This window comes from Myotis nattereri, assembly GCF_964212035.1.
Source record: "Myotis nattereri genome assembly, chromosome: 7".
Classification (NCBI taxonomy): domain Eukaryota; kingdom Metazoa; phylum Chordata; class Mammalia; order Chiroptera; family Vespertilionidae; genus Myotis; species Myotis nattereri.
The window spans coordinates 95079906-95151994 of record NC_138082.1 but is presented as its reverse complement, the minus strand read 5'-3'; positions in this window follow the sequence as shown (position 1 = coordinate 95151994).

Genomic DNA, 72089 nt, shown 5'->3' with positions numbered 1-72089 from the left:
AAATGTAGGAAGAATCAATTTACTTTAATTTCAAGGGGTTCTTCCAAGTTTTTATTCATTTCTGGAAACTCTAATTGTGTATTTTAAGAGTTTTACCACAACTAGAGAGTTTTCTTACAAATATGTACTGGAACCGTCAGGATTTTAACAGAGTCATACAAAAGTCGCCAGAGTAATAAGGCCTCAATTGTAAACATAAGCAGTACAGTCCTCACTTACAGGCTTTCTACACAAATTTTGAGCTGTATAAACAAGAATTCCTAATATTTGAAATCAAATTCAAGTGAAAACGCTCCCTAAAGTGCCCCGAGTTGTAAATATTATCAGTTTGCTGGTCATTTCACGGCTTTCCACTGGTAATGTCTGTGATTACAAACGGCAGGAAATGTAGGAAGAATCAATTTACTTTAATTTCAAGGGGTTCTTCCAAGTTTTTATTCATTTCTGGAAACTCTAATTGCGTATTTTAAGAGTTTTACCACAACTAGAGAGTTTTCTTACAAATATGTACTGGAACCGTCAGGATTTTAACAGAGTCATACAAAAGTCGCCAGAGTAATAAGGCCTCAATTGTAAACATAAGCAGTACAGTCCTCACTTACAGGCTTTCTACACAAATTTTGAGCTGTATAAACAAGAATTCCTAATATTTGAAAGCAAATTAAAGTGAAAACGCGCGCTAAAGTGCCCGGAGTTGTAAATGTTATCAGTTTGCTGGTCATTTCACGGCTTTCCACTGGTAATGTCTGTGATTACAAACGGCAGGAAATGTAGGAAGAATCTATTTACTTTAATTTCAAGGGGTTCTTCCAACTTTTTAATCATTTCTGGAAACTCTAATTGCGTATTTTAAGAGTTTTACCACAACTAGAGAGTTTTCTTACAAAAATGTACTGGAACCGTCAGGGTTTTAACAGAGTCATACAAAAGTCGCCAGAGAAATGCGGCCTCAATTGTAAACATAAGCAGTACAGTCCTCACTTACAGGCTTTCTACACAAATTTTGAGCTGTATAAACAAGAATTCCTAATATTTGAAAGCAAATTCAAGTGAAAACGCTCGCTAAAGTGCCCGGAGTTGTAAATGTTATCAGTTTGCTGGTCATTTCACGGCTTTCCACTGGTAATGTCTGTGATTACAAACGGCAGGAAATGTAGGAAGAATCTATTTACTTTTATTTCAATGGGTTCTTCCAACTTTTTAATCATTTCTGGAAACTCTAATTACGTATTTTAAGAGTTTTACCACAACTAGAGAGTTTTCTTACAAAAATGTACTGGAACCGTCAGGATTTTAACAGAGTCATACAGAAGTCGAAAGAGTAATGCGTCCTCAATTGTAAACATAAGCAGTACAGTCCTCACTTACAGGCTTTCTACACAAATTTTGAGCTGTATAAACAAGAATTCCTAATATTTGAAAGCAAATTCAAGTGAAAACGCTCGCTAAAGTGCCCGGAGTTGTAAATGTTATCAGTTTGCTGGTCATTTCACGGCTTTCCACTGGTAATGTCTGTGATTACAAACGGCAGGAAATGTAGGAAGAATCTATTTACTTTTATTTCAAGGGGTTCTTCCAACTTTTTAATCATTTCTGGAAACTCTAATTACGTATTTTAAGAGTTTTACCACAACTAGAGAATTTTCTTACAAAAATGTACTGGAACCGTCAGGATTTTAACAGAGTCATACAAAAGTCGCCAGAGTAATACGGCCTCAATTGTAAACATAAGCAGTACTTCTCACTTACAGGCTTTCTACACAAATTTTGAGCTGTATAAACAAGAATTCCTAATATTTGAAAGCAAATTCAAGTGAAAACGCTCCCTAAAGTGTCCCGAGTTGTAAATATTATCAGTTTGCTGGTCATTTCACGGCTTTCCACTGGTAATGTCTGTGATTACAAACGGCAGGAAATGTAGGAAGAATCAATTTACTTTAATTTCAAGGGGTTCTTCCAAGTTTTTAATCATTTCTGGAAACTCTAATTGCGTATTTTAAGAGTTTTACCACAACTAGAGAGTTTTCTTACAAATATGTACTGGAACCGTCAGGATTTTAACAGAGTCATACAAAAGTCGCCAGAGTAATGCGGCCTCAATTGTAAACATAAGCAGTACTTCTCACTTACAGGCTTTCTACACAAATTTTGAGCTGTATAAACAAGAATTCCTAATATTTGAAAGCAAATTCAAGTGAAAACGCTCCCTAAAGTGCCCCGAGTTGTAAATATTATCAGTTTGCTGGTCATTTCACGGCTTTCCACTGGTAATGTCTGTGATTACAAACGGCAGGAAATGTAGGAAGAATCAATTTACTTTAATTTCAAGGGGTTCTTCCAAGTTTTTAATCATTTCTGGAAACTCTAATTGCGTATTTTAAGAGTTTTTCCACAACTAGAGAGTTTTCTTACAAATATGTACTGGAACCGTCAGGATTTTAACAGAGTCATACAAAAGTCGCCAGAGTAATAAGGCCTCAATTGTAAACATAAGCAGTACAGTCCTCACTTACAGGCTTTCTACACAAATTTTGAGCTGTATAAACAAGAATTCCTAATATTTGAAAGCAAATTCAAGTGAAAACGCTCGCTAAAGTGCCCGGAGTTGTAAATGTTATCAGTTTGCTGGTCATTTCACGGCTTTCCACTGGTAATGTCTGTGATTACAAACGGCAGGAAATGTAGGAAGAATCAATTTACTTTAATTTCAAGGGGTTCTTCCAAGTTTTTAATCATTTCTGGAAACTCTAATTGCGTATTTTAAGAGTTTTACCACAACTAGAGAGTTTTCTTACAAAAATGTACTAGAACCGTCAGGATTTTAACAGAGTTATACAAAAGTCGCCAGAGTAATACGGCCTTAATTGTAAACATAAGCAGTACAGTCCTCACTTACAGGCTTTCTACACAAATTTTGAGCTGTATAAACAAGAATTCCTAATATGTGAAAGCAAATTCAAGTGAAAACGCTCGCTAAAGTGCCCGGAGTTGTAAATGTTATCAGTTTGCTGGTCATTTCACGGCTTTCCACTGGTAATGTCTGTGATTACAAACGGCAGGAAATGTAGGAAGAATCAATTTACTTTAATTTCAAGGGGTTCTTCCAAGTTTTTAATCATTTCTGGAAACTCTAATTGCGTATTTTAAGAGTTTTACCACAACTAGAGAGTTTTCTTACAAATATGTACTGGAACCGTCAGATTTTAACAGAGTCATACAAAAGTCGCCAGAGTAATACGGCCTCAATTGTGAACATAAGCAGTACAGTCCTCACTTACAGGCTTTCTACACAAATTTTGAGCTGTATAAACAAGAATTCCTAATATTTGAAAGCAAATTCACGTGAAAACGCTCGCTAAAGTGCCCAGAGTTGTAAATGTTATCAGTTTGCTGGTCATTTCACGGCTTTCCACTGGTAATGTCTGTGATTACAAACGGCAGGAAATGTAGGAAGAATCAATTTACTTTAATTTCAAGGGGTTCTTCCAACTTTTTAATCATTTCTGGAAACTCTAATTACGTATTTTAAGAGTTTTACCACAACTAGAGAGTTTTCTTACAAATATGTACTGGAACCGTCAGGATTTTAACAGAGTCATACAAAAGTCGCCAGAGTAATAAGGCCTCAATTGTAAACATAAGCAGTACAGTCCTCACTTACAGGCTTTCTACACAAATTTTGAGCTGTATAAACAAGAATTCCTAATATTTGAAAGCAAATTCAAGTGAAAACGCTCGCTAAAGTGCCCGGAGTTGTAAATGTTATCAGTTTGCTGGTCATTTCACGGCTTTCCACTGGTAATGTCTGTGATTACAAATGGCAGGAAATGTAGGAAGAATCTATTTACTTTAATTTCAAGGGGTTCTTCCAACTTTTTAATCATTTCTGGAAACTCTAATTACGTATTTTAAGAGTTTTACCACAACTAGAGAGTTTTCTTACAAAAATGTACTGGAACCGTCAGGATTTTAACAGAGTCATACAAAAGTCGCCAGAGTAATACGGCCTCAATTGTAAACATAAGCAGTACAGTCCTCACTTACAGGCTTTCTACACAAATTTTGAGCTGTATAAACAAGAATTCCTAATATTTGAAATCAAATTCAAGTGAAAACGCTCCCTAAAGTGCCCCGAGTTGTAAATATTATCAGTTTGCTGGTCATTTCACGGCTTTCCACTGGTAATGTCTGTGATTACAAACGGCAGGAAATGTAGGAAGAATCAATTTACTTTAATTTCAAGGGGTTCTTCCAAGTTTTTATTCATTTCTGGAAACTCTAATTGCGTATTTTAAGAGTTTTACCACAACTAGAGAGTTTTCTTACAAATATGTACTGGAACCGTCAGGATTTTAACAGAGTCATACAAAAGTCGCCAGAGTAATAAGGCCTCAATTGTAAACATAAGCAGTACAGTCCTCACTTACAGGCTTTCTACACAAATTTTGAGCTGTATAAACAAGAATTCCTAATATTTGAAAGCAAATTCAAGTGAAAACGCGCGCTAAAGTGCCCGGAGTTGTAAATGTTATCAGTTTGCTGGTCATTTCACGGCTTTCCACTGGTAATGTCTGTGATTACAAACGGCAGGAAATGTAGGAAGAATCTATTTACTTTAATTTCAAGGGGTTCTTCCAACTTTTTAATCATTTCTGGAAACTCTAATTGCGTATTTTAAGAGTTTTACCACAACTAGAGAGTTTTCTTACAAAAATGTACTGGAACCGTCAGGATTTTAACAGAGTCATACAAAAGTCGCCAGAGTAATACGGCCTCAATTGTAAACATAAGCAGTACAGTCCTCACTTACAGGCTTTCTACACAAATTTTGAGCTGTATAAACAAGAATTCCTAATATTTGAAAGCAAATTCAAGTGAAAACGCTCCCTAAAGTGCCCGGAGTTGTAAATATTATCAGTTTGCTGGTCATTTCACGGCTTTCCACTGGTAATGTCTGTGATTACAAACGGCAGGAAATGTAGGAAGAATCAATTTACTTTAATTTCAAGGGGTTCTTCCAACTTTTTAATCATTTCTGGAAACTCTAATTACGTATTTTAAGAGTTTTACCACAACTAGAGAGTTTTCTTACAAAAATGTACTGGAACCGTCAGGATTTTAACAGAGTCATACAAAAGTCGCCAGAGTAATACGGCCTCAATTGTAAACATAAGCAGTACAGTCCTCACTTACAGGCTTTCTACACAAATTTTGAGCTGTATAAACAAGAATTCCTAATATTTGAAAGCAAATTCAAGTGAAAACGCTCCCTAAAGTGCCCCGAGTTGTAAATATTATCAGTTTGCTGGTCATTTCACGGCTTTCCACTGGTAATGTCTGTGATTACAAACGGCAGGAAATGTAGGAAGAATCAATTTACTTTAATTTCAAGGGGTTCTTCCAAGTTTTTATTCATTTCTGGAAACTCTAATTGTGTATTTTAAGAGTTTTACCACAACTAGAGAGTTTTCTTACAAATATGTACTGGAACCGTCAGGATTTTAACAGAGTCATACAAAAGTCGCCAGAGTAATAAGGCCTCAATTGTAAACATAAGCAGTACAGTCCTCACTTACAGGCTTTCTACACAAATTTTGAGCTGTATAAACAAGAATTCCTAATATTTGAAAGCAAATTCAAGTGAAAACGCTCCCTAAAGTGCCCCGAGTTGTAAATATTATCAGTTTGCTGGTCATTTCACGGCTTTCCACTGGTAATGTCTGTGATTACAAACGGCAGGAAATGTAGGAAGAATCAATTTACTTTAATTTCAAGGGGTTCTTCCAAGTTTTTATTCATTTCTGGAAACTCTAATTGCGTATTTTAAGAGTTTTACCACAACTAGAGAGTTTTCTTACAAATATGTACTGGAACCGTCAGGATTTTAACAGAGTCATACAAAAGTCGCCAGAGTAATAAGGCCTCAATTGTAAACATAAGCAGTACAGTCCTCACTTACAGGCTTTCTACACAAATTTTGAGCTGTATAAACAAGAATTCCTAATATTTGAAAGCAAATTAAAGTGAAAACGCGCGCTAAAGTGCCCGGAGTTGTAAATGTTATCAGTTTGCTGGTCATTTCACGGCTTTCCACTGGTAATGTCTGTGATTACAAACGGCAGGAAATGTAGGAAGAATCTATTTACTTTAATTTCAAGGGGTTCTTCCAACTTTTTAATCATTTCTGGAAACTCTAATTGCGTATTTTAAGAGTTTTACCACAACTAGAGAGTTTTCTTACAAAAATGTACTGGAACCGTCAGGATTTTAACAGAGTCATACAAAAGTCGCCAGAGTAATACGGCCTCAATTGTAAACATAAGCAGTACAGTCCTCACTTACAGGCTTTCTACACAAATTTTGAGCTGTATAAACAAGAATTCCTAATATTTGAAAGCAAATTCAAGTGAAAACGCTCCCTAAAGTGCCCGGAGTTGTAAATATTATCAGTTTGCTGGTCATTTCACGGATTTCCACTGGTAATGTCTGTGATTAAAAACGGCAGGAAATGTAGGAAGAATCTATTTACTTTAATTTCAAGGGGTTCTTCCAAGTTTTTAATCATTTCTGGGAACTCTAATTGCGTATTTTAAGAGTTTTACCACAACTAGATAGTTTTCTTACAAATATGTACTGGAACCGTCAGGGTTTTAACAGAGTCATACAAAAGTCGCCAGAGAAATGCGGCCTCAATTGTAAACATAAGCAGTACAGTCCTCACTTACAGGCTTTCTACACAAATTTTGAGCTGTATAAACAAGAATTCCTAATATTTGAAAGCAAATTCAAGTGAAAACGCTCGCTAAAGTGCCCGGAGTTGTAAATGTTATCAGTTTGCTGGTCATTTCACGGCTTTCCACTGGTAATGTCTGTGATTACAAACGGCAGGAAATGTAGGAAGAATCTATTTACTTTTATTTCAATGGGTTCTTCCAACTTTTTAATCATTTCTGGAAACTCTAATTACGTATTTTAAGAGTTTTACCACAACTAGAGAGTTTTCTTACAAAAATGTACTGGAACCGTCAGGATTTTAACAGAGTCATACAGAAGTCGAAAGAGTAATGCGTCCTCAATTGTAAACATAAGCAGTACAGTCCTCACTTACAGGCTTTCTACACAAATTTTGAGCTGTATAAACAAGAATTCCTAATATTTGAAAGCAAATTCAAGTGAAAACGCTCGCTAAAGTGCCCGGAGTTGTAAATGTTATCAGTTTGCTGGTCATTTCACGGCTTTCCACTGGTAATGTCTGTGATTACAAACGGCAGGAAATGTAGGAAGAATCTATTTACTTTTATTTCAAGGGGTTCTTCCAACTTTTTAATCATTTCTGGAAACTCTAATTACGTATTTTAAGAGTTTTACCACAACTAGAGAATTTTCTTACAAAAATGTACTGGAACCGTCAGGATTTTAACAGAGTCATACAAAAGTCGCCAGAGTAATACGGCCTCAATTGTAAACATAAGCAGTACTTCTCACTTACAGGCTTTCTACACAAATTTTGAGCTGTATAAACAAGAATTCCTAATATTTGAAAGCAAATTCAAGTGAAAACGCTCCCTAAAGTGTCCCGAGTTGTAAATATTATCAGTTTGCTGGTCATTTCACGGCTTTCCACTGGTAATGTCTGTGATTACAAACGGCAGGAAATGTAGGAAGAATCAATTTACTTTAATTTCAAGGGGTTCTTCCAAGTTTTTAATCATTTCTGGAAACTCTAATTGCGTATTTTAAGAGTTTTACCACAACTAGAGAGTTTTCTTACAAATATGTACTGGAACCGTCAGGATTTTAACAGAGTCATACAAAAGTCGCCAGAGTAATGCGGCCTCAATTGTAAACATAAGCAGTACTTCTCACTTACAGGCTTTCTACACAAATTTTGAGCTGTATAAACAAGAATTCCTAATATTTGAAAGCAAATTCAAGTGAAAACGCTCCCTAAAGTGCCCCGAGTTGTAAATATTATCAGTTTGCTGGTCATTTCACGGCTTTCCACTGGTAATGTCTGTGATTACAAACGGCAGGAAATGTAGGAAGAATCAATTTACTTTAATTTCAAGGGGTTCTTCCAAGTTTTTAATCATTTCTGGAAACTCTAATTGCGTATTTTAAGAGTTTTTCCACAACTAGAGAGTTTTCTTACAAATATGTACTGGAACCGTCAGGATTTTAACAGAGTCATACAAAAGTCGCCAGAGTAATAAGGCCTCAATTGTAAACATAAGCAGTACAGTCCTCACTTACAGGCTTTCTACACAAATTTTGAGCTGTATAAACAAGAATTCCTAATATTTGAAAGCAAATTCAAGTGAAAACGCTCGCTAAAGTGCCCGGAGTTGTAAATGTTATCAGTTTGCTGGTCATTTCACGGCTTTCCACTGGTAATGTCTGTGATTACAAACGGCAGGAAATGTAGGAAGAATCAATTTACTTTAATTTCAAGGGGTTCTTCCAAGTTTTTAATCATTTCTGGAAACTCTAATTGCGTATTTTAAGAGTTTTACCACAACTAGAGAGTTTTCTTACAAAAATGTACTAGAACCGTCAGGATTTTAACAGAGTTATACAAAAGTCGCCAGAGTAATACGGCCTTAATTGTAAACATAAGCAGTACAGTCCTCACTTACAGGCTTTCTACACAAATTTTGAGCTGTATAAACAAGAATTCCTAATATGTGAAAGCAAATTCAAGTGAAAACGCTCGCTAAAGTGCCCGGAGTTGTAAATGTTATCAGTTTGCTGGTCATTTCACGGCTTTCCACTGGTAATGTCTGTGATTACAAACGGCAGGAAATGTAGGAAGAATCAATTTACTTTAATTTCAAGGGGTTCTTCCAAGTTTTTAATCATTTCTGGAAACTCTAATTGCGTATTTTAAGAGTTTTACCACAACTAGAGAGTTTTCTTACAAATATGTACTGGAACCGTCAGATTTTAACAGAGTCATACAAAAGTCGCCAGAGTAATAAGGCCTCAATTGTAAACATAAGCAGTACAGTCCTCACTTACAGGCTTTCTACACAAATTTTGAGCTGTATAAACAAGAATTCCTAATATTTGAAAGCAAATTCAAGTGAAAACGCGCGCTAAAGTGCCCGGAGTTGTAAATGTTATCAGTTTGCTGGTCATTTCACGGCTTTCCACTGGTAATGTCTGTGATTACAAACGGCAGGAAATGTAGGAAGAATCTATTTACTTTAATTTCAAGGGGTTCTTCCAACTTTTTAATCATTTCTGGAAACTCTAATTGCGTATTTTAAGAGTTTTACCACAACTAGAGAGTTTTCTTACAAAAATGTACTGGAACCGTCAGGATTTTAACAGAGTCATACAAAAGTCGCCAGAGTAATACGGCCTCAATTGTAAACATAAGCAGTACAGTCCTCACTTACAGGCTTTCTACACAAATTTTGAGCTGTATAAACAAGAATTCCTAATATTTGAAAGCAAATTCAAGTGAAAACGCTCCCTAAAGTGCCCGGAGTTGTAAATATTATCAGTTTGCTGGTCATTTCACGGCTTTCCACTGGTAATGTCTGTGATTACAAACGGCAGGAAATGTAGGAAGAATCAATTTACTTTAATTTCAAGGGGTTCTTCCAACTTTTTAATCATTTCTGGAAACTCTAATTACGTATTTTAAGAGTTTTACCACAACTAGAGAGTTTTCTTACAAAAATGTACTGGAACCGTCAGGATTTTAACAGAGTCATACAAAAGTCGCCAGAGTAATACGGCCTCAATTGTAAACATAAGCAGTACAGTCCTCACTTACAGGCTTTCTACACAAATTTTGAGCTGTATAAACAAGAATTCCTAATATTTGAAAGCAAATTCAAGTGAAAACGCTCCCTAAAGTGCCCCGAGTTGTAAATATTATCAGTTTGCTGGTCATTTCACGGCTTTCCACTGGTAATGTCTGTGATTACAAACGGCAGGAAATGTAGGAAGAATCAATTTACTTTAATTTCAAGGGGTTCTTCCAAGTTTTTATTCATTTCTGGAAACTCTAATTGTGTATTTTAAGAGTTTTACCACAACTAGAGAGTTTTCTTACAAATATGTACTGGAACCGTCAGGATTTTAACAGAGTCATACAAAAGTCGCCAGAGTAATAAGGCCTCAATTGTAAACATAAGCAGTACAGTCCTCACTTACAGGCTTTCTACACAAATTTTGAGCTGTATAAACAAGAATTCCTAATATTTGAAAGCAAATTCAAGTGAAAACGCTCCCTAAAGTGCCCGGAGTTGTAAATGTTATCAGTTTGCTGGTCATTTCACGGCTTTCCACTGGTAATGTCTGTGATTACAAACGGCAGGAAATGTAGGAAGAATCAATTTACTTTAATTTCAAGGGGTTCTTCCAACTTTTTAATCATTTCTGGAAACTCTAATTGCGTATTTTAAGAGTTTTACCACAACTAGAGAGTTTTCTTACAAAAATGTACTGGAACCGTCAGGATTTTAACAGAGTCATACAAAAGTCGCCAGAGTAATACGGCCTCAATTGTAAACATAAGCAGTACAGTCCTCACTTACAGGCTTTCTACACAAATTTTGAGATGTATAAACAAGAATTCCTAATATTTGAAAGCAAATTCAAGTGAAAACGCTCCCTAAAGTGCCCCGAGTTGTAAATATTATCAGTTTGCTGGTCATTTCACGGCTTTCCACTGGTAAGGTCTGTGATTACAAACGGCAGGAAATGTAGGAAGAATCAATTTACTTTAATTTCAAGGGGTTCTTCCAAGTTTTTAATCATTTCTGGAAACTCTAATTGCGTATTTTAAGAGTTTTACCACAACTAGAGAGTTTTCTTACAAAAATGTACTGGAACCGTCAGGATTTTAACAGAGTCATACAAAAGTCGCCAGAGTAATGCGGCCTCAATTGTAAACATAAGCAGTACAGTCCTCACTTACAGGCTTTCTACACAAATTTTGAGCTGTATAAACAAGAATTCCTAATATTTGAAAGCAAATTCAAGTGAAAACGCTCCCTAAAGTGCCCGGAGTTGTAAATGTTATCAGTTTGCTGGTCATTTCACGGCTTTCCACTGGTAATGTCTGTGATTACAAACGGCAGGAAATGTAGGAAGAATCTATTTACTTTAATTTCAAGGTGTTCTTCCAAGTTTTTAATCATTTCTGGGAACTCTAATTGCATATTTTAAGAGTTTTACCACAACTAGAGAGTTTTCTTACAAATATGTACTGGAACCGTCAGGGTTATAACAGAGTCATACAAAAGTCGCCAGAGTAATGCGGCCTCAATTGTAAACATAAGCAGTACAGTCCTCACTTACAGGCTTTCTACACAAATTTTGAGCTGTATAAACAAGAATTCCTAATATTTGAAAGCAAATTCAAGTGAAAACGCTCGCTAAAGTGCCCGGAGTTGTAAATGTTATCAGTTTGCTGGTCATTTCACGGCTTTCCACTGGTAATGTCTGTGATTACAAACGGCAGGAAATGTAGGAAGAATCTATTTACTTTTATTTCAAGGGGTTCTTCCAACTTTTTAATCATTTCTGGAAACTCTAATTACGTATTTTAAGAGTTTTACCACAACTAGAGAATTTTCTTACAAAAATGTACTGGAACCGTCAGGATTTTAACAGAGTCATACAAAAGTCGCCAGAGTAATACGGCCTCAATTGTAAACATAAGCAGTACTTCTCACTTACAGGCTTTCTACACAAATTTTGAGCTGTATAAACAAGAATTCCTAATATTTGAAAGCAAATTCAAGTGAAAACGCTCCCTAAAGTGTCCCGAGTTGTAAATATTATCAGTTTGCTGGTCATTTCACGGCTTTCCACTGGTAATGTCTGTGATTACAAACGGCAGGAAATGTAGGAAGAATCAATTTACTTTAATTTCAAGGGGTTCTTCCAAGTTTTTAATCATTTCTGGAAACTCTAATTGCGTATTTTAAGAGTTTTACCACAACTAGAGAGTTTTCTTACAAATATGTACTGGAACCGTCAGGATTTTAACAGAGTCATACAAAAGTCGCCAGAGTAATGCGGCCTCAATTGTAAACATAAGCAGTACTTCTCACTTACAGGCTTTCTACACAAATTTTGAGCTGTATAAACAAGAATTCCTAATATTTGAAAGCAAATTCAAGTGAAAACGCTCCCTAAAGTGCCCCGAGTTGTAAATATTATCAGTTTGCTGGTCATTTCACGGCTTTCCACTGGTAATGTCTGTGATTACAAACGGCAGGAAATGTAGGAAGAATCAATTTACTTTAATTTCAAGGGGTTCTTCCAAGTTTTTAATCATTTCTGGAAACTCTAATTGCGTATTTTAAGAGTTTTTCCACAACTAGAGAGTTTTCTTACAAATATGTACTGGAACCGTCAGGATTTTAACAGAGTCATACAAAAGTCGCCAGAGTAATAAGGCCTCAATTGTAAACATAAGCAGTACAGTCCTCACTTACAGGCTTTCTACACAAATTTTGAGCTGTATAAACAAGAATTCCTAATATTTGAAAGCAAATTCAAGTGAAAACGCTCGCTAAAGTGCCCGGAGTTGTAAATGTTATCAGTTTGCTGGTCATTTCACGGCTTTCCACTGGTAATGTCTGTGATTACAAACGGCAGGAAATGTAGGAAGAATCAATTTACTTTAATTTCAAGGGGTTCTTCCAAGTTTTTAATCATTTCTGGAAACTCTAATTGCGTATTTTAAGAGTTTTACCACAACTAGAGAGTTTTCTTACAAAAATGTACTAGAACCGTCAGGATTTTAACAGAGTTATACAAAAGTCGCCAGAGTAATACGGCCTTAATTGTAAACATAAGCAGTACAGTCCTCACTTACAGGCTTTCTACACAAATTTTGAGCTGTATAAACAAGAATTCCTAATATGTGAAAGCAAATTCAAGTGAAAACGCTCGCTAAAGTGCCCGGAGTTGTAAATGTTATCAGTTTGCTGGTCATTTCACGGCTTTCCACTGGTAATGTCTGTGATTACAAACGGCAGGAAATGTAGGAAGAATCAATTTACTTTAATTTCAAGGGGTTCTTCCAACTTTTTAATCATTTCTGGAAACTCTAATTGCGTATTTTAAGAGTTTTACCACAACTAGAGAGTTTTCTTACAAATATGTACTGGAACCGTCAGATTTTAACAGAGTCATACAAAAGTCGCCAGAGTAATACGGCCTCAATTGTAAACATAAGCAGTACAGTCCTCACTTACAGGCTTTCTACACAAATTTTGAGCTGTATAAACAAGAATTCCTAATATTTGAAAGCAAATTCAAGTGAAAACGCTCGCTAAAGTGCCCGGAGTTGTAAATGTTATCAGTTTGCTGGTCATTTCACGGCTTTCCACTGGTAATGTCTGTGATTACAAATGGCAGGAAATGTAGGAAGAATCTATTTACTTTAATTTCAAGGGGTTCTTCCAACTTTTTAATCATTTCTGGAAACTCTAATTACGTATTTTAAGAGTTTTACCACAACTAGAGAGTTTTCTTACAAAAATGTACTGGAACCGTCAGGATTTTAACAGAGTCATACAAAAGTCGCCAGAGTAATACGGCCTCAATTGTAAACATAAGCAGTACAGTCCTCACTTACAGGCTTTCTACACAAATTTTGAGCTGTATAAACAAGAATTCCTAATATTTGAAATCAAATTCAAGTGAAAACGCTCCCTAAAGTGCCCCGAGTTGTAAATATTATCAGTTTGCTGGTCATTTCACGGCTTTCCACTGGTAATGTCTGTGATTACAAACGGCAGGAAATGTAGGAAGAATCAATTTACTTTAATTTCAAGGGGTTCTTCCAAGTTTTTATTCATTTCTGGAAACTCTAATTGCGTATTTTAAGAGTTTTACCACAACTAGAGAGTTTTCTTACAAATATGTACTGGAACCGTCAGGATTTTAACAGAGTCATACAAAAGTCGCCAGAGTAATAAGGCCTCAATTGTAAACATAAGCAGTACAGTCCTCACTTACAGGCTTTCTACACAAATTTTGAGCTGTATAAACAAGAATTCCTAATATTTGAAAGCAAATTAAAGTGAAAACGCGCGCTAAAGTGCCCGGAGTTGTAAATGTTATCAGTTTGCTGGTCATTTCACGGCTTTCCACTGGTAATGTCTGTGATTACAAACGGCAGGAAATGTAGGAAGAATCTATTTACTTTAATTTCAAGGGGTTCTTCCAACTTTTTAATCATTTCTGGAAACTCTAATTGCGTATTTTAAGAGTTTTACCACAACTAGAGAGTTTTCTTACAAAAATGTACTGGAACCGTCAGGATTTTAACAGAGTCATACAAAAGTCGCCAGAGTAATACGGCCTCAATTGTAAACATAAGCAGTACAGTCCTCACTTACAGGCTTTCTACACAAATTTTGAGCTGTATAAACAAGAATTCCTAATATTTGAAAGCAAATTCAAGTGAAAACGCTCCCTAAAGTGCCCGGAGTTGTAAATATTATCAGTTTGCTGGTCATTTCACGGATTTCCACTGGTAATGTCTGTGATTAAAAACGGCAGGAAATGTAGGAAGAATCTATTTACTTTAATTTCAAGGGGTTCTTCCAAGTTTTTAATCATTTCTGGGAACTCTAATTGCGTATTTTAAGAGTTTTACCACAACTAGATAGTTTTCTTACAAATATGTACTGGAACCGTCAGGGTTTTAACAGAGTCATACAAAAGTCGCCAGAGAAATGCGGCCTCAATTGTAAACATAAGCAGTACAGTCCTCACTTACAGGCTTTCTACACAAATTTTGAGCTGTATAAACAAGAATTCCTAATATTTGAAAGCAAATTCAAGTGAAAACGCTCGCTAAAGTGCCCGGAGTTGTAAATGTTATCAGTTTGCTGGTCATTTCACGGCTTTCCACTGGTAATGTCTGTGATTACAAACGGCAGGAAATGTAGGAAGAATCTATTTACTTTTATTTCAATGGGTTCTTCCAACTTTTTAATCATTTCTGGAAACTCTAATTACGTATTTTAAGAGTTTTACCACAACTAGAGAGTTTTCTTACAAAAATGTACTGGAACCGTCCGGATTTTAACAGAGTCATACAAAAGTCGCCAGAGTAATACGGCCTCAATTGTAAACATAAGCAGTACAGTCCTCACTTACAGGCTTTCTACACAAATTTTGAGCTGTATAAACAAGAATTCCTAATATTTGAAAGCAAATTCAAGTGAAAACGCTCCCTAAAGTGCCCCGAGTTGTAAATATTATCAGTTTGCTGGTCATTTCACGGCTTTCCACTGGTAATGTCTGTGATTACAAACGGCAGGAAATGTAGGAAGAATCAATTTACTTTAATTTCAAGGGGTTCTTCCAAGTTTTTATTCATTTCTGGAAACTCTAATTGCGTATTTTAAGAGTTTTACCACAACTAGAGAGTTTTCTTACAAATATGTACTGGAACCGTCAGGATTTTAACAGAGTCATACAAAAGTCGCCAGAGTAATAAGGCCTCAATTGTAAACATAAGCAGTACAGTCCTCACTTACAGGCTTTCTACACAAATTTTGAGCTGTATAAACAAGAATTCCTAATATTTGAAAGCAAATTCAAGTGAAAACGCTCCCTAAAGTGCCCGGAGTTGTAAATGTTATCAGTTTGCTGGTCATTTCACGGCTTTCCACTGGTAATGTCTGTGATTACAAACGGCAGGAAATGTAGGAAGAATCAATTTACTTTAATTTCAAGGGGTTCTTCCAACTTTTTAATCATTTCTGGAAACTCTAATTACGTATTTTAAGAGTTTTACCACAACTAGAGAGTTTTCTTACAAAAATGTACTGGAACCGTCAGGATTTTAACAGAGTCATACAAAAGTCGCCAGAGTAATACGGCCTCAATTGTAAACATAAGCAGTACAGTCCTCACTTACAGGCTTTCTACACAAATTTTGAGATGTATAAACAAGAATTCCTAATATTTGAAAGCAAATTCAAGTGAAAACGCTCCCTAAAGTGCCCCGAGTTGTAAATATTATCAGTTTGCTGGTCATTTCACGGCTTTCCACTGGTAAGGTCTGTGATTACAAACGGCAGGAAATGTAGGAAGAATCAATTTACTTTAATTTCAAGGGGTTCTTCCAAGTTTTTAATCATTTCTGGAAACTCTAATTGCGTATTTTAAGAGTTTTACCACAACTAGAGAGTTTTCTTACAAAAATGTACTGGAACCGTCAGGATTTTAACAGAGTCATACAAAAGTCGCCAGAGTAATGCGGCCTCAATTGTAAACATAAGCAGTACAGTCCTCACTTACAGGCTTTCTACACAAATTTTGAGCTGTATAAACAAGAATTCCTAATATTTGAAAGCAAATTCAAGTGAAAACGCTCCCTAAAGTGCCCGGAGTTGTAAATGTTATCAGTTTGCTGGTCATTTCACGGCTTTCCACTGGTAATGTCTGTGATTACAAACGGCAGGAAATGTAGGAAGAATCTATTTACTTTAATTTCAAGGTGTTCTTCCAAGTTTTTAATCATTTCTGGGAACTCTAATTGCATATTTTAAGAGTTTTACCACAACTAGAGAGTTTTCTTACAAATATGTACTGGAACCGTCAGGGTTATAACAGAGTCATACAAAAGTCGCCAGAGTAATGCGGCCTCAATTGTAAACATAAGCAGTACAGTCCTCACTTACAGGCTTTCTACACAAATTTTGAGCTGTATAAACAAGAATTCCTAATATTTGAAAGCAAATTCAAGTGAAAACGCTCGCTAAAGTGCCCGGAGTTGTAAATGTTATCAGTTTGCTGGTCATTTCACGGCTTTCCACTGGTAATGTCTGTGATTACAAACGGCAGGAAATGTAGGAAGAATCTATTTACTTTTATTTCAAGGGGTTCTTCCAACTTTTTAATCATTTCTGGAAACTCTAATTACGTATTTTAAGAGTTTTACCACAACTAGAGAATTTTCTTACAAAAATGTACTGGAACCGTCAGGATTTTAACAGAGTCATACAAAAGTCGCCAGAGTAATACGGCCTCAATTGTAAACATAAGCAGTACTTCTCACTTACAGGCTTTCTACACAAATTTTGAGCTGTATAAACAAGAATTCCTAATATTTGAAAGCAAATTCAAGTGAAAACGCTCCCTAAAGTGTCCCGAGTTGTAAATATTATCAGTTTGCTGGTCATTTCACGGCTTTCCACTGGTAATGTCTGTGATTACAAACGGCAGGAAATGTAGGAAGAATCAATTTACTTTAATTTCAAGGGGTTCTTCCAAGTTTTTAATCATTTCTGGAAACTCTAAGTGCGTATTTTAAGAGTTTTACCACAACTAGAGAGTTTTCTTACAAATATGTACTGGAACCGTCAGGATTTTAACAGAGTCATACAAAAGTCGCCAGAGTAATGCGGCCTCAATTGTAAACATAAGCAGTACTTCTCACTTACAGGCTTTCTACACAAATTTTGAGCTGTATAAACAAGAATTCCTAATATTTGAAAGCAAATTCAAGTGAAAACGCTCCCTAAAGTGCCCCGAGTTGTAAATATTATCAGTTTGCTGGTCATTTCACGGCTTTCCACTGGTAATGTCTGTGATTACAAACGGCAGGAAATGTAGGAAGAATCAATTTACTTTAATTTCAAGGGGTTCTTCCAAGTTTTTAATCATTTCTGGAAACTCTAATTGCGTATTTTAAGAGTTTTTCCACAACTAGAGAGTTTTCTTACAAATATGTACTGGAACCGTCAGGATTTTAACAGAGTCATACAAAAGTCGCCAGAGTAATAAGGCCTCAATTGTAAACATAAGCAGTACAGTCCTCACTTACAGGCTTTCTACACAAATTTTGAGCTGTATAAACAAGAATTCCTAATATTTGAAAGCAAATTCAAGTGAAAACGCTCGCTAAAGTGCCCGGAGTTGTAAATGTTATCAGTTTGCTGGTCATTTCACGGCTTTCCACTGGTAATGTCTGTGATTACAAACGGCAGGAAATGTAGGAAGAATCAATTCACTTTAATTTCAAGGGGTTCTTCCAAGTTCTTAATCATTTCTGGAAACTCTAATTGCGTATTTTAAGAGTTTTACCACAACTAGAGAGTTTTCTTACAAAAATGTACTAGAACCGTCAGGATTTTAACAGAGTTATACAAAAGTCGCCAGAGTAATACGGCCTTAATTGTAAACATAAGCAGTACAGTCCTCACTTACAGGCTTTCTACACAAATTTTGAGCTGTATAAACAAGAATTCCTAATATGTGAAAGCAAATTCAAGTGAAAACGCTCGCTAAAGTGCCCGGAGTTGTAAATGTTATCAGTTTGCTGGTCATTTCACGGCTTTCCACTGGTAATGTCTGTGATTACAAACGGCAGGAAATGTAGGAAGAATCAATTTACTTTAATTTCAAGGGGTTCTTCCAAGTTTTTAATCATTTCTGGAAACTCTAATTGCGTATTTTAAGAGTTTTACCACAACTAGAGAGTTTTCTTACAAATATGTACTGGAACCGTCAGATTTTAACAGAGTCATACAAAAGTCGCCAGAGTAATACGGCCTCAATTGTAAACATAAGCAGTACAGTCCTCACTTACAGGCTTTCTACACAAATTTTGAGCTGTATAAACAAGAATTCCTAATATTTGAAAGCAAATTCACGTGAAAACGCTCGCTAAAGTGCCCAGAGTTGTAAATGTTATCAGTTTGCTGGTCATTTCACGGCTTTCCACTGGTAATGTCTGTGATTACAAACGGCAGGAAATGTAGGAAGAATCAATTTACTTTAATTTCAAGGGGTTCTTCCAACTTTTTAATCATTTCTGGAAACTCTAATTACGTATTTTAAGAGTTTTACCACAACTAGAGAGTTTTCTTACAAATATGTACTGGAACCGTCAGGATTTTAACAGAGTCATACAAAAGTCGCCAGAGTAATACGGCCTCAATTGTAAACATAAGCAGTACAGTCCTCACTTACAGGCTTTCTACACAAATTTTGAGCTGTATAAACAAGAATTCCTAATATTTGAAAGCAAATTCAAGTGAAAACGCTCGCTAAAGTGCCCGGAGTTGTAAATGTTATCAGTTTGCTGGTCATTTCACGGCTTTCCACTGGTAATGTCTGTGATTACAAATGGCAGGAAATGTAGGAAGAATCTATTTACTTTAATTTCAAGGGGTTCTTCCAACTTTTTAATCATTTCTGGAAACTCTAATTACGTATTTTAAGAGTTTTACCACAACTAGAGAGTTTTCTTACAAAAATGTACTGGAACCGTCAGGATTTTAACAGAGTCATACAAAAGTCGCCAGAGTAATACGGCCTCAATTGTAAACATAAGCAGTACAGTCCTCACTTACAGGCTTTCTACACAAATTTTGAGCTGTATAAACAAGAATTCCTAATATTTGAAATCAAATTCAAGTGAAAACGCTCCCTAAAGTGCCCCGAGTTGTAAATATTATCAGTTTGCTGGTCATTTCACGGCTTTCCACTGGTAATGTCTGTGATTACAAACGGCAGGAAATGTAGGAAGAATCAATTTACTTTAATTTCAAGGGGTTCTTCCAAGTTTTTATTCATTTCTGGAAACTCTAATTGCGTATTTTAAGAGTTTTACCACAACTAGAGAGTTTTCTTACAAATATGTACTGGAACCGTCAGGATTTTAACAGAGTCATACAAAAGTCGCCAGAGTAATAAGGCCTCAATTGTAAACATAAGCAGTACAGTCCTCACTTACAGGCTTTCTACACAAATTTTGAGCTGTATAAACAAGAATTCCTAATATTTGAAAGCAAATTAAAGTGAAAACGCGCGCTAAAGTGCCCGGAGTTGTAAATGTTATCAGTTTGCTGGTCATTTCACGGCTTTCCACTGGTAATGTCTGTGATTACAAACGGCAGGAAATGTAGGAAGAATCTATTTACTTTAATTTCAAGGGGTTCTTCCAACTTTTTAATCATTTCTGGAAACTCTAATTGCGTATTTTAAGAGTTTTACCACAACTAGAGAGTTTTCTTACAAAAATGTACTGGAACCGTCAGGATTTTAACAGAGTCATACAAAAGTCGCCAGAGTAATACGGCCTCAATTGTAAACATAAGCAGTACAGTCCTCACTTACAGGCTTTCTACACAAATTTTGAGCTGTATAAACAAGAATTCCTAATATTTGAAAGCAAATTCAAGTGAAAACGCTCCCTAAAGTGCCCGGAGTTGTAAATATTATCAGTTTGCTGGTCATTTCACGGATTTCCACTGGTAATGTCTGTGATTAAAAACGGCAGGAAATGTAGGAAGAATCTATTTACTTTAATTTCAAGGGGTTCTTCCAAGTTTTTAATCATTTCTGGGAACTCTAATTGCGTATTTTAAGAGTTTTACCACAACTAGATAGTTTTCTTACAAATATGTACTGGAACCGTCAGGGTTTTAACAGAGTCATACAAAAGTCGCCAGAGAAATGCGGCCTCAATTGTAAACATAAGCAGTACAGTCCTCACTTACAGGCTTTCTACACAAATTTTGAGCTGTATAAACAAGAATTCCTAATATTTGAAAGCAAATTCAAGTGAAAACGCTCGCTAAAGTGCCCGGAGTTGTAAATGTTATCAGTTTGCTGGTCATTTCACGGCTTTCCACTGGTAATGTCTGTGATTACAAACGGCAGGAAATGTAGGAAGAATCTATTTACTTTTATTTCAATGGGTTCTTCCAACTTTTTAATCATTTCTGGAAACTCTAATTACGTATTTTAAGAGTTTTACCACAACTAGAGAGTTTTCTTACAAAAATGTACTGGAACCGTCAGGATTTTAACAGAGTCATACAGAAGTCGAAAGAGTAATGCGTCCTCAATTGTAAACATAAGCAGTACAGTCCTCACTTACAGGCTTTCTACACAAATTTTGAGCTGTATAAACAAGAATTCCTAATATTTGAAAGCAAATTCAAGTGAAAACGCTCCCTAAAGTGTCCCGAGTTGTAAATATTATCAGTTTGCTGGTCATTTCACGGCTTTCCACTGGTAATGTCTGTGATTACAAACGGCAGGAAATGTAGGAAGAATCAATTTACTTTAATTTCAAGGGGTTCTTCCAAGTTTTTAATCATTTCTGGAAACTCTAATTGCGTATTTTAAGAGTTTTACCACAACTAGAGAGTTTTCTTACAAATATGTACTGGAACCGTCAGGATTTTAACAGAGTCATACAAAAGTCGCCAGAGTAATGCGGCCTCAATTGTAAACATAAGCAGTACTTCTCACTTACAGGCTTTCTACACAAATTTTGAGCTGTATAAACAAGAATTCCTAATATTTGAAAGCAAATTCAAGTGAAAACGCTCCCTAAAGTGCCCCGAGTTGTAAATATTATCAGTTTGCTGGTCATTTCACGGCTTTCCACTGGTAATGTCTGTGATTACAAACGGCAGGAAATGTAGGAAGAATCAATTTACTTTAATTTCAAGGGGTTCTTCCAAGTTTTTAATCATTTCTGGAAACTCTAATTGCGTATTTTAAGAGTTTTTCCACAACTAGAGAGTTTTCTTACAAATATGTACTGGAACCGTCAGGATTTTAACAGAGTCATACAAAAGTCGCCAGAGTAATAAGGCCTCAATTGTAAACATAAGCAGTACAGTCCTCACTTACAGGCTTTCTACACAAATTTTGAGCTGTATAAACAAGAATTCCTAATATTTGAAAGCAAATTCAAGTGAAAACGCTCGCTAAAGTGCCCGGAGTTGTAAATGTTATCAGTTTGCTGGTCATTTCACGGCTTTCCACTGGTAATGTCTGTGATTACAAACGGCAGGAAATGTAGGAAGAATCAATTCACTTTAATTTCAAGGGGTTCTTCCAAGTTCTTAATCATTTCTGGAAACTCTAATTGCGTATTTTAAGAGTTTTACCACAACTAGAGAGTTTTCTTACAAAAATGTACTAGAACCGTCAGGATTTTAACAGAGTTATACAAAAGTCGCCAGAGTAATACGGCCTTAATTGTAAACATAAGCAGTACAGTCCTCACTTACAGGCTTTCTACACAAATTTTGAGCTGTATAAACAAGAATTCCTAATATGTGAAAGCAAATTCAAGTGAAAACGCTCGCTAAAGTGCCCGGAGTTGTAAATGTTATCAGTTTGCTGGTCATTTCACGGCTTTCCACTGGTAATGTCTGTGATTACAAACGGCAGGAAATGTAGGAAGAATCAATTTACTTTAATTTCAAGGGGTTCTTCCAAGTTTTTAATCATTTCTGGAAACTCTAATTGCGTATTTTAAGAGTTTTACCACAACTAGAGAGTTTTCTTACAAATATGTACTGGAACCGTCAGATTTTAACAGAGTCATACAAAAGTCGCCAGAGTAATACGGCCTCAATTGTAAACATAAGCAGTACAGTCCTCACTTACAGGCTTTCTACACAAATTTTGAGCTGTATAAACAAGAATTCCTAATATTTGAAAGCAAATTCACGTGAAAACGCTCGCTAAAGTGCCCAGAGTTGTAAATGTTATCAGTTTGCTGGTCATTTCACGGCTTTCCACTGGTAATGTCTGTGATTACAAACGGCAGGAAATGTAGGAAGAATCAATTTACTTTAATTTCAAGGGGTTCTTCCAACTTTTTAATCATTTCTGGAAACTCTAATTACGTATTTTAAGAGTTTTACCACAACTAGAGAGTTTTCTTACAAATATGTACTGGAACCGTCAGGATTTTAACAGAGTCATACAAAAGTCGCCAGAGTAATACGGCCTCAATTGTAAACATAAGCAGTACAGTCCTCACTTACAGGCTTTCTACACAAATTTTGAGCTGTATAAACAAGAATTCCTAATATTTGAAAGCAAATTCAAGTGAAAACGCTCGCTAAAGTGCCCGGAGTTGTAAATGTTATCAGTTTGCTGGTCATTTCACGGCTTTCCACTGGTAATGTCTGTGATTACAAATGGCAGGAAATGTAGGAAGAATCTATTTACTTTAATTTCAAGGGGTTCTTCCAACTTTTTAATCATTTCTGGAAACTCTAATTACGTATTTTAAGAGTTTTACCACAACTAGAGAGTTTTCTTACAAAAATGTACTGGAACCGTCAGGATTTTAACAGAGTCATACAAAAGTCGCCAGAGTAATACGGCCTCAATTGTAAACATAAGCAGTACAGTCCTCACTTACAGGCTTTCTACACAAATTTTGAGCTGTATAAACAAGAATTCCTAATATTTGAAATCAAATTCAAGTGAAAACGCTCCCTAAAGTGCCCCGAGTTGTAAATATTATCAGTTTGCTGGTCATTTCACGGCTTTCCACTGGTAATGTCTGTGATTACAAACGGCAGGAAATGTAGGAAGAATCAATTTACTTTAATTTCAAGGGGTTCTTCCAAGTTTTTATTCATTTCTGGAAACTCTAATTGCGTATTTTAAGAGTTTTACCACAACTAGAGAGTTTTCTTACAAATATGTACTGGAACCGTCAGGATTTTAACAGAGTCATACAAAAGTCGCCAGAGTAATAAGGCCTCAATTGTAAACATAAGCAGTACAGTCCTCACTTACAGGCTTTCTACACAAATTTTGAGCTGTATAAACAAGAATTCCTAATATTTGAAAGCAAATTAAAGTGAAAACGCGCGCTAAAGTGCCCGGAGTTGTAAATGTTATCAGTTTGCTGGTCATTTCACGGCTTTCCACTGGTAATGTCTGTGATTACAAACGGCAGGAAATGTAGGAAGAATCTATTTACTTTAATTTCAAGGGGTTCTTCCAACTTTTTAATCATTTCTGGAAACTCTAATTGCGTATTTTAAGAGTTTTACCACAACTAGAGAGTTTTCTTACAAAAATGTACTGGAACCGTCAGGATTTTAACAGAGTCATACAAAAGTCGCCAGAGTAATACGGCCTCAATTGTAAACATAAGCAGTACAGTCCTCACTTACAGGCTTTCTACACAAATTTTGAGCTGTATAAACAAGAATTCCTAATATTTGAAAGCAAATTCAAGTGAAAACGCTCCCTAAAGTGCCCGGAGTTGTAAATATTATCAGTTTGCTGGTCATTTCACGGATTTCCACTGGTAATGTCTGTGATTAAAAACGGCAGGAAATGTAGGAAGAATCTATTTACTTTAATTTCAAGGGGTTCTTCCAAGTTTTTAATCATTTCTGGGAACTCTAATTGCGTATTTTAAGAGTTTTACCACAACTAGATAGTTTTCTTACAAATATGTACTGGAACCGTCAGGGTTTTAACAGAGTCATACAAAAGTCGCCAGAGAAATGCGGCCTCAATTGTAAACATAAGCAGTACAGTCCTCACTTACAGGCTTTCTACACAAATTTTGAGCTGTATAAACAAGAATTCCTAATATTTGAAAGCAAATTCAAGTGAAAACGCTCGCTAAAGTGCCCGGAGTTGTAAATGTTATCAGTTTGCTGGTCATTTCACGGCTTTCCACTGGTAATGTCTGTGATTACAAACGGCAGGAAATGTAGGAAGAATCTATTTACTTTTATTTCAATGGGTTCTTCCAACTTTTTAATCATTTCTGGAAACTCTAATTACGTATTTTAAGAGTTTTACCACAACTAGAGAGTTTTCTTACAAAAATGTACTGGAACCGTCAGGATTTTAACAGAGTCATACAGAAGTCGAAAGAGTAATGCGTCCTCAATTGTAAACATAAGCAGTACAGTCCTCACTTACAGGCTTTCTACACAAATTTTGAGCTGTATAAACAAGAATTCCTAATATTTGAAAGCAAATTCAAGTGAAAACGCTCCCTAAAGTGCCCGGAGTTGTAAATATTATCAGTTTGCTGGTCATTTCACGGCTTTCCACTGGTAATGTCTGTGATTACAAACGGCAGGAAATGTAGGAAGAATCAATTTACTTTAATTTCAAGGGGTTCTTCCAACTTTTTAATCATTTCTGGAAACTCTAATTACGTATTTTAAGAGTTTTACCACAACTAGAGAGTTTTCTTACAAAAATGTACTGGAACCGTCAGGATTTTAACAGAGTCATACAAAAGTCGCCAGAGTAATACGGCCTCAATTGTAAACATAAGCAGTACAGTCCTCACTTACAGGCTTTCTACACAAATTTTGAGCTGTATAAACAAGAATTCCTAATATTTGAAAGCAAATTCAAGTGAAAACGCTCCCTAAAGTGCCCCGAGTTGTAAATATTATCAGTTTGCTGGTCATTTCACGGCTTTCCACTGGTAATGTCTGTGATTACAAACGGCAGGAAATGTAGGAAGAATCAATTTACTTTAATTTCAAGGGGTTCTTCCAAGTTTTTATTCATTTCTGGAAACTCTAATTGCGTATTTTAAGAGTTTTACCACAACTAGAGAGTTTTCTTACAAATATGTACTGGAACCGTCAGGATTTTAACAGAGTCATACAAAAGTCGCCAGAGTAATAAGGCCTCAATTGTAAACATAAGCAGTACAGTCCTCACTTACAGGCTTTCTACACAAATTTTGAGCTGTATAAACAAGAATTCCTAATATTTGAAAGCAAATTCAAGTGAAAACGCTCCCTAAAGTGCCCGGAGTTGTAAATGTTATCAGTTTGCTGGTCATTTCACGGCTTTCCACTGGTAATGTCTGTGATTACAAACGGCAGGAAATGTAGGAAGAATCAATTTACTTTAATTTCAAGGGGTTCTTCCAACTTTTTAATCATTTCTGGAAACTCTAATTACGTATTTTAAGAGTTTTACCACAACTAGAGAGTTTTCTTACAAAAATGTACTGGAACCGTCAGGATTTTAACAGAGTCATACAAAAGTCGCCAGAGTAATACGGCCTCAATTGTAAACATAAGCAGTACAGTCCTCACTTACAGGCTTTCTACACAAATTTTGAGATGTATAAACAAGAATTCCTAATATTTGAAAGCAAATTCAAGTGAAAACGCTCCCTAAAGTGTCCCGAGTTGTAAATATTATCAGTTTGCTGGTCATTTCACGGCTTTCCACTGGTAATGTCTGTGATTACAAACGGCAGGAAATGTAGGAAGAATCAATTTACTTTAATTTCAAGGGGTTCTTCCAAGTTTTTAATCATTTCTGGAAACTCTAATTGCGTATTTTAAGAGTTTTACCACAACTAGAGAGTTTTCTTACAAATATGTACTGGAACCGTCAGGATTTTAACAGAGTCATACAAAAGTCGCCAGAGTAATGCGGCCTCAATTGTAAACATAAGCAGTACTTCTCACTTACAGGCTTTCTACACAAATTTTGAGCTGTATAAACAAGAATTCCTAATATTTGAAAGCAAATTCAAGTGAAAACGCTCCCTAAAGTGCCCCGAGTTGTAAATATTATCAGTTTGCTGGTCATTTCACGGCTTTCCACTGGTAATGTCTGTGATTACAAACGGCAGGAAATGTAGGAAGAATCAATTTACTTTAATTTCAAGGGGTTCTTCCAAGTTTTTAATCATTTCTGGAAACTCTAATTGCGTATTTTAAGAGTTTTACCACAACTAGAGAGTTTTCTTACAAATATGTACTGGAACCGTCAGGATTTTAACAGAGTCATACAAAAGTCGCCAGAGTAATAAGGCCTCAATTGTAAACATAAGCAGTACAGTCCTCACTTACAGGCTTTCTACACAAATTTTGAGCTGTATAAACAAGAATTCCTAATATTTGAAAGCAAATTCAAGTGAAAACGCTCGCTAAAGTGCCCGGAGTTGTAAATGTTATCAGTTTGCTGGTCATTTCACGGCTTTCCACTGGTAATGTCTGTGATTACAAACGGCAGGAAATGTAGGAAGAATCAATTTACTTTAATTTCAAGGGGTTCTTCCAAGTTTTTAATCATTTCTGGAAACTCTAATTGCGTATTTTAAGAGTTTTACCACAACTAGAGAGTTTTCTTACAAATATGTACTGGAACCGTCAGGATTTTAACAGAGTCATACAAAAGTCGCCAGAGTAATGCGGCCTCAATTGTAAACATAAGCAGTACTTCTCACTTACAGGCTTTCTACACAAATTTTGAGCTGTATAAACAAGAATTCCTAATATTTGAAAGCAAATTCAAGTGAAAACGCTCCCTAAAGTGCCCCGAGTTGTAAATATTATCAGTTTGCTGGTCATTTCACGGCTTTCCACTGGTAATGTCTGTGATTACAAACGGCAGGAAATGTAGGAAGAATCAATTTACTTTAATTTCAAGGGGTTCTTCCAAGTTTTTAATCATTTCTGGAAACTCTAATTGCGTATTTTAAGAGTTTTACCACAACTAGAGAGTTTTCTTACAAATATGTACTGGAACCGTCAGGATTTTAACAGAGTCATACAAAAGTCGCCAGAGTAATAAGGCCTCAATTGTAAACATAAGCAGTACAGTCCTCACTTACAGGCTTTCTACACAAATTTTGAGCTGTATAAACAAGAATTCCTAATATTTGAAAGCAAATTCAAGTGAAAACGCTCGCTAAAGTGCCCGGAGTTGTAAATGTTATCAGTTTGCTGGTCATTTCACGGCTTTCCACTGGTAATGTCTGTGATTACAAACGGCAGGAAATGTAGGAAGAATCAATTTACTTTAATTTCAAGGGGTTCTTCCAAGTTTTTAATCATTTCTGGAAACTCTAATTGCGTATTTTAAGAGTTTTACCACAACTAGAGAGTTTTCTTACAAAAATGTACTAGAACCGTCAGGATTTTAACAGAGTTATACAAAAGTCGCCAGAGTAATACGGCCTTAATTGTAAACATAAGCAGTACAGTCCTCACTTACAGGCTTTCTACACAAATTTTGAGCTGTATAAACAAGAATTCCTAATATGTGAAAGCAAATTCAAGTGAAAACGCTCGCTAAAGTGCCCGGAGTTGTAAATGTTATCAGTTTGCTGGTCATTTCACGGCTTTCCACTGGTAATGTCTGTGATTACAAACGGCAGGAAATGTAGGAAGAATCAATTTACTTTAATTTCAAGGGGTTCTTCCAAGTTTTTAATCATTTCTGGAAACTCTAATTGCGTATTTTAAGAGTTTTACCACAACTAGAGAGTTTTCTTACAAATATGTACTGGAACCGTCAGATTTTAACAGAGTCATACAAAAGTCGCCAGAGTAATACGGCCTCAATTGTAAACATAAGCAGTACAGTCCTCACTTACAGGCTTTCTACACAAATTTTGAGCTGTATAAACAAGAATTCCTAATATTTGAAAGCAAATTCACGTGAAAACGCTCGCTAAAGTGCCCAGAGTTGTAAATGTTATCAGTTTGCTGGTCATTTCACGGCTTTCCACTGGTAATGTCTGTGATTACAAACGGCAGGAAATGTAGGAAGAATCAATTTACTTTAATTTCAAGGGGTTCTTCCAACTTTTTAATCATTTCTGGAAACTCTAATTACGTATTTTAAGAGTTTTACCACAACTAGAGAGTTTTCTTACAAATATGTACTGGAACCGTCAGGATTTTAACAGAGTCATACAAAAGTCGCCAGAGTAATACGGCCTCAATTGTAAACATAAGCAGTACAGTCCTCACTTACAGGCTTTCTACACAAATTTTGAGCTGTATAAACAAGAATTCCTAATATTTGAAAGCAAATTCAAGTGAAAACGCTCGCTAAAGTGCCCGGAGTTGTAAATGTTATCAGTTTGCTGGTCATTTCACGGCTTTCCACTGGTAATGTCTGTGATTACAAATGGCAGGAAATGTAGGAAGAATCTATTTACTTTAATTTCAAGGGGTTCTTCCAACTTTTTAATCATTTCTGGAAACTCTAATTACGTATTTTAAGAGTTTTACCACAACTAGAGAGTTTTCTTACAAAAATGTACTGGAACCGTCAGGATTTTAACAGAGTCATACAAAAGTCGCCAGAGTAATACGGCCTCAATTGTAAACATAAGCAGTACAGTCCTCACTTACAGGCTTTCTACACAAATTTTGAGCTGTATAAACAAGAATTCCTAATATTTGAAAGCAAATTCAAGTGAAAACGCTCCCTAAAGTGCCCGGAGTTGTAAATGTTATCAGTTTGCTGGTCATTTCACGGCTTTCCACTGGTAATGTCTGTGATTACAAACGGCAGGAAATGTAGGAAGAATCAATTTACTTTAATTTCAAGGGGTTCTTCCAAGTTTTTAATCATTTCTGGAAACTCTAATTGCGTATTTTAAGAGTTTTACCACAACTACAGAGTTTTCTTACAAATATGTACTGGAACCGTCAGGATTTTAACAGAGTCATACAAAAGTCGCCAGAGTAATACGGCCTCAATTGTAAACATAAGCAGTACAGTCCTCACTTACAGGCTTTCTACACAAATTTTGAGCTGTATAAACAAGAATTCCTAATATTTGAAAGCAAATTCAAGTGAAAACGCTCGCTAAAGTGCCCGGAGTTGTAAATGTTATCAGTTTGCTGGTCATTTCACGGCTTTCCACTGGTAATGTCTGTGATTACAAACGGCAGGAAATGTAGGAAGAATCAATTTACTTTAATTTCAAGGGGTTCTTCCAACTTTTTAATCATTTCTGGAAACTCTAATTACGTATTTTAAGAGTTTTACCACAACTAGAGAGTTTTCTTACAAATATGTACTGGAACCGTCAGGATTTTAACAGAGTCATACAAAAGTCGCCAGAGTAATACGGCCTCAATTGTAAACATAAGCAGTACAGTCCTCACTTACAGGCTTTCTACACAAATTTTGAGCTGTATAAACAAGAATTCCTAATATTTGAAAGCAAATTCAAGTGAAAACGCTCGCTAAAGTGCCCGGAGTTGTAAATGTTATCAGTTTGCTGGTCATTTCACGGCTTTCCACTGGTAATGTCTGTGATTACAAACGGCAGGAAATGTAGGAAGAATCTATTTACTTTTATTTCAAGGGGTTCTTCCAACTTTTTAATCATTTCTGGAAACTCTAATTACGTATTTTAAGAGTTTTACCACAACTAGAGAATTTTCTTACAAAAATGTACTGGAACCGTCAGGATTTTAACAGAGTCATACAAAAGTCGCCAGAGTAATACGGCCTCAATTGTAAACATGAGCAGTACTTCTCACTTACAGGCTTTCTACACAAATTTTGAGCTGTATAAACAAGAATTCCTAATATTTGAAAGCAAATTCAAGTGAAAACGCTCCCTAAAGTGTCCCGAGTTGTAAATATTATCAGTTTGCTGGTCATTTCACGGCTTTCCACTGGTAATGTCTGTGATTACAAACGGCAGGAAATGTAGGAAGAATCTATTTACTTTAATTTCAAGGGGTTCTTCCAAGTTTTTAATCATTTCTGGGAACTCTAATTGCGTATTTTAAGAGTTTTACCACAACTAGAGAGTTTTCTTACAAATATGTACTGGAACCGTCAGGGTTTTAACAGAGTCATACAAAAGTCGCCAGAGTAATACGGCCTCAATTGTAAACATAAGCAGTACAGTCCTCACTTACAGGCTTTCTACACAAATTTTGAGCTGTATAAACAAGAATTCCTAATATTTGAAAGCAAATTCAAGTGAAAACGCTCCCTAAAGTGCCCGGAGTTGTAAATGTTATCAGTTTGCTGGTCATTTCACGGCTTTCCACTGGTAATGTCTGTGATTACAAACGGCAGGAAATGTAGGAAGAATCAATTTACTTTAATTTCAAGGGGTTCTTCCAAGTTTTTAATCATTTCTGGAAACTCTAATTGCGTATTTTAAGAGTTTTACCACAACTACAGAGTTTTCTTACAAATATGTACTGGAACCGTCAGGATTTTAACAGAGTCATACAAAAGTCGCCAGAGTAATACGGCCTCAATTGTAAACATAAGCAGTACAGTCCTCACTTACAGGCTTTCTACACAAATTTTGAGCTGTATAAACAAGAATTCCTAATATTTGAAAGCAAATTCAAGTGAAAACGCTCGCTAAAGTGCCCGGAGTTGTAAATGTTATCAGTTTGCTGGTCATTTCACGGCTTTCCACTGGTAATGTCTGTGATTACAAACGGCAGGAAATGTAGGAAGAATCAATTTACTTTAATTTCAAGGGGTTCTTCCAACTTTTTAATCATTTCTGGAAACTCTAATTACGTATTTTAAGAGTTTTACCACAACTAGAGAGTTTTCTTACAAATATGTACTGGAACCGTCAGGATTTTAACAGAGTCATACAAAAGTCGCCAGAGTAATACGGCCTCAATTGTAAACATAAGCAGTACAGTCCTCACTTACAGGCTTTCTACACAAATTTTGAGCTGTATAAACAAGAATTCCTAATATTTGAAAGCAAATTCAAGTGAAAACGCTCGCTAAAGTGCCCGGAGTTGTAAATGTTATCAGTTTGCTGGTCATTTCACGGCTTTCCACTGGTAATGTCTGTGATTACAAACGGCAGGAAATGTAGGAAGAATCTATTTACTTTTATTTCAAGGGGTTCTTCCAACTTTTTAATCATTTCTGGAAACTCTAATTACGTATTTTAAGAGTTTTACCACAACTAGAGAATTTTCTTACAAAAATGTACTGGAACCGTCAGGATTTTAACAGAGTCATACAAAAGTCGCCAGATTAATACGGCCTCAATTGTAAACATGAGCAGTACTTCTCACTTACAGGCTTTCTACACAAATTTTGAGCTGTATAAACAAGAATTCCTAATATTTGAAAGCAAATTCAAGTGAAAACGCTCCCTAAAGTGTCCCGAGTTGTAAATATTATCAGTTTGCTGGTCATTTCACGGCTTTCCACTGGTAATGTCTGTGATTACAAACGGCAGGAAATGTAGGAAGAATCTATTTACTTTAATTTCAAGGGGTTCTTCCAACTTTTTAATCATTTCTGGAAACTCTAATTACGTATTTTAAGAGTTTTACCACAACTAGAGAGTTTTCTTACAAAAATGTACTGGAACCGTCAGGATTTTAACAGAGTCATACAAAAGTCGCCAGAGTAATACGGCCTCAATTGTAAACATATGCAGTACAGTCCTCACTTACAGGCTTTCTACACAAATTTTGAGCTGTATAAACAAGAATTCCTAATATTTGAAAGCAAATTCAAGTGAAAACGCTCCCTAAAGTGCCCGGAGTTGTAAATATTATCAGTTTGCTGGTCATTTCACGGCTTTCCACTGGTAATGTCTGTGATTACAAACGGCAGGAAATGTAGGAAGAATCTATTTACTTTAATTTCAAGGGGTTCTTCCAAGTTTTTAATCATTTCTGGGAACTCTAATTGCGTATTTTAAGAGTTTTACCACAACTAGAGAGTTTTCTTACAAATATGTACTGGAACCGTCAGGGTTTTAACAGAGTCATACAAAAGTCGCCAGAGTAATGCGGCCTCAATTGTAAACATAAGCAGTACAGTCCTCACTTACATGCTTTCTACACAAATTTTGAGCTGTATAAACAAGAATTCCTAATATTTGAAAGCAAATTCAAGTGAAAACGCTCCCTAAAGTGCCCGGAGTTGTAAATGTTATCAGTTTGCTGGTCATTTCACGGCTTTCCACTGGTAATGTCTGTGATTACAAACGGCAGGAAATGTAGGAAGAATCTATTTACTTTTATTTCAAGGGGTTCTTCCAACTTTTTAATCATTTCTGGAAACTCTAATTACGTATTTTAAGAGTTTTACCACAACTAGAGAGTTTTCTTACAAATATGTACTGGAACCGTCAGGATTTTAACAGAGTCATACAAAAGTCGAAAGAGTAATGCGTCCTCAATTGTAAACATAAGCAGTACAGTCCTCACTTACAGGCTTTCTACACAAATTTTGAGCTGTATAAACAAGAATTCCTAATATTTGAAAGCAAATTCAAGTGAAAACGCTCCCTAAAGTGCCCGGAGTTGTAAATATTATCAGTTTGCTGGTCATTTCACGGCTTTCCACTGGTAATGTCTGTGATTACAAACGGCAGGAAATGTAGGAAGAATCAATTTACTTTAATATCAAGGGGTTCTTCCAAGTGTTTAATCATTTCTGGAAACTCTAATTGCGTATTTTAAGAGTTTTACCACAACTAGAGAGTTTTCTTACAAATATGCACTGGAACCGTCAGGATTTTAACAGAGTCATACAAAAGTCGCCAGAGTAATACGGCCTCAATTGTAAACATAAGCAGTACAGTCCTCACTTACAGGCTTTCTACACAAATTTTGAGCTGTATAAACAATAATTCCTAATATTTGAAAGCAAATTCAAGTGAAAACGCTCCCTAAAGTGCCCGGAGTTGTAAATGTTATCAGTTTGCTGGTCATTTCACGGCTTTCCACTGGTAATGTCTGTGATTACAAACGGCAGGAAATGTAGGAAGAATCAATTTACTTTAATTTCAAGGGGTTCTTCCAAGTTTTTAATCATTTCTGGAAACTCTAATTGCGTATTTTAAGAGTTTTACCACAACTAGAGAGTTTTCTTACAAATATGTACTGGAACCGTCAGGATTTTAACAGAGTCATACAAAAGTCGCCAGAGTAATAAGGCCTCAATTGTAAACATAAGCAGTACAGTCCTCACTTACAGGCTTTCTACACAAATTTTGAGCTGTATAAACAAGAATTCCTAATATGTGAAAGCAAATTCAAGTGAGAACGCTCGCTAAAGTGCCCGGAGTTGTAAATGTTATCAGTTTGCTGGTCATTTCACGGCTTTCCACTGGTAATGTCTGTGATTACAAACGGCAGGAAATGTAGGAAGAATCAATTTACTTTAATTTCAAGGGGTTCTTCCAAGTTTTTAAGCATTTCTGGAAACTCTAATTGCGTATTTTAAGAGTTTTACCACAACTAGAGAGTTTTCTTACAAATATGTACTGGAACCGTCAGGATTTTAACAGAGTCATACAAAAGTCGCCAGAGTAATACGGCCTCAATTGTAAACATAAGCAGTACAGTCCTCACTTACAGGCTTTCTACACAAATTTTGAGCTGTATAAACAAGAATTCCTAATATTTGAAAGCAAATTCAAATGAAAACGCTCGCTAAAGTGCCCGGAGTTGTAAATGTTATCAGTTTGCTGGTCATTTCACGGCTTTCCACTGGTAATGTCTGTGATTACAAACGGCAGGAAATGTAGGAAGAATCAATTTACTTTAATTTCAAGGGGTTCTTCCAACTTTTTAATCATTTCTGGAAACTCTAATTACGTATTTTAAGAGTTTTACCACAACTAGAGAGTTTTCTTACAAATATGTACTGGAACCGTCAGGATTTTAACAGAGTCATACAAAAGTCGAAAGAGTAATGCGTCCTCAATTGTAAACATAAGCAGTACAGTCCTCACTTACAGGCTTTCTACACAAATTTTGAGCTGTATAAACAAGAATTCCTAATATTTGAAAGCAAATTCAAGTGAAAACGCTCCCTAAAGTGCCCGGAGTTGTAAATGTTATCAGTTTGCTGGTCATTTCACGGCTTTCCACTGGTAATGTCTGTGATTACAAACGGCAGGAAATGTAGGAAGAATCAATTTACTTTAATTTCAAGGGGTTCTTCCAACTTTTTAATCATTTCTGGAAACTCTAATTACGTATTTTAAGAGTTTTACCACAACTAGAGAGTTTTCTTACAAAAATGTACTGGAACCGTCAGGATTTTAACAGAGTCATACAAAAGTCGCCAGAGTAATACGGCCTCAATTGTAAACATAAGCAGTACAGTCCTCACTTACAGGCTTTCTACACAAATTTTGAGATGTATAAACAAGAATTCCTAATATTTGAAAGCAAATTCAAGTGAAAACGCTCCCTAAAGTGCCCCGAGTTGTAAATATTATCAGTTTGCTGGTCATTTCACGGCTTTCCACTGGTAAGGTCTGTGATTACAAACGGCAGGAAATGTAGGAAGAATCAATTTACTTTAATTTCAAGGGGTTCTTCCAAGTTTTTAATCATTTCTGGAAACTCTAATTGCGTATTTTAAGAGTTTTACCACAACTAGAGAGTTTTCTTACAAAAATGTACTGGAACCGTCAGGATTTTAACAGAGTCATACAAAAGTCGCCAGAGTAATGCGGCCTCAATTGTAAACATAAGCAGTACAGTCCTCACTTACAGGCTTTCTACACAAATTTTGAGCTGTATAAACAAGAATTCCTAATATTTGAAAGCAAATTCAAGTGAAAACGCTCCCTAAAGTGCCCGGAGTTGTAAATGTTATCAGTTTGCTGGTCATTTCACGGCTTTCCACTGGTAATGTCTGTGATTACAAACGGCAGGAAATGTAGGAAGAATCTATTTACTTTAATTTCAAGGTTTTCTTCCAAGTTTTTAATCATTTCTGGGAACTCTAATTGCATATTTTAAGAGTTTTACCACAACTAGAGAGTTTTCTTACAAATATGTACTGGAACCGTCAGGGTTATAACAGAGTCATACAAAAGTCGCCAGAGTAATGCGGCCTCAATTGTAAACATAAGCAGTACAGTCCTCACTTACAGGCTTTCTACACAAATTTTGAGCTGTATAAACAAGAATTCCTAATATTTGAAAGCAAATTCAAGTGAAAACGCTCGCTAAAGTGCCCGGAGTTGTAAATGTTATCAGTTTGCTGGTCATTTCACGGCTTTCCACTGGTAATGTCTGTGATTACAAACGGCAGGAAATGTAGGAAGAATCTATTTACTTTTATTTCAAGGGGTTCTTCCAACTTTTTAATCATTTCTGGAAACTCTAATTACGTATTTTAAGAGTTTTACCACAACTAGAGAATTTTCTTACAAAAATGTACTGGAACCGTCAGGATTTTAACAGAGTCATACAAAAGTCGCCAGAGTAATACGGCCTCAATTGTAAACATAAGCAGTACTTCTCACTTACAGGCTTTCTACACAAATTTTGAGCTGTATAAACAAGAATTCCTAATATTTGAAAGCAAATTCAAGTGAAAACGCTCCCTAAAGTGTCCCGAGTTGTAAATATTATCAGTTTGCTGGTCATTTCACGGCTTTCCACTGGTAATGTCTGTGATTACAAACGGCAGGAAATGTAGGAAGAATCAATTTACTTTAATTTCAAGGGGTTCTTCCAAGTTTTTAATCATTTCTGGAAACTCTAATTGCGTATTTTAAGAGTTTTACCACAACTAGAGAGTTTTCTTACAAATATGTACTGGAACCGTCAGGATTTTAACAGAGTCATACAAAAGTCGCCAGAGTAATGCGGCCTCAATTGTAAACATAAGCAGTACTTCTCACTTACAGGCTTTCTACACAAATTTTGAGCTGTATAAACAAGAATTCCTAATATTTGAAAGCAAATTCAAGTGAAAACGCTCCCTAAAGTGCCCCGAGTTGTAAATATTATCAGTTTGCTGGTCATTTCACGGCTTTCCACTGGTAATGTCTGTGATTACAAACGGCAGGAAATGTAGGAAGAATCAATTTACTTTAATTTCAAGGGGTTCTTCCAAGTTTTTAATCATTTCTGGAAACTCTAATTGCGTATTTTAAGAGTTTTACCACAACTAGAGAGTTTTCTTACAAATATGTACTGGAACCGTCAGGATTTTAACAGAGTCATACAAAAGTCGCCAGAGTAATAAGGCCTCAATTGTAAACATAAGCAGTACAGTCCTCACTTACAGGCTTTCTACACAAATTTTGAGCTGTATAAACAAGAATTCCTAATATTTGAAAGCAAATTCAAGTGAAAACGCTCGCTAAAGTGCCCGGAGTTATAAATGTTATCAGTTTGCTGGTCATTTCACGGCTTTCCACTGGTAATGTCTGTGATTACAAACGGCAGGAAATGTAGGAAGAATCAATTTACTTTAATTTCAAGGGGTTCTTCCAAGTTTTTAATCATTTCTGGAAACTCTAATTGCGTATTTTAAGAGTTTTACCACAACTAGAGAGTTTTCTTACAAAAATGTACTAGAACCGTCAGGATTTTAACAGAGTTATACAAAAGTCGCCATTGTAATACGGCCTTAATTGTAAACATAAGCAGTACAGTCCTCACTTACAAGCTTTCTACACAAATTTTGAGCTGTATAAACAAGAATTCCTAATATTTGAAAGCAAATTCAAGTGAAAACGCTCCCTAAAGTGCCCGGAGTTGTAAATGTTATCAGTTTGCTGGTCATTTCACGGCTTTCCACTGGTAATGTCTGTGATTACAAACGGCAGGAAATGTAGGAAGAATCTATTTACTTTAATTTCAAGGTTTTCTTCCAAGTTTTTAATCATTTCTGGGAACTCTAATTGCATATTTTAAGAGTTTTACCACAACTAGAGAGTTTTCTTACAAATATGTACTGGAACCGTCAGGGTTATAACAGAGTCATACAAAAGTCGCCAGAGTAATGCGGCCTCAATTGTAAACATAAGCAGTACAGTCCTCACTTACAGGCTTTCTACACAAATTTTGAGCTGTATAAACAAGAATTCCTAATATTTGAAAGCAAATTCAAGTGAAAACGCTCGCTAAAGTGCCCGGAGTTGTAAATGTTATCAGTTTGCTGGTCATTTCACGGCTTTCCACTGGTAATGTCTGTGATTACAAACGGCAGGAAATGTAGGAAGAATCTATTTACTTTTATTTCAAGGGGTTCTTCCAACTTTTTAATCATTTCTGGAAACTCTAATTACGTATTTTAAGAGTTTTACCACAACTAGAGAATTTTCTTACAAAAATGTACTGGAACCGTCAGGATTTTAACAGAGTCATACAAAAGTCGCCAGAGTAATACGGCCTCAATTGTAAACATAAGCAGTACTTCTCACTTACAGGCTTTCTACACAAATTTTGAGCTGTATAAACAAGAATTCCTAATATTTGAAAGCAAATTCAAGTGAAAACGCTCCCTAAAGTGTCCCGAGTTGTAAATATTATCAGTTTGCTGGTCATTTCACGGCTTTCCACTGGTAATGTCTGTGATTACAAACGGCAGGAAATGTAGGAAGAATCAATTTACTTTAATTTCAAGGGGTTCTTCCAAGTTTTTAATCATTTCTGGAAACTCTAATTGCGTATTTTAAGAGTTTTACCACAACTAGAGAGTTTTCTTACAAATATGTACTGGAACCGTCAGGATTTTAACAGAGTCATACAAAAGTCGCCAGAGTAATGCGGCCTCAATTGTAAACATAAGCAGTACTTCTCACTTACAGGCTTTCTACACAAATTTTGAGCTGTATAAACAAGAATTCCTAATATTTGAAAGCAAATTCAAGTGAAAACGCTCCCTAAAGTGCCCCGAGTTGTAAATATTATCAGTTTGCTGGTCATTTCACGGCTTTCCACTGGTAATGTCTGTGATTACAAACGGCAGGAAATGTAGGAAGAATCAATTTACTTTAATTTCAAGGGGTTCTTCCAAGTTTTTAATCATTTCTGGAAACTCTAATTGCGTATTTTAAGAGTTTTACCACAACTAGAGAGTTTTCTTACAAATATGTACTGGAACCGTCAGGATTTTAACAGAGTCATACAAAAGTCGCCAGAGTAATAAGGCCTCAATTGTAAACATAAGCAGTACAGTCCTCACTTACAGGCTTTCTACACAAATTTTGAGCTGTATAAACAAGAATTCCTAATATTTGAAAGCAAATTCAAGTGAAAACGCTCGCTAAAGTGCCCGGAGTTATAAATGTTATCAGTTTGCTGGTCATTTCACGGCTTTCCACTGGTAATGTCTGTGATTACAAACGGCAGGAAATGTAGGAAGAATCAATTTACTTTAATTTCAAGGGGTTCTTCCAAGTTTTTAATCATTTCTGGAAACTCTAATTGCGTATTTTAAGAGTTTTACCACAACTAGAGAGTTTTCTTACAAAAATGTACTAGAACCGTCAGGATTTTAACAGAGTTATACAAAAGTCGCCATTGTAATACGGCCTTAATTGTAAACATAAGCAGTACAGTCCTCACTTACAAGCTTTCTACACAAATTTTGAGCTGTATAAACAAGAATTCCTAATATGTGAAAGCAAATTCAAGTGAAAACGCTCGCTAAAGTGCCCGGAGTTGTAAATGTTATCAGTTTGCTGGTCATTTCACGGCTTTCCACTGGTAATGTCTGTGATTACAAACGGCAGGAAATGTAGGAAGAATCAATTTACTTTAATTTCAAGGGGTTCTTCCAAGTTTTTAATCATTTCTGGAAACTCTAATTGCGTATTTTAAGAGTTTTACCACAACTAGAGAGTTTTCTTACAAATATGTACTGGAACCGTCAGATTTTAACAGAGTCATACAAAAGTCGCCAGAGTAATACGGCCTCAATTGTAAACATAAGCAGTACAGTCCTCACTTACAGGCTTTCTACACAAATTTTGAGCTGTATAAACAAGAATTCCTAATATTTGAAAGCAAATTCACGTGAAAACGCTCGCTAAAGTGCCCAGAGTTGTAAATGTTATCAGTTTGCTGGTCATTTCACGGCTTTCCACTGGTAATGTCTGTGATTACAAACGGCAGGAAATGTAGGAAGAATCAATTTACTTTAATTTCAAGGGGTTCTTCCAACTTTTTAATCATTTCTGGAAACTCTAATTACGTATTTTAAGAGTTTTACCACAACTAGAGAGTTTTCTTACAAATATGTACTGGAACCGTCAGGATTTTAACAGAGTCATACAAAAGTCGCCAGAGTAATACGGCCTCAATTGTAAACATAAGCAGTACAGTCCTCACTTACAGGCTTTCTACACAAATTTTGAGCTGTATAAACAAGAATTCCTAATATTTGAAAGCAAATTCAAGTGAAAACGCTCGCTAAAGTGCCCGGAGTTGTAAATGTTATCAGTTTGCTGGTCATTTCACGGCTTTCCACTGGTAATGTCTGTGATTACAAATGGCAGGAAATGTAGGAAGAATCTATTTACTTTAATTTCAAGGGGTTCTTCCAACTTTTTAATCATTTCTGGAAACTCTAATTACGTATTTTAAGAGTTTTACCACAACTAGAGAGTTTTCTTACAAAAATGTACTGGAACCGTCAGGATTTTAACAGAGTCATACAAAAGTCGCCAGAGTAATACGGCCTCAATTGTAAACATAAGCAGTACAGTCCTCACTTACAGGCTTTCTACACAAATTTTGAGCTGTATAAACAAGAATTCCTAATATTTGAAAGCAAATTCAAGTGAAAACGCTCCCTAACGTGCCCGGAGTTGTAAATGTTATCAGTTTGCTGGTCATTTCACGGCTTTCCACTGGTAATGTCTGTGATTACAAACGGCAGGAAATGTAGGAAGAATCAATTTACTTTAATTTCAAGGGGTTCTTCCAAGTTTTTAATCATTTCTGGAAACTCTAATTGCGTATTTTAAGAGTTTTACCACAACTACAGAGTTTTCTTACAAATATGTACTGGAACCGTCAGGATTTTAACAGAGTCATACAAAAGTCGCCAGAGTAATACGGCCTCAATTGTAAACATAAGCAGTACAGTCCTCACTTACAGGCTTTCTACACAAATTTTGAGCTGTATAAACAAGAATTCCTAATATTTGAAAGCAAATTCAAGTGAAAACGCTCGCTAAAGTGCCCGGAGTTGTAAATGTTATCAGTTTGCTGGTCATTTCACGGCTTTCCACTGGTAATGTCTGTGATTACAAACGGCAGGAAATGTAGGAAGAATCAATTTACTTTAATTTCAAGGGGTTCTTCCAACTTTTTAATCATTTCTGGAAACTCTAATTACGTATTTTAAGAGTTTTACCACAACTAGAGAGTTTTCTTACAAATATGTACTGGAACCGTCAGGATTTTAACAGAGTCATACAAAAGTCGCCAGAGTAATACGGCCTCAATTGTAAACATAAGCAGTACAGTCCTCACTTACAGGCTTTCTACACAAATTTTGAGCTGTATAAACAAGAATTCCTAATATTTGAAAGCAAATTCAAGTGAAAACGCTCGCTAAAGTGCCCGGAGTTGTAAATGTTATCAGTTTGCTGGTCATTTCACGGCTTTCCACTGGTAATGTCTGTGATTACAAACGGCAGGAAATGTAGGAAGAATCTATTTACTTTTATTTCAAGGGGTTCTTCCAACTTTTTAATCATTTCTGGAAACTCTAATTACGTATTTTAAGAGTTTTACCACAACTAGAGAATTTTCTTACAAAAATGTACTGGAACCGTCAGGATTTTAACAGAGTCATACAAAAGTCGCCAGAGTAATACGGCCTCAATGGTAAACATGAGCAGTACTTCTCACTTACAGGCTTTCTACACAAATTTTGAGCTGTATAAACAAGAATTCCTAATATTTGAAAGCAAATTCAAGTGAAAACGCTCCCTAAAGTGTCCCGAGTTGTAAATATTATCAGTTTGCTGGTCATTTCACGGCTTTCCACTGGTAATGTCTGTGATTACAAACGGCAGGAAATGTAGGAAGAATCAATTTACTTTAATTTCAAGGGGTTCTTCCAACTTTTTAATCATTTCTGGAAACTCTAATTACGTATTTTAAGAGTTTTACCACAACTAGAGAGTTTTCTTACAAAAATGTACTGGAACCGTCAGGATTTTAACAGAGTCATACAAAAGTCGCCAGAGTAATACGGCCTCAATTGTAAACATAAGCAGTACAGTCCTCACTTACAGGCTTTCTACACAAATTTTGAGATGTATAAACAAGAATTCCTAATATTTGAAAGCAAATTCAAGTGAAAACGCTCCCTAAAGTGTCCCGAGTTGTAAATATTATCAGTTTGCTGGTCATTTCACGGCTTTCCACTGGTAATGTCTGTGATTACAAACGGCAGGAAATGTAGGAAGAATCAATTTACTTTAATTTCAAGGGGTTCTTCCAAGTTTTTAATCATTTCTGGAAACTCTAATTGCGTATTTTAAGAGTTTTACCACAACTAGAGAGTTTTCTTACAAATATGTACTGGAACCGTCAGGATTTTAACAGAGTCATACAAAAGTCGCCAGAGTAATGCGGCCTCAATTGTAAACATAAGCAGTACTTCTCACTTACAGGCTTTCTACACAAATTTTGAGCTGTATAAACAAGAATTCCTAATATTTGAAAGCAAATTCAAGTGAAAACGCTCCCTAAAGTGCCCCGAGTTGTAAATATTATCAGTTTGCTGGTCATTTCACGGCTTTCCACTGGTAATGTCTGTGATTACAAACGGCAGGAAATGTAGGAAGAATCAATTTACTTTAATTTCAAGGGGTTCTTCCAAGTTTTTAATCATTTCTGGAAACTCTAATTGCGTATTTTAAGAGTTTTACCACAACTAGAGAGTTTTCTTACAAATATGTACTGGAACCGTCAGGATTTTAACAGAGTCATACAAAAGTCGCCAGAGTAATAAGGCCTCAATTGTAAACATAAGCAGTACAGTCCTCACTTACAGGCTTTCTACACAAATTTTGAGCTGTATAAACAAGAATTCCTAATATTTGAAAGCAAATTCAAGTGAAAACGCTCGCTAAAGTGCCCGGAGTTGTAAATGTTATCAGTTTGCTGGTCATTTCACGGCTTTCCACTGGTAATGTCTGTGATTACAAACGGCAGGAAATGTAGGAAGAATCAATTTACTTTAATTTCAAGGGGTTCTTCCAAGTTTTTAATCATTTCTGGAAACTCTAATTGCGTATTTTAAGAGTTTTACCACAACTAGAGAGTTTTCTTACAAATATGTACTGGAACCGTCAGGATTTTAACAGAGTCATACAAAAGTCGCCAGAGTAATGCGGCCTCAATTGTAAACATAAGCAGTACTTCTCACTTACAGGCTTTCTACACAAATTTTGAGCTGTATAAACAAGAATTCCTAATATTTGAAAGCAAATTCAAGTGAAAACGCTCCCTAAAGTGCCCCGAGTTGTAAATATTATCAGTTTGCTGGTCATTTCACGGCTTTCCACTGGTAATGTCTGTGATTACAAACGGCAGGAAATGTAGGAAGAATCAATTTACTTTAATTTCAAGGGGTTCTTCCAAGTTTTTAATCATTTCTGGAAACTCTAATTGCGTATTTTAAGAGTTTTACCACAACTAGAGAGTTTTCTTACAAATATGTACTGGAACCGTCAGGATTTTAACAGAGTCATACAAAAGTCGCCAGAGTAATAAGGCCTCAATTGTAAACATAAGCAGTACAGTCCTCACTTACAGGCTTTCTACACAAATTTTGAGCTGTATAAACAAGAATTCCTAATATTTGAAAGCAAATTCAAGTGAAAACGCTCGCTAAAGTGCCCGGAGTTGTAAATGTTATCAGTTTGCTGGTCATTTCACGGCTTTCCACTGGTAATGTCTGTGATTACAAACGGCAGGAAATGTAGGAAGAATCAATTTACTTTAATTTCAAGGGGTTCTTCCAAGTTTTTAATCATTTCTGGAAACTCTAATTGCGTATTTTAAGAGTTTTACCACAACTAGAGAGTTTTCTTACAAAAATGTACTAGAACCGTCAGGATTTTAACAGAGTTATACAAAAGTCGCCAGAGTAATACGGCCTTAATTGTAAACATAAGCAGTACAGTCCTCACTTACAGGCTTTCTACACAAATTTTGAGCTGTATAAACAAGAATTCCTAATATGTGAAAGCAAATTCAAGTGAAAACGCTCGCTAAAGTGCCCGGAGTTGTAAATGTTATCAGTTTGCTGGTCATTTCACGGCTTTCCACTGGTAATGTCTGTGATTACAAACGGCAGGAAATGTAGGAAGAATCAATTTACTTTAATTTCAAGGGGTTCTTCCAAGTTTTTAATCATTTCTGGAAACTCTAATTGCGTATTTTAAGAGTTTTACCACAACTAGAGAGTTTTCTTACAAATATGTACTGGAACCGTCAGATTTTAACAGAGTCATACAAAAGTCGCCAGAGTAATACGGCCTCAATTGTAAACATAAGCAGTACAGTCCTCACTTACAGGCTTTCTACACAAATTTTGAGCTGTATAAACAAGAATTCCTAATATTTGAAAGCAAATTCACGTGAAAACGCTCGCTAAAGTGCCCAGAGTTGTAAATGTTATCAGTTTGCTGGTCATTTCACGGCTTTCCACTGGTAATGTCTGTGATTACAAACGGCAGGAAATGTAGGAAGAATCAATTTACTTTAATTTCAAGGGGTTCTTCCAACTTTTTAATCATTTCTGGAAACTCTAATTACGTATTTTAAGAGTTTTACCACAACTAGAGAGTTTTCTTACAAATATGTACTGGAACCGTCAGGATTTTAACAGAGTCATACAAAAGTCGCCAGAGTAATACGGCCTCAATTGTAAACATAAGCAGTACAGTCCTCACTTACAGGCTTTCTACACAAATTTTGAGCTGTATAAACAAGAATTCCTAATATTTGAAAGCAAATTCAAGTGAAAACGCTCGCTAAAGTGCCCGGAGTTGTAAATGTTATCAGTTTGCTGGTCATTTCACGGCTTTCCACTGGTAATGTCTGTGATTACAAATGGCAGGAAATGTAGGAAGAATCTATTTACTTTAATTTCAAGGGGTTCTTCCAACTTTTTAATCATTTCTGGAAACTCTAATTACGTATTTTAAGAGTTTTACCACAACTAGAGAGTTTTCTTACAAAAATGTACTGGAACCGTCAGGATTTTAACAGAGTCATACAAAAGTCGCCAGAGTAATACGGCCTCAATTGTAAACATAAGCAGTACAGTCCTCACTTACAGGCTTTCTACACAAATTTTGAGCTGTATAAACAAGAATTCCTAATATTTGAAAGCAAATTCAAGTGAAAACGCTCCCTAAAGTGCCCGGAGTTGTAAATGTTATCAGTTTGCTGGTCATTTCACGGCTTTCCACTGGTAATGTCTGTGATTACAAACGGCAGGAAATGTAGGAAGAATCAATTTACTTTAATTTCAAGGGGTTCTTCCAAGTTTTTAATCATTTCTGGAAACTCTAATTGCGTATTTTAAGAGTTTTACCACAACTACAGAGTTTTCTTACAAATATGTACTGGAACCGTCAGGATTTTAACAGAGTCATACAAAAGTCGCCAGAGTAATACGGCCTCAATTGTAAACATAAGCAGTACAGTCCTCACTTACAGGCTTTCTACACAAATTTTGAGCTGTATAAACAAGAATTCCTAATATTTGAAAGCAAATTCAAGTGAAAACGCTCGCTAAAGTGCCCGGAGTTGTAAATGTTATCAGTTTGCTGGTCATTTCACGGCTTTCCACTGGTAATGTCTGTGATTACAAACGGCAGGAAATGTAGGAAGAATCAATTTACTTTAATTTCAAGGGGTTCTTCCAACTTTTTAATCATTTCTGGAAACTCTAATTACGTATTTTAAGAGTTTTACCACAACTAGAGAGTTTTCTTACAAATATGTACTGGAACCGTCAGGATTTTAACAGAGTCATACAAAAGTCGCCAGAGTAATACGGCCTCAATTGTAAACATAAGCAGTACAGTCCTCACTTACAGGCTTTCTACACAAATTTTGAGCTGTATAAACAAGAATTCCTAATATTTGAAAGCAAATTCAAGTGAAAACGCTCGCTAAAGTGCCCGGAGTTGTAAATGTTATCAGTTTGCTGGTCATTTCACGGCTTTCCACTGGTAATGTCTGTGATTACAAACGGCAGGAAATGTAGGAAGAATCTATTTACTTTTATTTCAAGGGGTTCTTCCAACTTTTTAATCATTTCTGGAAACTCTAATTACGTATTTTAAGAGTTTTACCACAACTAGAGAATTTTCTTACAAAAATGTACTGGAACCGTCAGGATTTTAACAGAGTCATACAAAAGTCGCCAGAGTAATACGGCCTCAATTGTAAACATGAGCAGTACTTCTCACTTACAGGCTTTCTACACAAATTTTGAGCTGTATAAACAAGAATTCCTAATATTTGAAAGCAAATTCAAGTGAAAACGCTCCCTAAAGTGTCCCGAGTTGTAAATATTATCAGTTTGCTGGTCATTTCACGGCTTTCCACTGGTAATGTCTGTGATTACAAACGGCAGGAAATGTAGGAAGAATCTATTTACTTTAATTTCAAGGGGTTCTTCCAAGTTTTTAATCATTTCTGGGAACTCTAATTGCGTATTTTAAGAGTTTTACCACAACTAGAGAGTTTTCTTACAAATATGTACTGGAACCGTCAGGGTTTTAACAGAGTCATACAAAAGTCGCCAGAGTAATACGGCCTCAATTGTAAACATAAGCAGTACAGTCCTCACTTACAGGCTTTCTACACAAATTTTGAGCTGTATAAACAAGAATTCCTAATATTTGAAAGCAAATTCAAGTGAAAACGCTCCCTAAAGTGCCCGGAGTTGTAAATGTTATCAGTTTGCTGGTCATTTCACGGCTTTCCACTGGTAATGTCTGTGATTACAAACGGCAGGAAATGTAGGAAGAATCAATTTACTTTAATTTCAAGGGGTTCTTCCAAGTTTTTAATCATTTCTGGAAACTCTAATTGCGTATTTTAAGAGTTTTACCACAACTACAGAGTTTTCTTACAAATATGTACTGGAACCGTCAGGATTTTAACAGAGTCATACAAAAGTCGCCAGAGTAATACGGCCTCAATTGTAAACATAAGCAGTACAGTCCTCACTTACAGGCTTTCTACACAAATTTTGAGCTGTATAAACAAGAATTCCTAATATTTGAAAGCAAATTCAAGTGAAAACGCTCGCTAAAGTGCCCGGAGTTGTAAATGTTATCAGTTTGCTGGTCATTTCACGGCTTTCCACTGGTAATGTCTGTGATTACAAACGGCAGGAAATGTAGGAAGAATCAATTTACTTTAATTTCAAGGGGTTCTTCCAACTTTTTAATCATTTCTGGAAACTCTAATTACGTATTTTAAGAGTTTTACCACAACTAGAGAGTTTTCTTACAAATATGTACTGGAACCGTCAGGATTTTAACAGAGTCATACAAAAGTCGCCAGAGTAATACGGCCTCAATTGTAAACATAAGCAGTACAGTCCTCACTTACAGGCTTTCTACACAAATTTTGAGCTGTATAAACAAGAATTCCTAATATTTGAAAGCAAATTCAAGTGAAAACGCTCGCTAAAGTGCCCGGAGTTGTAAATGTTATCAGTTTGCTGGTCATTTCACGGCTTTCCACTGGTAATGTCTGTGATTACAAACGGCAGGAAATGTAGGAAGAATCTATTTACTTTTATTTCAAGGGGTTCTTCCAACTTTTTAATCATTTCTGGAAACTCTAATTACGTATTTTAAGAGTTTTACCACAACTAGAGAATTTTCTTACAAAAATGTACTGGAACCGTCAGGATTTTAACAGAGTCATACAAAAGTCGCCAGATTAATACGGCCTCAATTGTAAACATGAGCAGTACTTCTCACTTACAGGCTTTCTACACAAATTTTGAGCTGTATAAACAAGAATTCCTAATATTTGAAAGCAAATTCAAGTGAAAACGCTCCCTAAAGTGTCCCGAGTTGTAAATATTATCAGTTTGCTGGTCATTTCACGGCTTTCCACTGGTAATGTCTGTGATTACAAACGGCAGGAAATGTAGGAAGAATCTATTTACTTTAATTTCAAGGGGTTCTTCCAACTTTTTAATCATTTCTGGAAACTCTAATTACGTATTTTAAGAGTTTTACCACAACTAGAGAGTTTTCTTACAAAAATGTACTGGAACCGTCAGGATTTTAACAGAGTCATACAAAAGTCGCCAGAGTAATACGGCCTCAATTGTAAACATATGCAGTACAGTCCTCACTTACAGGCTTTCTACACAAATTTTGAGCTGTATAAACAAGAATTCCTAATATTTGAAAGCAAATTCAAGTGAAAACGCTCCCTAAAGTGCCCGGAGTTGTAAATATTATCAGTTTGCTGGTCATTTCACGGCTTTCCACTGGTAATGTCTGTGATTACAAACGGCAGGAAATGTAGGAAGAATCTATTTACTTTAATTTCAAGGGGTTCTTCCAAGTTTTTAATCATTTCTGGGAACTCTAATTGCGTATTTTAAGAGTTTTACCACAACTAGAGAGTTTTCTTACAAATATGTACTGGAACCGTCAGGGTTTTAACAGAGTCATACAAAAGTCGCCAGAGTAATGCGGCCTCAATTGTAAACATAAGCAGTACAGTCCTCACTTACATGCTTTCTACACAAATTTTGAGCTGTATAAACAAGAATTCCTAATATTTGAAAGCAAATTCAAGTGAAAACGCTCCCTAAAGTGCCCGGAGTTGTAAATGTTATCAGTTTGCTGGTCATTTCACGGCTTTCCACTGGTAATGTCTGTGATTACAAACGGCAGGAAATGTAGGAAGAATCTATTTACTTTTATTTCAAGGGGTTCTTCCAACTTTTTAATCATTTCTGGAAACTCTAATTACGTATTTTAAGAGTTTTACCACAACTAGAGAGTTTTCTTACAAATATGTACTGGAACCGTCAGGATTTTAACAGAGTCATACAAAAGTCGAAAGAGTAATGCGTCCTCAATTGTAAACATAAGCAGTACAGTCCTCACTTACAGGCTTTCTACACAAATTTTGAGCTGTATAAACAAGAATTCCTAATATTTGAAAGCAAATTCAAGTGAAAACGCTCCCTAAAGTGCCCGGAGTTGTAAATATTATCAGTTTGCTGGTCATTTCACGGCTTTCCACTGGTAATGTCTGTGATTACAAACGGCAGGAAATGTAGGAAGAATCAATTTACTTTAATATCAAGGGGTTCTTCCAAGTGTTTAATCATTTCTGGAAACTCTAATTGCGTATTTTAAGAGTTTTACCACAACTAGAGAGTTTTCTTACAAATATGCACTGGAACCGTCAGGATTTTAACAGAGTCATACAAAAGTCGCCAGAGTAATACGGCCTCAATTGTAAACATAAGCAGTACAGTCCTCACTTACAGGCTTTCTACACAAATTTTGAGCTGTATAAACAATAATTCCTAATATTTGAAAGCAAATTCAAGTGAAAACGCTCCCTAAAGTGCCCGGAGTTGTAAATGTTATCAGTTTGCTGGTCATTTCACGGCTTTCCACTGGTAATGTCTGTGATTACAAACGGCAGGAAATGTAGGAAGAATCAATTTACTTTAATTTCAAGGGGTTCTTCCAAGTTTTTAATCATTTCTGGAAACTCTAATTGCGTATTTTAAGAGTTTTACCACAACTAGAGAGTTTTCTTACAAATATGTACTGGAACCGTCAGGATTTTAACAGAGTCATACAAAAGTCGCCAGAGTAATAAGGCCTCAATTGTAAACATAAGCAGTACAGTCCTCACTTACAGGCTTTCTACACAAATTTTGAGCTGTATAAACAAGAATTCCTAATATGTGAAAGCAAATTCAAGTGAGAACGCTCGCTAAAGTGCCCGGAGTTGTAAATGTTATCAGTTTGCTGGTCATTTCACGGCTTTCCACTGGTAATGTCTGTGATTACAAACGGCAGGAAATGTAGGAAGAATCAATTTACTTTAATTTCAAGGGGTTCTTCCAAGTTTTTAAGCATTTCTGGAAACTCTAATTGCGTATTTTAAGAGTTTTACCACAACTAGAGAGTTTTCTTACAAATATGTACTGGAACCGTCAGGATTTTAACAGAGTCATACAAAAGTCGCCAGAGTAATACGGCCTCAATTGTAAACATAAGCAGTACAGTCCTCACTTACAGGCTTTCTACACAAATTTTGAGCTGTATAAACAAGAATTCCTAATATTTGAAAGCAAATTCAAATGAAAACGCTCGCTAAAGTGCCCGGAGTTGTAAATGTTATCAGTTTGCTGGTCATTTCACGGCTTTCCACTGGTAATGTCTGTGATTACAAACGGCAGGAAATGTAGGAAGAATCAATTTACTTTAATTTCAAGGGGTTCTTCCAACTTTTTAATCATTTCTGGAAACTCTAATTACGTATTTTAAGAGTTTTACCACAACTAGAGAGTTTTCTTACAAATATGTACTGGAACCGTCAGGATTTTAACAGAGTCATACAAAAGTCGAAAGAGTAATGCGTCCTCAATTGTAAACATAAGCAGTACAGTCCTCACTTACAGGCTTTCTACACAAATTTTGAGCTGTATAAACAAGAATTCCTAATATTTGAAAGCAAATTCAAGTGAAAACGCTCCCTAAAGTGCCCGGAGTTGTAAATGTTATCAGTTTGCTGGTCATTTCACGGCTTTCCACTGGTAATGTCTGTGATTACAAACGGCAGGAAATGTAGGAAGAATCAATTTACTTTAATTTCAAGGGGTTCTTCCAACTTTTTAATCATTTCTGGAAACTCTAATTACGTATTTTAAGAGTTTTACCACAACTAGAGAGTTTTCTTACAAAAATGTACTGGAACCGTCAGGATTTTAACAGAGTCATACAAAAGTCGCCAGAGTAATACGGCCTCAATTGTAAACATAAGCAGTACAGTCCTCACTTACAGGCTTTCTACACAAATTTTGAGATGTATAAACAAGAATTCCTAATATTTGAAAGCAAATTCAAGTGAAAACGCTCCCTAAAGTGCCCCGAGTTGTAAATATTATCAGTTTGCTGGTCATTTCACGGCTTTCCACTGGTAAGGTCTGTGATTACAAACGGCAGGAAATGTAGGAAGAATCAATTTACTTTAATTTCAAGGGGTTCTTCCAAGTTTTTAATCATTTCTGGAAACTCTAATTGCGTATTTTAAGAGTTTTACCACAACTAGAGAGTTTTCTTACAAAAATGTACTGGAACCGTCAGGATTTTAACAGAGTCATACAAAAGTCGCCAGAGTAATGCGGCCTCAATTGTAAACATAAGCAGTACAGTCCTCACTTACAGGCTTTCTACACAAATTTTGAGCTGTATAAACAAGAATTCCTAATATTTGAAAGCAAATTCAAGTGAAAACGCTCCCTAAAGTGCCCGGAGTTGTAAATGTTATCAGTTTGCTGGTCATTTCACGGCTTTCCACTGGTAATGTCTGTGATTACAAACGGCAGGAAATGTAGGAAGAATCTATTTACTTTAATTTCAAGGTTTTCTTCCAAGTTTTTAATCATTTCTGGGAACTCTAATTGCATATTTTAAGAGTTTTACCACAACTAGAGAGTTTTCTTACAAATATGTACTGGAACCGTCAGGGTTATAACAGAGTCATACAAAAGTCGCCAGAGTAATGCGGCCTCAATTGTAAACATAAGCAGTACAGTCCTCACTTACAGGCTTTCTACACAAATTTTGAGCTGTATAAACAAGAATTCCTAATATTTGAAAGCAAATTCAAGTGAAAACGCTCGCTAAAGTGCCCGGAGTTGTAAATGTTATCAGTTTGCTGGTCATTTCACGGCTTTCCACTGGTAATGTCTGTGATTACAAACGGCAGGAAATGTAGGAAGAATCTATTTACTTTTATTTCAAGGGGTTCTTCCAACTTTTTAATCATTTCTGGAAACTCTAATTACGTATTTTAAGAGTTTTACCACAACTAGAGAATTTTCTTACAAAAATGTACTGGAACCGTCAGGATTTTAACAGAGTCATACAAAAGTCGCCAGAGTAATACGGCCTCAATTGTAAACATAAGCAGTACTTCTCACTTACAGGCTTTCTACACAAATTTTGAGCTGTATAAACAAGAATTCCTAATATTTGAAAGCAAATTCAAGTGAAAACGCTCCCTAAAGTGTCCCGAGTTGTAAATATTATCAGTTTGCTGGTCATTTCACGGCTTTCCACTGGTAATGTCTGTGATTACAAACGGCAGGAAATGTAGGAAGAATCAATTTACTTTAATTTCAAGGGGTTCTTCCAAGTTTTTAATCATTTCTGGAAACTCTAATTGCGTATTTTAAGAGTTTTACCACAACTAGAGAGTTTTCTTACAAATATGTACTGGAACCGTCAGGATTTTAACAGAGTCATACAAAAGTCGCCAGAGTAATGCGGCCTCAATTGTAAACATAAGCAGTACTTCTCACTTACAGGCTTTCTACACAAATTTTGAGCTGTATAAACAAGAATTCCTAATATTTGAAAGCAAATTCAAGTGAAAACGCTCCCTAAAGTGCCCCGAGTTGTAAATATTATCAGTTTGCTGGTCATTTCACGGCTTTCCACTGGTAATGTCTGTGATTACAAACGGCAGGAAATGTAGGAAGAATCAATTTACTTTAATTTCAAGGGGTTCTTCCAAGTTTTTAATCATTTCTGGAAACTCTAATTGCGTATTTTAAGAGTTTTACCACAACTAGAGAGTTTTCTTACAAATATGTACTGGAACCGTCAGGATTTTAACAGAGTCATACAAAAGTCGCCAGAGTAATAAGGCCTCAATTGTAAACATAAGCAGTACAGTCCTCACTTACAGGCTTTCTACACAAATTTTGAGCTGTATAAACAAGAATTCCTAATATTTGAAAGCAAATTCAAGTGAAAACGCTCGCTAAAGTGCCCGGAGTTATAAATGTTATCAGTTTGCTGGTCATTTCACGGCTTTCCACTGGTAATGTCTGTGATTACAAACGGCAGGAAATGTAGGAAGAATCAATTTACTTTAATTTCAAGGGGTTCTTCCAAGTTTTTAATCATTTCTGGAAACTCTAATTGCGTATTTTAAGAGTTTTACCACAACTAGAGAGTTTTCTTACAAAAATGTACTAGAACCGTCAGGATTTTAACAGAGTTATACAAAAGTCGCCATTGTAATACGGCCTTAATTGTAAACATAAGCAGTACAGTCCTCACTTACAAGCTTTCTACACAAATTTTGAGCTGTATAAACAAGAATTCCTAATATGTGAAAGCAAATTCAAGTGAAAACGCTCGCTAAAGTGCCCGGAGTTGTAAATGTTATCAGTTTGCTGGTCATTTCACGGCTTTCCACTGGTAATGTCTGTGATTACAAACGGCAGGAAATGTAGGAAGAATCAATTTACTTTAATTTCAAGGGGTTCTTCCAAGTTTTTAATCATTTCTGGAAACTCTAATTGCGTATTTTAAGAGTTTTACCACAACTAGAGAGTTTTCTTACAAATATGTACTGGAACCGTCAGATTTTAACAGAGTCATACAAAAGTCGCCAGAGTAATACGGCCTCAATTGTAAACATAAGCAGTACAGTCCTCACTTACAGGCTTTCTACACAAATTTTGAGCTGTATAAACAAGAATTCCTAATATTTGAAAGCAAATTCACGTGAAAACGCTCGCTAAAGTGCCCAGAGTTGTAAATGTTATCAGTTTGCTGGTCATTTCACGGCTTTCCACTGGTAATGTCTGTGATTACAAACGGCAGGAAATGTAGGAAGAATCAATTTACTTTAATTTCAAGGGGTTCTTCCAACTTTTTAATCATTTCTGGAAACTCTAATTACGTATTTTAAGAGTTTTACCACAACTAGAGAGTTTTCTTACAAATATGTACTGGAACCGTCAGGATTTTAACAGAGTCATACAAAAGTCGCCAGAGTAATACGGCCTCAATTGTAAACATAAGCAGTACAGTCCTCACTTACAGGCTTTCTACACAAATTTTGAGCTGTATAAACAAGAATTCCTAATATTTGAAAGCAAATTCAAGTGAAAACGCTCGCTAAAGTGCCCGGAGTTGTAAATGTTATCAGTTTGCTGGTCATTTCACGGCTTTCCACTGGTAATGTCTGTGATTACAAATGGCAGGAAATGTAGGAAGAATCTATTTACTTTAATTTCAAGGGGTTCTTCCAACTTTTTAATCATTTCTGGAAACTCTAATTACGTATTTTAAGAGTTTTACCACAACTAGAGAGTTTTCTTACAAAAATGTACTGGAACCGTCAGGATTTTAACAGAGTCATACAAAAGTCGCCAGAGTAATACGGCCTCAATTGTAAACATAAGCAGTACAGTCCTCACTTACAGGCTTTCTACACAAATTTTGAGCTGTATAAACAAGAATTCCTAATATTTGAAAGCAAATTCAAGTGAAAACGCTCCCTAACGTGCCCGGAGTTGTAAATGTTATCAGTTTGCTGGTCATTTCACGGCTTTCCACTGGTAATGTCTGTGATTACAAACGGCAGGAAATGTAGGAAGAATCAATTTACTTTAATTTCAAGGGGTTCTTCCAAGTTTTTAATCATTTCTGGAAACTCTAATTGCGTATTTTAAGAGTTTTACCACAACTACAGAGTTTTCTTACAAATATGTACTGGAACCGTCAGGATTTTAACAGAGTCATACAAAAGTCGCCAGAGTAATACGGCCTCAATTGTAAACATAAGCAGTACAGTCCTCACTTACAGGCTTTCTACACAAATTTTGAGCTGTATAAACAAGAATTCCTAATATTTGAAAGCAAATTCAAGTGAAAACGCTCGCTAAAGTGCCCGGAGTTGTAAATGTTATCAGTTTGCTGGTCATTTCACGGCTTTCCACTGGTAATGTCTGTGATTACAAACGGCAGGAAATGTAGGAAGAATCAATTTACTTTAATTTCAAGGGGTTCTTCCAACTTTTTAATCATTTCTGGAAACTCTAATTACGTATTTTAAGAGTTTTACCACAACTAGAGAGTTTTCTTACAAATATGTACTGGAACCGTCAGGATTTTAACAGAGTCATACAAAAGTCGCCAGAGTAATACGGCCTCAATTGTAAACATAAGCAGTACAGTCCTCACTTACAGGCTTTCTACACAAATTTTGAGCTGTATAAACAAGAATTCCTAATATTTGAAAGCAAATTCAAGTGAAAACGCTCGCTAAAGTGCCCGGAGTTGTAAATGTTATCAGTTTGCTGGTCATTTCACGGCTTTCCACTGGTAATGTCTGTGATTACAAACGGCAGGAAATGTAGGAAGAATCTATTTACTTTTATTTCAAGGGGTTCTTCCAACTTTTTAATCATTTCTGGAAACTCTAATTACGTATTTTAAGAGTTTTACCACAACTAGAGAATTTTCTTACAAAAATGTACTGGAACCGTCAGGATTTTAACAGAGTCATACAAAAGTCGCCAGAGTAATACGGCCTCAATGGTAAACATGAGCAGTACTTCTCACTTACAGGCTTTCTACACAAATTTTGAGCTGTATAAACAAGAATTCCTAATATTTGAAAGCAAATTCAAGTGAAAACGCTCCCTAAAGTGTCCCGAGTTGTAAATATTATCAGTTTGCTGGTCATTTCACGGCTTTCCACTGGTAATGTCTGTGATTACAAACGGCAGGAAATGTAGGAAGAATCTATTTACTTTAATTTCAAGGGGTTCTTCCAACTTTTTAATCATTTCTGGAAACTCTAATTACGTATTTTAAGAGTTTTACCACAACTAGAGAGTTTTCTTACAAAAATGTACTGGAACCGTCAGGATTTTAACAGAGTCATACAAAAGTCGCCAGAGTAATACGGCCTCAATTGTAAACATATGCAGTACAGTCCTCACTTACAGGCTTTCTACACAAATTTTGAGCTGTATAAACAAGAATTCCTAATATTTGAAAGCAAATTCAAGTGAAAACGCTCCCTAAAGTGCCCGGAGTTGTAAATATTATCAGTTTGCTGGTCATTTCACGGCTTTCCACTGGTAATGTCTGTGATTACAAACGGCAGGAAATGTAGGAAGAATCTATTTACTTTAATTTCAAGGGGTTCTTCCAAGTTTTTAATCATTTCTGGGAACTCTAATTGCGTATTTTAAGAGTTTTACCACAACTAGAGAGTTTTCTTACAAATATGTACTGGAACCGTCAGGGTTTTAACAGAGTCATACAAAAGTCTCCAGAGTAATGCGGCCTCAATTGTAAACATAAGCAGTACAGTCCTCACTTACATGCTTTCTACACAAATTTTGAGCTGTATAAACAAGAATTCCTAATATTTGAAAGCAAATTCAAGTGAAAACGCTCCCTAAAGTGCCCGGAGTTGTAAATGTTATCAGTTTGCTGGTCATTTCACGGCTTTCCACTGGTAATGTCTGTGATTACAAACGGCAGGAAATGTAGGAAGAATCTATTTACTTTTATTTCAAGGGGTTCTTCCAACTTTTTAATCATTTCTGGAAACTCTAATTACGTATTTTAAGAGTTTTACCACAACTAGAGAGTTTTCTTACAAATATGTACTGGAACCGTCAGGATTTTAACAGAGTCATACAAAAGTCGAAAGAGTAATGCGTCCTCAATTGTAAACATAAGCAGTACAGTCCTCACTTACAGGCTTTCTACACAAATTTTGAGCTGTATAAACAAGAATTCCTAATATTTGAAAGCAAATTCAAGTGAAAACGCTCCCTAAAGTGCCCGGAGTTGTAAATATTATCAGTTTGCTGGTCATTTCACGGCTTTCCACTGGTAATGTCTGTGATTACAAACGGCAGGAAATGTACGAAGAATCAATTTACTTTAATATCAAGGGGTTCTTCCAAGTGTTTAATCATTTCTGGAAACTCTAATTGCGTATTTTAAGAGTTTTACCACAACTAGAGAGTTTTCTTACAAATATGCACTGGAACCGTCAGGATTTTAACAGAGTCATACAAAAGTCGCCAGAGTAATACGGCCTCAATTGTAAACATAAGCAGTACAGTCCTCACTTACAGGCTTTCTACACAAATTTTGAGCTGTATAAACAAGAATTCCTAATATTTGAAAGCAAATTCAAGTGAAAACGCTCCCTAAAGTGCCCGGAGTTGTAAATGTTATCAGTTTGCTGGTCATTTCACGGCTTTCCACTGGTAATGTCTGTGATTACAAACGGCAGGAAATGTAGGAAGAATCAATTTACTTTAATTTCAAGGGGTTCTTCCAAGTTTTTAATCATTTCTGGAAACTCTAATTGCGTATTTTAAGAGTTTTACCACAACTAGAGAGTTTTCTTACAAATATGTACTGGAACCGTCAGGATTTTAACAGAGTCATACAAAAGTCGCCAGAGTAATAAGGCCTCAATTGTAAACATAAGCAGTACAGTCCTCACTTACAGGCTTTCTACACAAATTTTGAGCTGTATAAACAAGAATTCCTAATATGTGAAAGCAAATTCAAGTGAGAACGCTCGCTAAAGTGCCCGGAGTTGTAAATGTTATCAGTTTGCTGGTCATTTCACGGCTTTCCACTGGTAATGTCTGTGATTACAAACGGCAGGAAATGTAGGAAGAATCAATTTACTTTAATTTCAAGGGGTTCTTCCAAGTTTTTAAGCATTTCTGGAAACTCTAATTGCGTATTTTAAGAGTTTTACCACAACTAGAGAGTTTTCTTACAAATATGTACTGGAACCGTCAGGATTTTAACAGAGTCATACAAAAGTCGCCAGAGTAATACGGCCTCAATTGTAAACATAAGCAGTACAGTCCTCACTTACAGGCTTTCTACACAAATTTTGAGCTGTATAAACAAGAATTCCTAATATTTGAAAGCAAATTCAAATGAAAACGCTCGCTAAAGTGCCCGGAGTTGTAAATGTTATCAGTTTGCTGGTCATTTCACGGCTTTCCACTGGTAATGTCTGTGATTACAAACGGCAGGAAATGTAGGAAGAATCAATTTACTTTAATTTCAAGGGGTTCTTCCAACTTTTTTATCATTTCTGGAAACTCTAATTACGTATTTTAAGAGTTTTACCACAACTAGAGAGTTTTCTTACAAATATGTACTGGAACCGTCAGGATTTTAACAGAGTCATACAAAAGTCGCCAGAGTAATACGGCCTCAATTGTAAACATAAGCAGTACAGTCCTCACTTACAGGCTTTCTACACAAATTTTGAGCTGTATAAACAAGAATTCCTAATATTTGAAAGCAAAATCAAGTGAAAACGCTCCCTAAAGTGCCCGGAGTTGTAAATGTTATCAGTTTGCTGGTCATTTCACGGCTTTCCACTGGTAATGTCTGTGATTACAAACGGCAGGAAATGTAGGAAGAATCTATTTACTTTAATTTCAAGGGGTTCTTCCAACTTTTTAATCATTTCTGGAAACTCTAATTACGTATTTTAAGAGTTTTACCACAACTAGAGAGTTTTCTTACAAAAATGTACTGGAACCGTCAGGATTTTAACAGAGTCATACAAAACTCGCCAGAGTAATACGGCCTCAATTGTAAACATAAGCAGTACAGTCCTCACTTACAGGCTTTCTACACAAATTTTGAGCTGTATAAACAAGAATTCCTAATATTTGAAAGCAAATTAAAGTGAAAACGCGCGCTAAAGTGCCCGGAGTTGTAAATGTTATCAGTTTGCTGGTCATTTCACGGCTTTCCACTGGTAATGTCTGTGATTACAAACGGCAGGAAATGTAGGAAGAATCAATTTACTTTAATTTCAAGGGGTTCTTCCAACTTTTTAATCATTTCTGGAAACTCTAATTACGTATTTTAAGAGTTTTACCACAACTAGAGAGTTTTCTTACAAATATGTACTGGAACCGTCAGGATTTTAACAGAGTCATACAAAAGTCGCCAGAGTAATACGGCCTCAATTGTAAACATAAGCAGTACAGTCCTCACTTACAGGCTTTCTACACAAATTTTGAGCTGTATAAACAAGAATTCCTAATATTTGAAAGCAAATTCAAGTGAAAACGCTCGCTAAAGTGCCCGGAGTTGTAAATGTTATCAGTTTGCTGGTCATTTCACGGCTTTCCACTGGTAATGTCTGTGATTACAAACGGCAGGAAATGTAGGAAGAATCTATTTACTTTTATTTCAAGGGGTTCTTCCAACTTTTTAATCATTTCTGGAAACTCTAATTACGTATTTTAAGAGTTTTACCACAACTAGAGAATTTTCTTACAAAAATGTACTGGAACCGTCAGGATTTTAACAGAGTCATACAAAAGTCGCCAGAGTAATACGGCCTCAATGGTAAACATGAGCAGTACTTCTCACTTACAGGCTTTCTACACAAATTTTGAGCTGTATAAACAAGAATTCCTAATATTTGAAAGCAAATTCAAGTGAAAACGCTCCCTAAAGTGTCCCGAGTTGTAAATATTATCAGTTTGCTGGTCATTTCACGGCTTTCCACTGGTAATGTCTGTGATTACAAACGGCAGGAAATGTAGGAAGAATCTATTTACTTTAATTTCAAGGGGTTCTTCCAACTTTTTAATCATTTCTGGAAACTCTAATTACGTATTTTAAGAGTTTTACCACAACTAGAGAGTTTTCTTACAAAAATGTACTGGAACCGTCAGGATTTTAACAGAGTCATACAAAAGTCGCCAGAGTAATACGGCCTCAATTGTAAACATATGCAGTACAGTCCTCACTTACAGGCTTTCTACACAAATTTTGAGCTGTATAAACAAGAATTCCTAATATTTGAAAGCAAATTCAAGTGAAAACGCTCCCTAAAGTGCCCGGAGTTGTAAATATTATCAGTTTGCTGGTCATTTCACGGCTTTCCACTGGTAATGTCTGTGATTACAAACGGCAGGAAATGTAGGAAGAATCTATTTACTTTAATTTCAAGGGGTTCTTCCAAGTTTTTAATCATTTCTGGGAACTCTAATTGCGTATTTTAAGAGTTTTACCACAACTAGAGAGTTTTCTTACAAATATGTACTGGAACCGTCAGGGTTTTAACAGAGTCATACAAAAGTCTCCAGAGTAATGCGGCCTCAATTGTAAACATAAGCAGTACAGTCCTCACTTACATGCTTTCTACACAAATTTTGAGCTGTATAAACAAGAATTCCTAATATTTGAAAGCAAATTCAAGTGAAAACGCTCCCTAAAGTGCCCGGAGTTGTAAATGTTATCAGTTTGCTGGTCATTTCACGGCTTTCCACTGGTAATGTCTGTGATTACAAACGGCAGGAAATGTAGGAAGAATCTATTTACTTTTATTTCAAGGGGTTCTTCCAACTTTTTAATCATTTCTGGAAACTCTAATTACGTATTTTAAGAGTTTTACCACAACTAGAGAGTTTTCTTACAAATATGTACTGGAACCGTCAGGATTTTAACAGAGTCATACAAAAGTCGAAAGAGTAATGCGTCCTCAATTGTAAACATAAGCAGTACAGTCCTCACTTACAGGCTTTCTACACAAATTTTGAGCTGTATAAACAAGAATTCCTAATATTTGAAAGCAAATTCAAGTGAAAACGCTCCCTAAAGTGCCCGGAGTTGTAAATATTATCAGTTTGCTGGTCATTTCACGGCTTTCCACTGGTAATGTCTGTGATTACAAACGGCAGGAAATGTACGAAGAATCAATTTACTTTAATATCAAGGGGTTCTTCCAAGTGTTTAATCATTTCTGGAAACTCTAATTGCGTATTTTAAGAGTTTTACCACAACTAGAGAGTTTTCTTACAAATATGCACTGGAACCGTCAGGATTTTAACAGAGTCATACAAAAGTCGCCAGAGTAATACGGCCTCAATTGTAAACATAAGCAGTACAGTCCTCACTTACAGGCTTTCTACACAAATTTTGAGCTGTATAAACAAGAATTCCTAATATTTGAAAGCAAATTCAAGTGAAAACGCTCCCTAAAGTGCCCGGAGTTGTAAATGTTATCAGTTTGCTGGTCATTTCACGGCTTTCCACTGGTAATGTCTGTGATTACAAACGGCAGGAAATGTAGGAAGAATCAATTTACTTTAATTTCAAGGGGTTCTTCCAAGTTTTTAATCATTTCTGGAAACTCTAATTGCGTATTTTAAGAGTTTTACCACAACTAGAGAGTTTTCTTACAAATATGTACTGGAACCGTCAGGATTTTAACAGAGTCATACAAAAGTCGCCAGAGTAATAAGGCCTCAATTGTAAACATAAGCAGTACAGTCCTCACTTACAGGCTTTCTACACAAATTTTGAGCTGTATAAACAAGAATTCCTAATATGTGAAAGCAAATTCAAGTGAGAACGCTCGCTAAAGTGCCCGGAGTTGTAAATGTTATCAGTTTGCTGGTCATTTCACGGCTTTCCACTGGTAATGTCTGTGATTACAAACGGCAGGAAATGTAGGAAGAATCAATTTACTTTAATTTCAAGGGGTTCTTCCAAGTTTTTAAGCATTTCTGGAAACTCTAATTGCGTATTTTAAGAGTTTTACCACAACTAGAGAGTTTTCTTACAAATATGTACTGGAACCGTCAGGATTTTAACAGAGTCATACAAAAGTCGCCAGAGTAATACGGCCTCAATTGTAAACATAAGCAGTACAGTCCTCACTTACAGGCTTTCTACACAAATTTTGAGCTGTATAAACAAGAATTCCTAATATTTGAAAGCAAATTCAAATGAAAACGCTCGCTAAAGTGCCCGGAGTTGTAAATGTTATCAGTTTGCTGGTCATTTCACGGCTTTCCACTGGTAATGTCTGTGATTACAAACGGCAGGAAATGTAGGAAGAATCAATTTACTTTAATTTCAAGGGGTTCTTCCAACTTTTTTATCATTTCTGGAAACTCTAATTACGTATTTTAAGAGTTTTACCACAACTAGAGAGTTTTCTTACAAATATGTACTGGAACCGTCAGGATTTTAACAGAGTCATACAAAAGTCGCCAGAGTAATACGGCCTCAATTGTAAACATAAGCAGTACAGTCCTCACTTACAGGCTTTCTACACAAATTTTGAGCTGTATAAACAAGAATTCCTAATATTTGAAAGCAAAATCAAGTGAAAACGCTCCCTAAAGTGCCCGGAGTTGTAAATGTTATCAGTTTGCTGGTCATTTCACGGCTTTCCACTGGTAATGTCTGTGATTACAAACGGCAGGAAATGTAGGAAGAATCTATTTACTTTAATTTCAAGGGGTTCTTCCAACTTTTTAATCATTTCTGGAAACTCTAATTACGTATTTTAAGAGTTTTACCACAACTAGAGAGTTTTCTTACAAAAATGTACTGGAACCGTCAGGATTTTAACAGAGTCATACAAAACTCGCCAGAGTAATACGGCCTCAATTGTAAACATAAGCAGTACAGTCCTCACTTACAGGCTTTCTACACAAATTTTGAGCTGTATAAACAAGAATTCCTAATATTTGAAAGCAAATTAAAGTGAAAACGCGCGCTAAAGTGCCCGGAGTTGTAAATGTTATCAGTTTGCTGGTCATTTCACGGCTTTCCACTGGTAATGTCTGTGATTACAAACGGCAGGAAATGTAGGAAGAATCTATTTACTTTAATTTCAAGGTGTTCTTCCAAGTTTTTAATCATTTCTGGGAACTCTAATTGCATATTTTAAGAGTTTTACCACAACTAGAGAGTTTTCTTACAAATATGTACTGGAACCGTCAGGGTTATAACAGAGTCATACAAAAGTCGCCAGAGTAATGCGGCCTCAATTGTAAACATAAGCAGTACAGTCCTCACTTACAGGCTTTCTACACAAATTTTGAGCTGTATAAACAAGAATTCCTAATATTTGAAAGCAAATTCAAGTGAAAACGCTCGCTAAAGTGCCCGGAGTTGTAAATGTTATCAGTTTGCTGGTCATTTCACGGCTTTCCACTGGTAATGTATGTGATTACAAACGGCAGGAAATGTAGGAAGAATCTATTTACTTTTATTTCAAGGGGTTCTTCCAACTTTTTAATCATTTCTGGAAACTCTAATTACGTATTTTAAGAGTTTTACCACAACTAGAGAATTTTCTTACAAAAATGTACTGGAACCGTCAGGATTTTAACAGAGTCATACAAAAGTCGCCAGAGTAATACGGCCTCAATTGTAAACATAAGCAGTACTTCTCACTTACAGGCTTTCTACACAAATTTTGAGCTGTATAAACAAGAATTCCTAATATTTGAAAGCAAATTCAAGTGAAAACGCTCCCTAAAGTGTCCCGAGTTGTAAATATTATCAGTTTGCTGGTCATTTCACGGCTTTCCACTGGTAATGTCTGTGATTACAAACGGCAGGAAATGTAGGAAGAATCAATTTACTTTAATTTCAAGGGGTTCTTCCAAGTTTTTAATCATTTCTGGAAACTCTAATTGCGTATTTTAAGAGTTTTACCACAACTAGAGAGTTTTCTTACAAATATATACTGGAACCGTCAGGATTTTAACAGAGTCATACAAAAGTCGCCAGAGTAATGCGGCCTCAATTGTAAACATAAGCAGTACTTCTCACTTACAGGCTTTCTACACAAATTTTGAGCTGTATAAACAAGAATTCCTAATATTTGAAAGCAAATTCAAGTGAAAACGCTCCCTAAAGTGCCCCGAGTTGTAAATATTATCAGTTTGCTGGTCATTTCACGGCTTTCCACTGGTAATGTCTGTGATTACAAACGGCAGGAAATGTAGGAAGAATCTATTTACTTTAATTTCAAGGGGTTCTTCCAAGTTTTTAATCATTTCTGGGAACTCTAATTGCGTATTTTAAGAGTTTTACCACAACTAGAGAGTTTTCTTACAAATATGTACTGGAACCGTCAGATTTTAACAGAGTCATACAAAAGTCGCCAGAGTAATACGGCCTCAATTGTAAACATAAGCAGTACAGTCCTCACTTACAGGCTTTCTACACAAATTTTGAGCTGTATAAACAAGAATTCCTAATATTTGAAAGCAAATTCACGTGAAAACGCTCGCTAAAGTGCCCAGAGTTGTAAATGTTATCAGTTTGCTGGTCATTTCACGGCTTTCCACTGGTAATGTCTATGATTACAAACGGCAGGAAATGTAGGAAGAATCAATTTACTTTAATTTCAAGGGGTTCTTCCAAGTTTTTAATCATTTCTGGAAACTCTAATTGCGTATTTTAAGAGTTTTACCACAACTAGAGAGTTTTCTTACAAATATGTACTGGAACCGTCAGATTTTAACAGAGTCATACAAAAGTCGCCAGAGTAATACGGCCTCAATTGTAAACATAAGCAGTACAGTCCTCACTTACAGGCTTTCTACACAAATTTTGAGCTGTATAAACAAGAATTCCTAATATTTGAAAGCAAATTCACGTGAAAACGCTGGCTAAAGTGCCCAGAGTTGTAAATGTTATCAGTTTGCTGGTCATTTCACGGCTTTCCACTGGTAATGTCTGTGATTACAAACGGCAGGAAATGTAGGAAGAATCAATTTACTTTAATTTCAAGGGGTTCTTCCAACTTTTTAATCATTTCTGGAAACTCTAATTACGTATTTTAAGAGTTTTACCACAACTAGAGAGTTTTCTTACAAATATGTACTGGAACCGTCAGGATTTTAACAGAGTCATACAAAAGTCGCCAGAGTAATACGGCCTCAATTGTAAACATAAGCAGTACAGTCCTCACTTACAGGCTTTCTACACAAATTTTGAGCTGTATAAACAAGAATTCCTAATATTTGAAAGCAAATTCAAGTGAAAACGCTCGCTAAAGTGCCCGGAGTTGTAAATGTTATCAGTTTGCTGGTCATTTCACGGCTTTCCACTGGTAATGTCTGTGATTACAAATGGCAGGAAATGTAGGAAGAATCTATTTACTTTAATTTCAAGGGGTTCTTCCAACTTTTTAATCATTTCTGGAAACTCTAATTACGTATTTTAAGAGTTTTACCACAACTAGAGAGTTTTCTTACAAAAATGTACTGGAACCGTCAGGATTTTAACAGAGTCATACAAAAGTCGCCAGAGTAATACGGCCTCAATTGTAAACATAAGCAGTACAGTCCTCACTTACAGGCTTTCTACACAAATTTTGAGCTGTATAAACAAGAATTCCTAATATTTGAAAGCAAATTCAAGTGAAAACGCTCGCTAAAGTGCCCGGAGTTGTAAATGTTATCAGTTTGCTGGTCATTTCACGGCTTTCCACTGGTAATGTCTGTGATTACAAACGGCAGGAAATGTAGGAAGAATCAATTTACTTTAATTTCAAGGGGTTCTTCCAAGTCTTTAATCATTTCTGGAAACTCTAATTGCGTATTTTAAGAGTTTTACCAAAACTAGAGAGTTTTCTTACAAATATGTACTGGAACCGTCAGGATTTTAACAGAGTCATACAAAAGTCGCCAGAGTAATACGGCCTCAATTGTAAACATAAGCAGTACAGTCCTCACTTACAGGCTTTCTACACAAATTTTGAGCTGTATAAACAAGAATTCCTAATATTTGAAAGCAAATTCAAGTGAAAACGCTCGCTAAAGTGCCCGGAGTTGTAAATGTTATCAGTTTGCTGGTCATTTCACGGCTTTCCACTGGTAATGTCTGTGATTACAAACGGCAGGAAATGTAGGAAGAATCAATTTACTTTAATTTCAAGGGGTTCTTCCAACTTTTTAATCATTTCTGGAAACTCTAATTACGTATTTTAAGAGTTTTACCACAACTAGAGAGTTTTCTTACAAATATGTACTGGAACCGTCAGGATTTTAACAGAGTCATACAAAAGTCGCCAGAGTAATACGGCCTCAATTGTAAACATAAGCAGTACAGTCCTCACTTACAGGCTTTCTACACAAATTTTGAGCTATATAAACAAGAATTCCTAATATTTGAAAGCAAATTCAAGTGAAAACGCTCGCTAAAGTGCCCGGAGTTGTAAATGTTATCAGTTTGCTGGTCATTTCACGGCTTTCCACTGGTAATGTCTGTGATTACAAACGGCAGGAAATGTAGGAAGAATCTATTTACTTTTATTTCAAGGGGTTCTTCCAACTTTTTAATCATTTCTGGAAACTCTAATTACGTATTTTAAGAGTTTTACCACAACTAGAGAGTTTTCTTACAAAAATGTACTGGAACCGTCAGGATTTTAACAGAGTCATACAAAAGTCGCCAGAGTAATACGGCCTCAATTGTAAACATGAGCAGTACTTCTCACTTACAGGCTTTCTACACAAATTTTGAGCTGTATAAACAAGAATTCCTAATATTTGAAAGCAAATTCAAGTGAAAACGCTCCCTAAAGTGTCCCGAGTTGTAAATATTATCAGTTTGCTGGTCATTTCACGGCTTTCCACTGGTAATGTCTGTGATTACAAACGGCAGGAAATGTAGGAAGAATCTATTTACTTTAATTTCAAGGGGTTCTTCCAACTTTTTAATCATTTCTGGAAACTCTAATTACGTATTTTAAGAGTTTTACCACAACTAGAGAGTTTTCTTACAAAAATGTACTGGAACCGTCAGGATTTTAACAGAGTCATACAAAAGTCGCCAGAGTAATACGGCCTCAATTGTAAACATATGCAGTACAGTCCTCACTTACAGGCTTTCTACACAAATTTTGAGCTGTATAAACAAGAATTCCTAATATTTGAAAGCAAATTCAAGTGAAAACGCTCCCTAAAGTGCCCGGAGTTGTAAATATTATCAGTTTGCTGGTCATTTCACGGCTTTCCACTGGTAATGTCTGTGATTACAAACGGCAGGAAATGTAGGAAGAATCAATTTACTTTAATATCAAGGGGTTCTTCCAAGTGTTTAATCATTTCTGGAAACTCTAATTGCGTATTTTAAGAGTTTTACCACAACTAGAGAGTTTTCTTACAAATATGCACTGGAACCGTCAGGATTTTAACAGAGTCATACAAAAGTCGCCAGAGTAATACGGCCTCAATTGTAAACATAAGCAGTACAGTCCTCACTTACAGGCTTTCTACACAAATTTTGAGCTGTATAAACAAGAATTCCTAATATTTGAAAGCAAATTCAAGTGAAAACGCTCCCTAAAGTGCCCGGAGTTGTAAATGTTATCAGTTTGCTGGTCATTTCACGGCTTTCCACTGGTAATGTCTGTGATTACAAACGGCAGGAAATGTAGGAAGAATCAATTTACTTTAATTTCAAGGGGTTCTTCCAAGTTTTTAATCATTTCTGGAAACTCTAATTGCGTATTTTAAGAGTTTTACCACAACTAGAGAGTTTTCTTACAAATATGTACTGGAACCGTCAGGATTTTAACAGAGTCATACAAAAGTCGCCAGAGTAATAAGGCCTCAATTGTAAACATAAGCAGTACAGTCCTCACTTACAGGCTTTCTACACAAATTTTGAGCTGTATAAACAAGAATTCCTAATATGTGAAAGCAAATTCAAGTGAGAACGCTCGCTAAAGTGCCCGGAGTTGTAAATGTTATCAGTTTGCTGGTCATTTCACGGCTTTCCACTGGTAATGTCTGTGATTACAAACGGCAGGAAATGTAGGAAGAATCAATTTACTTTAATTTCAAGGGGTTCTTCCAACTTTTTTATCATTTCTGGAAACTCTAATTACGTATTTTAAGAGTTTTACCACAACTAGAGAGTTTTCTTACAAATATGTACTGGAACCGTCAGGATTTTAACAGAGTCATACAAAAGTCGCCAGAGTAATACGGCCTCAATTGTAAACATAAGCAGTACAGTCCTCACTTACAGGCTTTCTACACAAATTTTGAGCTGTATAAACAAGAATTCCTAATATTTGAAAGCAAAATCAAGTGAAAACGCTCCCTAAAGTGCCCGGAGTTGTAAATGTTATCAGTTTGCTGGTCATTTCACGGCTTTCCACTGGTAATGTCTGTGATTACAAACGGCAGGAAATGTAGGAAGAATCTATTTACTTTAATTTCAAGGGGTTCTTCCAACTTTTTAATCATTTCTGGAAACTCTAATTACGTATTTTAAGAGTTTTACCACAACTAGAGAGTTTTCTTACAAAAATGTACTGGAACCGTCAGGATTTTAACAGAGTCATACAAAACTCGCCAGAGTAATACGGCCTCAATTGTAAACATAAGCAGTACAGTCCTCACTTACAGGCTTTCTACACAAATTTTGAGCTGTATAAACAAGAATTCCTAATATGTGAAAGCAAATTCAAGTGAAAACGCTCGCTAAAGTGCCCGGAGTTGTAAATGTTATCAGTTTGCTGGTCATTTCACGGCTTTCCACTGGTAATGTCTGTGATTACAAACGGCAGGAAATGTAGGAAGAATCAATTTACTTTAATTTCAAGGGGTTCTTCCAAGTTTTTAATCATTTCTGGAAACTCTAATTACGTATTTTAAGAGTTTTACCACAACTAGAGAATTTTCTTACAAAAATGTACTGGAACCGTCAGGATTTTAACAGAGTCATACAAAAGTCGCCAGAGTAATACGGCCTCAATTGTAAACATAAGCAGTACTTCTCACTTACAGGCTTTCTACACAAATTTTGAGCTGTATAAACAAGAATTCCTAATATTTGAAAGCAAATTCAAGTGAAAACGCTCCCTAAAGTGTCCCGAGTTGTAAATATTATCAGTTTGCTGGTCATTTCACGGCTTTCCACTGGTAATGTCTGTGATTACAAACGGCAGGAAATGTAGGAAGAATCAATTTACTTTAATTTCAAGGGGTTCTTCCAAGTTTTTAATCATTTCTGGAAACTCTAATTGCGTATTTTAAGAGTTTTACCACAACTAGAGAGTTTTCTTACAAATATATACTGGAACCGTCAGGATTTTAACAGAGTCATACAAAAGTCGCCAGAGTAATGCGGCCTCAATTGTAAACATAAGCAGTACTTCTCACTTACAGGCTTTCTACACAAATTTTGAGCTGTATAAACAAGAATTCCTAATATTTGAAAGCAAATTCAAGTGAAAACGCTCCCTAAAGTGCCCCGAGTTGTAAATATTATCAGTTTGCTGGTCATTTCACGGCTTTCCACTGGTAATGTCTGTGATTACAAACGGCAGGAAATGTAGGAAGAATCAATTTACTTTAATTTCAAGGGGTTCTTCCAAGTTTTTAATCATTTCTGGAAACTCTAATTGCGTATTTTAAGAGTTTTACCACAACTAGAGAGTTTTCTTACAAATATGTACTGGAACCGTCAGGATTTTAACAGAGTCATACAAAAGTCGCCAGAGTAATAAGGCCTCAATTGTAAACATAAGCAGTACAGTCCTCACTTACAGGCTTTCTACACAAATTTTGAGCTGTATAAACAAGAATTCCTAATATTTGAAAGCAAATTCAAGTGAAAACGCTCGCTAAAGTGCCCGGAGTTGTAAATGTTATCAGTTTGCTGGTCATTTCATGGCTTTCCACTGGTAATGTCTGTGATTACAAACGGCAGGAAATGTAGGAAGAATCAATTTACTTTAATTTCAAGGGGTTCTTCCAAGTTTTTAATCATTTCTGGAAACTCTAATTGCGTATTTTAAGAGTTTTACCACAACTAGAGAGTTTTCTTACAAATATGTACTGGAACCGTCAGGATTTTAACAGAGTTATACAAAAGTCGCCAGAGTAATACTGCCTCAATTGTAAACATAAGCAGTACAGTCCTCACTTACAGGCTTTCTACACAAATTTTGAGCTGTATAAACAAGAATTCCTAATATTTGAAAGCAAAATCAAGTGAAAACGCTCCCTAAAGTGCCCGGAGTTGTAAATGTTATCAGTTTGCTGGTCATTTCACGGCTTTCCACTGGTAATGTCTGTGATTACAAACGGCAGGAAATGTAGGAAGAATCTATTTACTTTAATTTCAAGGGGTTCTTCCAACTTTTTAATCATTTCTGGAAACTCTAATTACGTATTTTAAGAGTTTTACCACAACTAGAGAGTTTTCTTACAAAAATGTACTGGAACCGTCAGGATTTTAACAGAGTCATACAAAACTCGCCAGAGTAATACGGCCTCAATTGTAAACATAAGCAGTACAGTCCTCACTTACAGGCTTTCTACACAAATTTTGAGCTGTATAAACAAGAATTCCTAATATGTGAAAGCAAATTCAAGTGAAAACGCTCGCTAAAGTGCCCGGAGTTGTAAATGTTATCAGTTTGCTGGTCATTTCACGGCTTTCCACTGGTAATGTCTGTGATTACAAACGGCAGGAAATGTAGGAAGAATCAATTTACTTTAATTTCAAGGGGTTCTTCCAAGTTTTTAATCATTTCTGGAAACTCTAATTACGTATTTTAAGAGTTTTACCACAACTAGAGAATTTTCTTACAAAAATGTACTGGAACCGTCAGGATTTTAACAGAGTCATACAAAAGTCGCCAGAGTAATACGGCCTCAATTGTAAACATGAGCAGTACTTCTCACTTACAGGCTTTCTACACAAATTTTGAGCTGTATAAACAAGAATTCCTAATATTTGAAAGCAAATTCAAGTGAAAACGCTCCCTAAAGTGTCCCGAGTTGTAAATATTATCAGTTTGCTGGTCATTTCACGGCTTTCCACTGGTAATGTCTGTGATTACAAACGGCAGGAAATGTAGGAAGAATCAATTTACTTTAATTTCAAGGGGTTCTTCCAAGTTTTTAATCATTTCTGGAAACTCTAATTGCGTATTTTAAGAGTTTTACCACAACTAGAGAGTTTTCTTACAAATATGTACTGGAACCGTCAGGATTTTAACAGAGTCATACAAAAGTCGCCAGAGTAATAAGGCCTCAATTGTAAACATAAGCAGTACAGTCCTCACTTACAGGCTTTCTACACAAATTTTGAGCTGTATAAACAAGAATTCCTAATATTTGAAAGCAAATTCAAGTGAAAACGCTCGCTAAAGTGCCCGGAGTTGTAAATGTTATCAGTTTGCTGGTCATTTCACGGCTTTCCACTGGTAATGTCTGTGATTACAAACGGCAGGAAATGTAGGAAGAATCAATTTACTTTAATTTCAAGGGGTTCTTCCAAGTTTTTAATCATTTCTGGAAACTCTAATTGCGTATTTTAAGAGTTTTACCACAACTAGAGAGTTTTCTTACAAATATGTACTGGAACCGTCAGGATTTTAACAGAGTTATACAAAAGTCGCCAGAGTAATACTGCCTCAATTGTAAACATAAGCAGTACAGTCCTCACTTACAGGCTTTCTACACAAATTTTGAGCTGTATAAACAAGAATTCCTAATATGTGAAAGCAAATTCAAGTGAAAACGCTCGCTAAAGTGCCCGGAGTTGTAAATGTTATCAGTTTGCTGGTCATTTCACGGCTTTCCACTGGTAATGTCTGTGATTACAAACGGCAGGAAATGTAGGAAGAATCAATTTACTTTAATTTCAAGGGGTTCTTCCAAGTTTTTAATCATTTCTGGAAACTCTAATTGCGTATTTTAAGAGTTTTACCACAACTAGAGAGTTTTCTTACAAATATGTACTGGAACCGTCAGATTTTAACAGAGTCATACAAAAGTCGCCAGAGTAATACGGCCTCAATTGTAAACATAAGCAGTACAGTCCTCACTTACAGGCTTTCTACACAAATTTTGAGCTGTATAAACAAGAATTCCTAATATTTGAAAGCAAATTCACGTGAAAACGCTCGCTAAAGTGCCCAGAGTTGTAAATGTTATCAGTTTGCTGGTCATTTCACGGCTTTCCACTGGTAATGTCTGTGATTACAAACGGCAGGAAATGTAGGAAGAATCAATTTACTTTAATTTCAAGGGGTTCTTCCAACTTTTTAATCATTTCTGGAAACTCTAATTACGTATTTTAAGAGTTTTACCACAACTAGAGAGTTTTCTTACAAATATGTACTGGAACCGTCAGGATTTTAACAGAGTCATACAAAAGTCGCCAGAGTAATACGGCCTCAATTGTAAACATAAGCAGTACAGTCCTCACTTACAGGCTTTCTACACAAATTTTGAGCTGTATAAACAAGAATTCCTAATATTTGAAAGCAAATTCAAGTGAAAACGCTCGCTAAAGTGCCCGGAGTTGTAAATGTTATCAGTTTGCTGGTCATTTCACGGCTTTCCACTGGTAATGTCTGTGATTACAAATGGCAGGAAATGTAGGAAGAATCTATTTACTTTAATTTCAAGGGGTTCTTCCAACTTTTTAATCATTTCTGGAAACTCTAATTACGTATTTTAAGAGTTTTACCACAACTAGAGAGTTTTCTTACAAAAATGTACTGGAACCGTCAGGATTTTAACAGAGTCATACAAAAGTCGCCAGAGTAATACGGCCTCAATTGTAAACATAAGCAGTACAGTCCTCACTTACAGGCTTTCTACACAAATTTTGAGCTGTATAAACAAGAATTCCTAATATTTGAAAGCAAATTCAAGTGAAAACGCTCGCTAAAGTGCCCGGAGTTGTAAATGTTATCAGTTTGCTGGTCATTTCACGGCTTTCCACTGGTAATGTCTGTGATTACAAACGGCAGGAAATGTAGGAAGAATCAATTTACTTTAATTTCAAGGGGTTCTTCCAAGTTTTTAATCATTTCTGGAAACTCTAATTGCGTATTTTAAGAGTTTTACCAAAACTAGAGAGTTTTCTTACAAATATGTACTGGAACCGTCAGGATTTTAACAGAGTCATACAA